This window comes from Erinaceus europaeus, chromosome 5 (genome assembly GCF_950295315.1).
Source record: "Erinaceus europaeus chromosome 5, mEriEur2.1, whole genome shotgun sequence".
NCBI lineage: Eukaryota > Metazoa > Chordata > Mammalia > Eulipotyphla > Erinaceidae > Erinaceus > Erinaceus europaeus.
This window is the reverse complement of record NC_080166.1, coordinates 39741143-39802090: the sequence shown is the minus strand read 5'-3', so window position 1 is coordinate 39802090 and position 60948 is coordinate 39741143. Positions and strand designations below refer to the sequence as shown.

Below are 60948 nucleotides of genomic sequence, written 5' to 3'. Positions count from 1 at the left end.
CTGGTCTAGGCTTTTGAGAACGTCAACATATCAAAGACAGCCTATGTATTAAAAAGATTCAGTCTGTGTTTTAAGAAGTTCTAGACATATGATAAATTTTTCCCTCTCATATTAATTAAATAGTGGTTTATATGACTACAATTTAATAGGAGTGTACACAAACACCACTCCCACCACCAAAAGACTGTGTCATTCCAACCACCCACCCCCGCCCCCCTAACCCCCACTACACCAGGAAGCCAAATGGCCACCCTCCCCTTCACCACAGGGTTTTTACTTTGGTGCCCTGCTCTCGATTTAATCAGATCCTGCTTTTAGTTTCCCTTTCTGTTCTTCTTTCTCAACTTCTGTTGATGAGTGGGATCATCCCATACTCATCTTTATCTTTCTGGCTTAGCTGACTTAACATAATTCCTTCTAGCTCTGTCCAAGATGGGTCAGAGAAGGTGGTTCATTGTTCTTAATAGCTGCATAGTATTCCATTGTGTATATGTACCACAGCTTTCTCAGCCACTCATCTATTGTTGGGCACCTGGGTTCCTTCCTGGTTTTAGCTATTATGAATTGTGCTGCTATGATCATAGATATACACATATCTTTCACAGAATGGGAGAAGATCTTCAAATGCCATACATCAGACAAGAGACTAATCACCAAAATATACAAAGAGTTCAGTAAACTTAGCAACAAAAAAGCAAATGACTCCATCCAAAAATGGGCAGAGTATATGAACAAAACATTCACTTCAGAGGAGATCCAAAAGGTTAACAAATATGAAAAACTGCTACAGGTTGCTGATTTTCAGAGAAATGCAAATAAAGACAACACTGAGATACCACCTCACTCCTATGAGAATGGCATGCATCAAAAAGGACAGCAGCAACAAATGCTGGAGAGGCTGTGGGGACAGAGGAACCCTTCTGCACTGCTGGTGGGAATGTAAATTAGTCCAGCCTCTGTGGAGAGCAATCTGGAGAACTCTCACAAGGCTAGACATGGACCTTCCATATGACCCAGTAATTCCTCTCCTGGGAATATACTCCAAGGATTCCATAATTCCTAACCAAAATGTTTTAACTCTTTAACTTTCACTTTATCAATTTGATTCTAGCCTTCTATCACATATGTGTTTAAATCTATTCTGTATGGGGTTTAATTTTCACCATTTTTTCAAAGTCTTATTTTTTCTGTATCTTTATTTAAATTTATTTTGCATATATATAGAGAAATTGAAAGGGAAGTGGGAGATAAGAGAAAGAGATACCTGCACTGCTTTATCACTAGAAATTCCTCCCACCCCAGTATGAAGCTGGGGACTGAGGGCTTGAGCCTGGCTTCTTGCACATTGTATGCCACAGCTTAACTCCCTTTTCAAATATTCTTTGCTACTGTTTTATTATTGTTGTTTTCTCTGTTCACCTTCAGGGATTCCAGTTTCACATATACTAGGCCTTTGGCATTGCCCAAAGACAGATGAGGATTTGCTCACTTTTTTAAATCTTTCTTCTTTCTGTTTATACTTCTCTCTGTTTCTATTGAAGTATTTTAAGGTGGAAGGGAGTGTTCCTGTTTCTTCGATCTTATGGAAAAGCTATAGAACTATGGGTGCTGTTTCCTGAAGGTTTTGTAGAATTCATTTGTGATGCCATCTGGTCCAGGACTTTTGTTGTTGGGGAGATCCTTAATAACGGTTTCTATTTCTTTGTCTGTGATGGTGCATTTAGGGTTTGTAGTTCTTCTTGGTTCAGTTTTGGAAGGGCATATGTTTCTAAGAACTCTTCCATTTCTTCGAGATTTTCTGGCTTGGTGTCATTTAGTTCTTCATAGAAGTTTTGCATGATTTTCTGGATTTCTGTGGTGTCAGTTGTGGTATCTCCTCTATTGTTTACAGTTCTATGAATTTGAGTCTTCTCCCTCTTTTTGTTTAGTGAGTCTGGCTCAAGGGGTTTGTCAATCTTGTTTAATTTTTCAAAGAACCAACATTTGGCTTCATTGATCTTCTGTATGGTTCTTATTTTTGATGTTGTTTATTTCTGCTCTAATTTTAGTGTTTTCTGTCCTTCTGTTTGCTTTAGGGTTCCTTTCTTCCTCTTCATCGAAGTCCTTGAGGTGTGAAGGTCATTTATTTGAGGTTTTTTTTGTCCTTTGATATGTGATTGTATGGCTATGAGTTTCCCTCTCAATACTACTTTAGCTGTGTCCCAAATATTTTGATAGATTGTGTCTTCATTTTCATTTGTTTCCAGCAATATTTGAATTTGCTTGAGTGACTCTCTGACCCAGTGGTTCTTAAGCAGTATGTTGTTTAGTTTCCAAGTTCTTTGACTTTTAATAATTTTCTGTTTGTTGTTAAATGTTAGTTTTACTCCACTGTGGTCTGAGAAGATACTTGGGATGATTTCAGTGCTCTTGAATTTATTGATGCTGTCTTTGTGACCTAATATGTGGTCTATCCTTGAGTATGTGTTGTTTGGATTTGAGAAGAATGTGTATTCCAGTTTTTGTGGTGAAGGGCTCTGAAGATGTCCAGGAGGTCTAGTCTGACCATCTCTTCATTTAATTCTGTTTCTTTATTGATTCTTTGCTTTTTGATCTGTCTAAGTGTGAGAGTGGGGTGTTAAAATCTTCCACTATTATTGTATTACTATCTATGTATTTTTGAAGTTCTTTCAGTAGGTGCTTGATGTATTTAGATGGTCCTTCATTGGGTGCATAGATGTTAATAATTGTTAAGTCTTCCTGGCTGATTGATCCTCTAATCATTATGTAATGTCCTTGCCTATCTTTTATTACTTTATTTAATTTAAAATCTGTTGTGTCAGAGATAAGAATGGCTGTTCCAGCTTTTTTTTTTGTGGTCCATTAGCCTGTATGATAGTTTTCCATACTTTCACTTTAAGTCTGTGTTTATCTTGTTGTGTCAGATGGGATTCTTGCAAGCAGCATATGGTTGGGTTATTTTTTATGATCCATCCTCCCACTCTGTGCCTTTTGATGGGTGAGTTTAAGCCATTGACGTTTATTGATATTATGGATTTATTGTATTGTAGCACCATTGTTCAACGAATTTTTATTTGCTCTGATATATGGCAAGTATTATAGTGAAGTTCTTGCTTATAGAGGTCTTTTTTTTAATTTCTTTATTGGGGAATTAATGTTTTACATTCAACAGTAAATACAATAGTTTGTACACATAACACTCCCCAGTTTCCCATCTAACAATACAATCCCCATTAGGTCCTCTGTCATCCTTCTTGGACCTATCTCTCTTTCAAGGCTGGTTTGGTGACGATTGCTTCCTTTAACTGTTGTTTGTCTAAGAAGGTTTTGATCCCTCCATCTAGTTTGAGTGAAAGTCTAGCAGGATATATTATCATTGGTTGAAACCCTTTTTCATTCAGGGCTCAATAGATATCTTGCCATTCTCTTCTGGCTGTTAGAGTTTGAGTGGAGAAGTCTGCTGATAGTCTTTGGGTTTTCCCCTGTATGTGACTTTTTGTTTTTCTCTTGCAGCCTTTAGGATCCTTTCTTTACCCTTACTTCTTCTCATTTTGCCTATGATGTGTCTTGGTGTCTTAAGGTTGATTCTATTTGGAACTCTCTGCACCTCTTGAATCTTAATGTCCTTTCTTCTGGGCTCTTGTCTTCATTCATTGTAGTAGTTTTATTTGCTCTTGATCTACCCATTTTTTTGATTAATGTGTTTCTTATTTTTATGTTAATTTATTTTTTATTTTTTAATTAGCTAGGAGGAGGGAGAAGAGAAGAGTGGGTAGAGGAGGTAGGAGTAGTGAAACAAGTTCCTCTCACAATGGATAAGATCCCCGGTACCCTAGCAATGGAAAATACACTAAAAGTTGATTCTAGTCAACCTAAAGTGGGGGGGAGAGATACAACTCTATATAATATTAATAATAAAATAGAGCAGGGTAAAAAAACTGTCCCGTATTGCCTCAAGCAGCCTGAGCAGAGGTAGCTGATTGTTAAGAAAGTAAGACCAACAAACAACAGAAAAACAAAAACAAACAAACAAACAAAAAACACCTCAGGGCAGTCTTTCCCTTTTGTAGATCCAATTGGCCACTTAGAAAGAAAAAGGGCCAAGGGTTTCAGAAAGGAATAGGCTTGGAATGGAACCCCTGTTGGGCCAGGATTCTTGGTAAAGAAAGAAGCTAAGCAGGGAAGCCTGCTAGGAGCAGCTCTCTGGCACCCAGGTTCTGGTTATGGGGGGGAGGGCAGGGGTGCACTTTGGGAATAATAAAAAAAGTTTTCCTTTCCTTTTTTCTCTATATTCTAACCCAAACTGGGCTATATTCACCCCCTTGGTGTCACAGCTAAGACCCCGAATTCACTGTCCTGCTGAAGGCAAAATATCCTACCGTTTCCAGCAGTTGTTGTCGGAACTCAGACCTGTAGCTACTTCTCAGTCTGCCATCTTGACTCTGCCTCTCCAGCTTTCCTGTTCTTTAACCCTCTGTGAGTATGGACCCAAGGTCATTATGGGATGCAGAAGGTGGAAGGTCTGGCTTCTGTAATTGCTTCCCTGCTGGAGTTCAGAGCCTTTTTATCTTCATCCTATCACTTCTCCCTTACTGAGAATATGGATCAAGGTTGTTTTGGGGGAGCAGAAGGCAGAAGTTATGGCTTCTGTAATTGCTTCTCTGCTGAACATGGGTGTTGGCAGGTTGATCCATACCCCCAGCCTAAAAACCATTTTGCTTCGTGTTATTGCTGGGGCTTGGTGCTAGCATTACAATTCCACTGCTCCTGGAAGGCATTTTTTCCATTTTATTGGACAGAACAAAGAGAAATTGAGGAGGTAGGAGCTAGAAAGGGAGAGTAAAAGATAAACAGCTACAGGCCTGCTTCACTGTAAAAAACACTTTTTAAAAATGTATTACTAATAATAAGGGTTTTTTTGCATTTGTAATACTGTTGGACAGTATCCATAGCCCGTTCCTATTCTTTTTAATTTTTTAAGAAGGAAAATAGCTCTGCTTCATTGTCTATGATACTCCTCTGTTGCTGTCCTTGATGGCACATGGCATGTGTTCTGCTAGGTGAGTTTTTTCTTGGCCCACCAAAAAAAATAAAACAAAAAAAAACCTCACATATGGTTCCACTGCTTCTTTGGGTCAAATTTTTAATTTGACTGAGAGGGAAGGAGTAGAGAGGGAGAGAGACACAAAGAGATACTTGCAGCCCTGCTTCACCACTCGCAAAACTTTCCCCCTGCAGGCAGAGAAGAGAACTTGAACCTGGGTTCTTGAGCACTGTAATATGAGCAATTAACCAGGTGTTCCACCACCTGGCCTAAAATTTTATTTTATTTTTTTACTTTTTTATTTATAAAATGGAAATACTGACAAGACTATAGGATAAGAGGGGTACAATTCCACACAATTCCCACCACCAGACCTCTGTATCCCATCCCTTTCCTTGAAAGCTTTCCTATTCATTATCCTTCTGGGAGTATGGAGCAAGGATCATTATGGGGTACAGAAGGTAGAAGGTCTGTCTTCTGTAACTGCTTCTCTGCTGAACATGGGTGTTGGTAGATAGATCCATACTCCCAGCCTGTCTCTCCTTTCCCTAGTGGGGCACTGCTCTGGGGAGGTAGGGCTCCAAGAACACATGGTGGGGTTGTCTGCCCAGGGAAGTCAGGTTGTCATCATGGTAACATCTGGAACCTGGTGGCTGAAAAGGAATTAATATATAAAGCAGAAATGTTATACATGTACAAACTATTGTATTTACTGTCAAATATAAAACATTAATTGCCCAATAAAGAAATTAGAAATATATAAAGCAGAACAAATTGTTGACTAATCATGAACCTAAAGGCAAGAATATTGCAGATGAGATTTGGTGTCTCCATTTTAGTAACAACTAGTAGGTCTATTTTAGGTATGTTACAAGGGGCCCATGGCTTTACTAGTCTAACAGCTACCATGCAGGTGGACCCACGGTATTGTCTGGGAAGATGGTGTCATAGCTGGAGAAAAGAGAGTAGCTCCCAAATATGGGAAAATTGTATAAATTGTTAACCCACTGGTTTGATTTGTAGGTCTGAGCTGGCATTCTGTGGTCATGGCTAGGAACATTCCAGGCTGCTAATTTGAGGATATATCCTCCTCAAGTGATAGAGTATGTTGCCCAACTTCCCTTCAGAGAATGGAACATTCTCTACCACTGTTGATCCACATTGAAGGCAACATCGTATTGGGGCCCACAAAGGGATCCATTATGTTTTTCCTGATGCAGAGGACCAGTGACAGTGGCAAGAGGGATCTGTTAGAAGTCTAGGTCTATCACATCTGTGTGGTAATCCCAAGACTCCCTGACTAGGGCCCCAATTGTTAATTTTTTAATGGACAAATCATGAGAGATACCACCATCTTTATAATATCCCCTTCATATGATGAGGTGCTCCTGTGTGATGTGAAGGCTCCATCCAACCCAGTGCTTCACAACTGATAAGGCAAAAGCCATGCAGGTGAGTTATGTCTTGTCCTAGAAAAACACTTGTTTAAATCATCAAAGTTTTAGCAACTTGTGATTTGATAAAGTGTTGAGTTCTAGGCATGAGGTTATGAGTTTGACCCCTGTCATCACATGTACCAGAGTGATGTTCTAGTTCTCTCATAAATAAATAAATACTTTAAAAAATATATGTATCAGAGGGTGGAGCCAAGATGGTGACTTGGAAAGAATACCTGATGTGAGCTCTGAAAAGAAATAGCTTTCAACCTGGGATTCTCAGGAGAGGTAGGATTTCTGGGCCAATGGTGGATGGGGAGGGCAAGGGGTGGTCAGGGTGACACCAAAGAAGAGTCCTATAACTCACTCTTGGGCTGGGAAACAGAGGCCATAAAGGACAAAATAAAGGAGAATTTTTGGCTTCACTATTTCTGAACTCACCCTCCCTCCCCAAAACCAGCTGGCCTGCTGCTCCTAGCAGGCTTCCTATGGAGCTATTTACCAATATTCCTGGCTCAGCAGGGGTGTCATTCCAAGCCTTTTTTTCTTTTTGAAGGGGGCTGGAACTCTATTTAGTGACAGAATACTTGACCAGTCAGGGCCTCAGCCCTGCCTGAGAAAGACTAACTGGAGTTTTTTTGATACTTACTTCTTATAGTTGGTTGTCTTTGCTTGGTTTAGGAAGAAGATCAGGCTGTGTGCAGCCAATCTGGAGCAGCCCAAGCTGCAGACTGACTGTTAGGGTTTATTATTCTATTTTATTTTATTATTATTACTATTATTATTATCATTATTATTGTTTAAGTGTGTCCCTTTTCCCTCCTCTTCAGGTTGACCAAAATTAACTGTTGTTCTTTTTCCCTTGATAGGTGACTGGGTGTGTTATCCATTGTGGGAGGAACTTCTCTCTCTCTCTTCCCTCCACCCTCCTTTTTCTCTCCTACTAGCTAATTAAAAAAAAACTCTTTTCTTTCACTACTTTTTTTTAAAAAATATTTATTCTCTTTTGTTGCCCTTGTTGTTTTATTGCTGTAGTTATTATTGTTGTTGTCATTGTTGGATAGGACAGAGAGAAATGGAGAGAGGAGGGGAAGACAGAGAGGAGGAGAGAAAGATAGACACCTGCAGACCTGCTTCACCGCCTGTGAAGCGACTCCCCTGCAGGTGGGGAGCCGGGGTTCGAACCGGGATCCTTATGCTGATCCTTGTGCTTTACGCCACCTGCGCTTAACCCGCTGCACTACAGCCCGACTCCCACTACTTTTTTTTTTCTTTCTTCTTCTGCTTTCTGAATTTGCTGACACTCGTTTATGAATTATCTTGTGGAAGAAGTCTGATGTGGAGTGGACACTCTCTCTCTCTCTCTTCTCCTCTTGTTATCTCTAGAATTTGTAGTGGAAAGTAGATTTGCATAACTGTCTATTCTTTCTTTGTCTTTTTCCTTTTCTCTTCTTTTTGTTTTTCTGTTTGTTATTGGACAGGAGGTGTTGTTTGGCTAATTAGTATTGGTTGAACTGCACTAATGTTTGCTTAAGTTGCTATTGTACTTTCTGAGGTTTGTGACTATATTTGTGAACAGACTTTAGTGTGGCGTGTACTCAAACCACAAAAACTGAAGAATGACAGAACAGAAGAATACAAACCACATCAATAAAAAAATGGTTAAATCAAGAGCAAATAAAGCTACCACAATGAATCACAACAGGATCCCAGAAGACTCTCTAAATAAGTCAGAAGTAACCTAGATAAGAAACGTAAGCAAGCAATAACAGACTTAATAATCACAGGAGTTAAGATGACTGTAGAGGAAAAGACTATCAGAAACAGGGAAACAACAGATGAAACCCTCAAGGAAATTACTAGCTACCTTGAGGTAGTTAGAGAACTGAAAGCTGAAATAGCTGAACTAAAAGGACACTGAAGAAGGACACTGAGGGAAGGGAAATGAGATTAACAGAAGCAGAAAATAGAATCAACCAGAGGATGAGCTAGAGAAAATTAAGAAAGTGGTTGAGAGACACTGAAAATAACAACAGAGACATATATAACATATGCTAGGAGAGAAAGGCAAGATATTTACTGAGCCCTCTATGAAAAAGGGTTTCAACCAAAGATAATGTATCCTGCTAGACTTTCATTCAGACTAGATGGAGGGGACAAAACTTTCTCAGACAGGCAACAGTTAAAGGAGGCAACCATCACCAAGCCTGCTCTGAAAGAGGTTCTAAAAGACCTCTTCTAAAAAAGAATATCACCATGATACTTGCCATATGTCAAAGCAAATTAAAAAAAGGTTGAATAATGGCAATACAATACATTAAATCCATAATATCAATAAATGTCAATGGCTTAAACTCACCCATTAAAATACACAGAGTGGGAGGATAGAATAGAAAACACAACCCAATGATATGTTGCTTGAAAGAATCCCACCTGACACAACAAGACAAACACAGACCTAAAGTGTAAGGATTGAAAATTATCATACAGACTAATTGACCACAAAAAAGGGCAGAAACAGCCATTCTCATCTCTAACACATAGATTTTAAATTAAATACAGTAATAAAAGATAGGCAAGGCCATTACATAATGATCAGAGGATCAATCAACCAAGAAGATTTAACATTATTAATATCTATGCACACAATGAGGGTCCATTTAAATACATCAAACACCTACTGAAAGAGCTACAAAAATACATCAATAGTAATACAATAATAGTTGGAGACTTCAACACCCCACTCTCACACTTACACAGCTCAACTAAGCAGAGACTCAACAAAGAAACAAGAGAATTAATTGAAGAAATGGATAGGCTAGACCTCCTGGAAATATTCAGAGTTCTTCACCCCAAAACTGAAATACACAATTTTTTCAAATCCACACAGATCATCTGCAAGGATATACCACATGTTAGGCTACAAAGACAGTATCAACAAGTCCAAGAGCATTGAAATCATCCCAAGCATGTTCTCAGACCACAGTGGTGTAAAGCTAACAACAACGAACAGAAAATTACTAAAGTCACAAAATCTGGAAACTCAACAGCATGCTACTTAATAAACACTGGGTTAAAGAAGCACTCAAGCAAAACATTCACATTTTCCTAGAAACAAATGAAAATGAAGACAGGGGAGTCAGTAGGTAGTGCAGGGATTAAGTACAGGTGGCGCAAAGTGCAAGGAATGGCATATGGATCATGGTTTGAGTCCCCAGCTCTCCACCTGTAGGGGAGTGGCTTCACAAGCAGTGAAGCAAGCCTGTAGGTATCTATCTCTCCCTCTCTCTGTCTTCCCATCCTCTCTCCATTTCTCTCTGTCCTAACCAACAACAACAATATCAATAACTACAATAATAAACAACAAGGCAACAAAAGGGAAAAAATAAATAAATATTACAAAAATAAAATGAAGACACAAGCTATCAAAATATTTGGGATACAGCTAAAGCAGTACTTAGAGAGAAACTCATAGCCATACAAACACACATTAGAGAACAAGAAAAAAACTCAAATAAATGGCCTTACTGTTTACCTTAAGGACTTAGAAAGGGAACAAAGTAACCTTAAAGCATCAAGAAAGACCAAAATTACCAAAATTAAAGCAGAAATAAACAACATAAAAAATAAGAGAACAATACAAAAGATTAATGAAGCCAAGTGCTGTTTCTTTGAAAAAATTAAACAGAATTGACAAAACCCTAGCCAGACTCACAAAAAAAAGGAGACTCAAATAAACAGAATTGTAAACAATAGAGGACATATTGCAACAGACACCACTGAAATAAAAAATCATGTGAAACATTTACAAACACTATATGCTACCAAGCTAGAGAATCTGCAAAAAGGAGAAGAATTCCTAGAAGCATATGCCCTTCCAAAACTGTACCAAGAAGAACTACAAAGCCGAAATGAACCAAAGACAAAGAAATAAAAAGAGTTGTTCAGAATCTTCCTAACAACAAAAGTCCTAAACCAGATGGCTTTACAAATGAATTCTACGCAACTTTTAGGAAGTAGTTAATACCTATACTTCTAAAGCTCTTCCAAAAGATCAAAGAAACCTATGAAGCCAACATCACTCTGATACCAAAAGCAGATAGGAACACAACAAAAAAGGAAAACTACAGACCAATATCTCTGATGAACATAGATGCCAAAATATTAAACAAGATCTTGGCCAACCAGATAGAACAGCATATCAAAAAGATTGTTCATCACAATCAAGTGGGATTTATCTCAAGAATGCAAGGTTGGTTCAACATACGTAAGTCAACCAATGTCATTCACCACATCAATAAAAGTAAAGCCAAAAACCACATAATTATCTCAATAGATGCAGAGAAAGCCTTTGACAAAGTCCAACACCCATTCAAGCTCAAAACCCTACAAAAATGGGAATAGATGGGAAATTACTCAAGATAGTGGAATCCATATATAGCAAACCTACAGCCAATAGCATACTCAATGGACAGAAGTTAAAAGCATTCCTCCTCAGATTGGGGACTAGACAGAGCTGTCCATTATCACCATTACTCTTCAACATACTTTTGGAAGTTCTTGCCATAGCAATCAGGCAAGGGAAAGAAATAAAAGGAATACAGATTGGAAGGGAAGAAACCAAACTGTCACTCTTTGCAGATGATAAGATAGTATACATAGAAAAACCTAAAGAGCAGGCAGAGCTAAGATGGTGACTGGAAAGTAGCAGCACCCGTGTGCTCTGACATCATCTGCTAGAAAGCCTTGAAATCCTGGTCTTCAGCAGGACAAGCAAGGAGGCAACCTAAATGTAGACCAGGGAGGTGATTATAATTCAATTTGGGTTAAAAATTAGAGCAAAAAGAAAGGAAATTTCTTGATTATTTCTCTCAGCCCCCCTCTCCCCTTAACTAGACCCCAGGGGTAGGGAGTTGCTGCTAGCAGGCTCCCTGTGGAGCTCCTTTCTTTACCAAGATTCCTGGCCCACCGGGGTGCCATTAAACCCTGCTTCCAAGTTTCTAGGCTATTTTTGTTATTCCTCTGAGTGAGGGACTTAGACCCATTCAAGTGACAATTAGCTGATCAAGCAAGCCTCACCCAACCTGGGAAAGACTGCTTGAAAGTTTTTTTTTTTGTTTGTTTGTTTTGTATTGTGTTTTCTTTCCCAATCAGTTGTCTAGACTCAATGTACATTGGCTAACAGGGAGCTGTCCAAGCTGTAGACCCACTGCTAGGGCTTTTTACTCTGTTCTATTTTACAGATACTATTATATATACACATGCATATTCCTCACCCCCACAGGTGACCAAAATTAACTCTTAGTATACTTTCCATTGCTAGACGACAAGAATTATCAAACACTGTGAGAGAAACTTCTCACTTTACATACCTCCTCTATACACTATCGCCCTTCTCACACCTCCAAGCCAATTAAAAAAATATATATACATATACAACTCTCCTTGCACTGCTGCTTTTTTTTCTTCTGTTTCCTTCTTTTCTTTTTTCTTTTCTCTCTTTTTTCCCCCCGTCTTCCTTTCTCCCTTCCTCCTCCCTCTGCCTTCTGAATTCACTGATACGTATTTGTGAACTATTTCAGGGAAGAAGTCTGACTCAGAGCGGACTCTCTTTGTGTGTGTCTCTGCTCTACTTCCCCTTCCCCTCTTGCTACCCCTAGAATATACAGTGGACAGTAGATTTGCATAATTGTCTATTCCTGCTATCCCTTTTTTTCTTTCTCTTTCTTTTTCATTTAGATTTGGTTGCTATTTCTTCTTGAACTGGAGACATTGTGGGACTAACTGGTATTGGTTAAACTGCTTCAGTCATTGCATTAGATGCAATTATAATTTCTGAGGGTGGTGATTGCATTTGTCATAAAGGTATTTAGTATAGTATGGCTTGTACATAAAACAAAGCAACTGAAGAACAACAGAACATAAAAATAAAAAAAAAAAACATTAAAAATGGGTAGATCAAGAGCAAATAAAACTGCTAATACAACGAATGAAGACAAGAGCCTAGAAGAAACTACAAATCAGCCAGAAGTAACCATAGATAAGAAAAGCATGCAAGCAATAATAAATTTATTAATCACAGAAATGAAAACAACTTTGGAGGAAAGGAATAGCAGTATTAGGGAAACAACAGATGAGACCCTCAAGGAAAATACTAACTACCTTGAGGCAAGTAGACAACTGAAAGCTGAAATAGCTGTAATGAAGAAAGCAGCCGAGGGAAGGGAAAGCAGACTAGCAGAAGCAGAAAACAGAATTAGCCAGACAGAGGATGAGCTAGAGAAAACTAAAAAAGAGGTGAAAGAACTCAAAAAGAGATTGAGAGACACTGAAAACAACAGCAGAGACATATGGGATGATCTCAAAAGAAGTAGCATTCATATAATAGGCCTGCCAGAGGAAGAAAGAGAGGAAGGGGAAGCAAGCATTCTAGAGGAAATTATAGAATAAAACTTCCCAGACCTGAACAACAGAAAGGACATTAAGATCCAAGAGGCTCAGAGAGTCCCAAACAGAATCAACCTAGACCTGAAGAAACCAAGACACATCATAGTCACAATGAAAAGAAGTAAGGGAAAAGGATCCTAAAGGCTACAAGAGAAAAACAAAAAATCACATAAAGGGTAAATCCTATAAGATTATCAGCAGACTTCTCTACCCAAACTCTAAAGGCCAGAAGAGAATGGCAAGATATCTATCGAGCCCTGAATGAAAAAGGGTTTCAACCAAGGATAATATATCCTCCTAGACTTTCATTCAAAATAGATGGAGGCATCAAAACCTTCTCAAACAACAGTTAAAGGAAGCAACTATCACAAAATTGGCCCTGAAAGAGGTTCTAAAAGACCTCTTATAAACAAGAACATCACTACAATACTGGCAACATATCAAATAAAAACTTAATGAACAATGGCACTACAACACATTAAATCCATAATATCAGTAAAAATCAATGGCTTAAACTCACCAATCAAAAGGCACAGAGTGGGAGGATGGATCAGAAAACAGAACCCAACCATATGCTGCTTGCAAGAATCCCACTTGACCCAACAAGATAAACACAGACTTAAAGTGAAAGGAAGGAGAACTAACATACAGGCTAATTGGACCACAAAAAAAGGCAGGAACACCTAGTCTCATCTCTGACACAACAGATTTTAAATAAAAGATAGGCAAGGACATTACGTAATGATTAGAGGATCAATCAGCTAAGAAGACTTAACAATTATTAACATCTATGCACCCAATGAGGGACCATCTAAATCCATCAAGCACCTACTGAAAGAATTTCAAAAATACATCAATAGTAATACAATAATAGTGGGAGACTTCAATACCCCACTCACACACTTAGACAGATCAACAAAGCAGAGAACCAATAAAGATACAAGAGAATTGAATGAAGAGATTGACAGACTAGACCTCTTGGACATTTTCAGACTCCTCCACCCCAGAAAAACTGGAATACACCTTCTTTTCAAATCCACATAACACATACTCAAGGATAGACCACATATTAGGTCACAAAGACAGCATCAATAAATTCAAGAGCACTGAAATCATCCCAAGTATCTTCTCAGACCACAGTGGAGTAAAACTAACATTTAACAACAAACAAAAAATTATTAAAAGTCAAAGAATTTGGAAATTAAACAACATACTGCTTAAGAACCACTGGGTCAGAGAATCACTTAAGCAGGAAATACAATGTTCCTGGAAACAAATGAAAATGAAGACACAACCTATCAAAACCTTCTACCTTCTGAAACCCATAATGACCCTGGGTCCTGCTCCCAAAGGGTTAGAGAATGGGAAAGCTATCAGGGGAGGGGGTGGGATATGGAGATTGGGTGGTGGGAATTGTGTGGAATTGTACCCCTCCTACCCTATGGATTTGTTAATTAATCCTTTCTTAAATAAAAAAATTAAAAAAAAAAACATTTGGGACACAGCTAAAGCAGGACTGAGAGGGAAACTCATAGCCATACAATCACATATTAAACAACAAGAAAAAGCTCAAATAAATGACCATACTGCACACCTCAAGGACTTAAGAGGAAGAGGAACAAAGGAACCCTAAAGCAACCAGACAGATGGAAATCACTAAAATTAGAGCAGAAATAAACAACATCGAAAATTAGAGAACCATACAGAAGATCAATGAAGCCAAATGTTGGTTCTTTGAAAAACTAAACAAGATTGACAAACACCTAGCCTGACTCACTAAACAAAAAAGGGAGAAGACTCAAATTTATAGAATTGTAAACAATAGAGGAGATATCACAACTGATACCACAGAAATCCAGAAAATCATGTGAAACTTCTATGAAGAACTATATGCCACCAAGTTAAAAATCTGTAAGAAATGGAGGAATTCCTAGAAGCATATGCCCTTCCAAAACTGAACCAAGAAGAACTACAAAACCTAAATGCACCAATCACAGACAAAGAAATCGAAACTGTTATTAAGAATCTCCCCAACAACAAAAGTCCGGGACCAGATGCTTTCACAAATGAATTCTACAAAACCTTCAGGAAACAGTTAATACCCATACTCCTAAAGCTTTTCCATAAGATCAAAGAAAAGGGACACTCCATTCCACCTTCTATGAAGCCAACATCACTGTGATACCAAAAGCAGATAGAGACACAACAAAAAAGGAAAACTACAGACCAATATCTCTGATGAACATAGATGCCAAAATATTAAACAAGATCTTGGCCAACCGGATACAGCAGCATATCAAAAAAATTGTTCATCAAGACCAAGTGGGATTCCCAGGAATGCAAGGCTGGTTCAACATACGTAAGACTATCAATGTCATTCACCACATCAATAAAAGCAAAGCCAAAAACCACATGATTATCTCAATAGATGCAGAGAAAGTCTTTGACAAATCCAACACCCATTCATGCTCAAAACCCTACAAAAAATGGGAATAGATGGGAAATTACTCAAGATAGTGGAATCCTTATATAGCAAACCTAGAGCCAACATCATACTCAATGGACAGAAGTTGAAAGCATTTCCCCTCAGATCAGGGACTAGACAGGGCTGCCCACTATCACCATTACTTTCAACATAGTATTGGAAGTTCTTGCCATAGCAATCAGGCAAGAGAAAGAAATAAAAGGAATACAAATTGGAAGGGAAGAAATGAAACTCTCACTATTTGCAGATGACATGATAGTATACATAGAAAAACCTAAAGAATCCAGTAGAAAACTACTGGAAGTTATTAGGCAATATAGCAAGGTGCCAGGCTACAAAATCAATGCACAAAAATCAGTGGCATTTCTCTATGCAAACACTTAATTTGAAGAAGAAGACATCCAGAAATCACTCCCACTCGCTGTTGCAACAAAATCCATAAAATACCAGGAGTAAAGCTGACCAAAGAAGTGAAAGACTTGTATACTGAAAACTATGAGTCACTATTGAAGGAAATAGAAACCGATCCAAGAAATGGAAAGACATACCATGCTCATGGATCAAAAGAATAAATATCATCAAAATGAATATTCTCCCCAGAGCCATATACAAATTTAATGCGACACCCATCAAAGTTCCACCAAGCTTCTTTAAGAAAATAGAACAAAAACTACATTCATTTATCTGGAACCAGAAAAAACCTAGAATTGTCAAAACCATCTTGAGGAAAAGAAACATAACCGGAGGCATCAAACTCCCAGATCTCAAACTATATTATAATGCCATCATCATCATCAAAACAGCCTGGTACTGGAACAAAAATAGGCACACAGACCAGTGGAACAGAATTGAAAGCCCAGATCTAAACCCCCACACCTATGGACATCTAATCTTTGATAAGGGGGCCCAAAGTATTAAATGGAAGAAGTAGGCTCTCTTCAATAAATGGTGCTGGAAAACTGGGTTATAACATGCAAAAGAATGAAGTTGAACCACCTCATCTCACCAGAAACAAAAATCAACTCCAAATGGATCAAAGACCTGGATGTCAGACCGGAAACAATGAAAAACTTAGAGGAAAACAATGGTGACACAGTTTCCATCTAAACCTCAAGGATATCTTTGATGAAACAAACTCAATTGCAAGGAATACTAAAGCAGAAACAAACCAATGGGACTACATCAAATTGAAAAGCTTCTGCACAGCCAAAGAAACTATCACACAAACAAAGAAACCCCTCACAGAATGGGAGATCATCTTCACATGCCAAACATCAGACAAGAGACTAATCACCAAAATATACAAAGAGCTCAGCAAACTTAGCAACAAAAAAGCAAATGACCCCATCCAAAAATGGGCAGAGGATATGAACATAACATTCACTACAGAGGAGATCCAAAAGGCTAGCAAACATATGAAAAACTGCACTAGGTCACTGATTGTCAGAGAAATGCAAATTAAGACAACACTAAGATACCACCTCACTCCTGTAAGAATGGCATACATTAAAAAGGACAGCAGCAACAAATGTTGGAGAGGCTGTGGGGACAGAAGAACCCTTCTACACTGCTGGTGGGAATGTAAATTGGTCCAGCCTCTGTGGAGAGCAGTCTGGAGAACTCTCAAAAGGCTAGACATAGACCTTCCATATGACCCAGTAATTCCTCTCCTGGAGATATACCCCAAGGATTCCATAATGCCCAACTAAAAAGATGTGTGTACATATATGTTCATAGCAGCACAATTCATAATAGCTAAAACCTGGAATGAACCCAGGTGCCCAACAGCAGATGAGTGGCTGAGAAAGCTGTGGTATATATACACAATGGAATACCATGCAGCTATTAAGAACAATGAGCCCACCTTCTCTGACCCATCTTGGACAGAGCTAGAAGGAATTATGTTAAGCCAGCTCATGTCCCCACTCATCAACAGAAGTTGAGAAAGAAGAACAGAAAGGGAAACTGAAAGCAGGATCTGATTAAATCGAGAGCAGGGCACCAATGTAAAAACTCTGTGGTGAAGGGGAGGGTGGCCATTGGGCTTCCCAGCATGGCAGGGCGTGGGGGAATGGGGGTGGTTGGTTGGGATGGGACACAGTCTTTTGGTGGTGGGAGTGGTGTTTATGTACAATCCTATTAAAATGTAAACATATAAATCACTATTTAATTAATATGAGAGGCGAAAATCTGATGCTATGTCTAGAACTTCTTAAAACACAGACTGAGTCTTTTTAATACATAGGCTGTCTTTGATATGTTGTCTCTCCCAAAAGCCTAGACCAGGGAGAACAGTAGCAGCTGGTAGCATAGCTATATACAAGATGCTGGGTATTATACCCCAAACCCTATCAAAGGGATTTTCTAAAGTTAACCCTATCACCAAATAATGTGATGATAACAGTAACTATCCATTGTCTTCTTGAACCCTAAGACAACAGGAACCTCACATTTCCACTATAGAGCCTATATTTCCCCCAGTCCTGGAACCTTAGGGCGGGGCCCACTTTTCTGCATGCTGCTCTTAATTCAAATCAAATAATATTGCATCCACGGATCGCAACCTAATCAACGCAACGAGTGCCACCCCAGCATGCTTCACTTCAGACTGTGACCAGAGACTTCAGGTGTGGAATGACAACCCTTCAGCTTCATCACTGGGGTGAGACCTTTCCTTTCATAGTATTCTCTAATTCCATTCCAGGTGGTCATATAGTCCAGGTCCCCTGAGATAGAGGATAGATTCACCCGTGCCCATAAACTAGGGGAAAAATATATACCTGAAAGCAGAAGTACACAAGAGCATGCAGGTAATACCCCCCAACACTTCATCTGCACTATTCCAGTCTTTAGGTCCATGATTGTTCAACAATTTGTTTGGCTTTGTATGTTAACTCTCTTTTCAGCCACCAGGTTCCAGATGCCATAAAGATGCTGACCAGACTTCCCTGGACAGAGACCCCATCAATGTGTACTGGAGCTCCACTTCTGCAGAGCCCCACCCTACTAGGCAAAGAGAGAGGCAGACTGTGAGTATGTATTGACCAGTCAATGCCCATGTTCAGCGGGGAAACAATTACATAAGCCAGACCTTCCACCCTCTGCAACCCACAATGACCCTGGATCCATACTCCCAGAGAGATAGAGAATGGGAAGGCCCTCAGGGGAGGGGAGGGGATGGGATATGGAGATCGGGTTATGGGAATTTTGTGGAATTGTACCCCTCTTATTCTATGGTTTTGTTAATGTCTCTTTCTTAAATTAAAAAAAAAAATAGCCATAGGCTTATAAGAAGCAAAGATAATCATAAAAAAAACCCTAAAGAATCCAGTTATTTGGCAATATTCAAGGTGTCAAGCTACAAAATCAATGTACAAAAATCAGTGGCATTTCTTTATGCAAACATTACATCTGAAGAAGAGAATATTCAGAATTCACTCCCATTCACTGTTGCAGCAAAATCAATAAAATACCTAGGTATAAAGCTAACCAAATATGTGAAAGACTTATATACTAAAAACTATGAGTCACTATTCAAGGAAATACAAACTGATACCAATAAATGGAAAGACATCCCATGCTCATGGACTGGAAGAATTAATATCATCAAAATGAATATTCTCCCCAGAGCCATAAACAAATTTAATGTGATACCCATCAAAGTTCCACCAATGTTCTTTAAGAGAAAAGAACAAAAATTATAATCATTTATCTGAAACCAGAAAACAACTAGAATCACCAAAACAATCTTGAGGAAAAGAAACCGAAAGGGAGGCCTCACACTCACAGATCTCAAACTATATTATAAAGTCATTATTATAAAATCAGCCTGGGACTGGAACAAAAATAGGCATACAGTCCAGTGGAACAGAACTGAAAGCCCAGAACTAAATTCTCACACCTATGGACATCTAATCTTTGATAAGGGGGTCCAAAGTATTAAATGGAGGAAGGAGGCTCTTTTCAATAAACGGTGCTGGGAAAACTGGGTTGAAACATACAGAAGAATGAAACTGAATCACCTTATCTCACAAGAAACAAAAGTCAACTCTAAGAGGATCCAAAACCTGGATGTTATAACGAACAGAAACTATCAAACACTTAGAAGAAAACACTGGTGGAACTCTTTCCCTCCTAAACCTCAAGTACATCTTTGATGATATAAACCAAATTGCAAGGAAGACTAAAGCAAAACTAAACCAATGGGACTACATCAAACTGAAAAGCTTCTGCACTGCCAAAGAAACCATCACACAAACAAAGAGACCTCTCACAGAATTGGAGATCTTCACATGCCACATCAAAGAAGAGGCTAATAACTAAAATATACAAAGGACTCACCAAACTTAGCAACAAAAAAGCAAATGACCCCATCCAAAAAGTGCAGAGGATATGAACTAAATATTCATTACAGAAGAGATCCAATGGACTAACAACAAGAAAAATTGCTCCAGGTCACTGATTGTCAGAGAAATGCAAATAAAGACAACATTGAGATACCACTTCACTCCTGTACGAATGGCATACATCAAAATTGACAGCAGCAACAAATGCTGGAGAGGTTGTGGGGATAAAGGAACCCTCCTATACTGATGGTGTGAATGTAAATTTGTCAGTCAAAGTCCAGGGCGCCAGTATGCTGGGCTAGCTTCGCGGCGAGAGACAGATGATCAAGGACACAAGGCTGAGCGGAGAAGCAGTTATTTCTTTATTCACGAGCGAACGGTTCAAAAAATTAATCTAATCTAATCTAATCACAACCCCATTCTGTCCTGCATCCTTCTCCTCCAGCAGCAGAGTCAGGAACCCAGGAAGTATCTAGGATAGGGGGCGGGAAGAAGCAAGAAGCTTGAAAAGGCAAGGACTAAACCAAAATCTCCTGGAGGCAGGGGGAGTTAGACCAAACTAATGTAACAGAATGACCAATGAAATAGACCACAACATCAAGCAATGTAACAGAAGGGATCCCAGAAGCAGAACTAGAAGCATACCAACATAAACTGGTTCAACCTCTATGGAGAACAGTCAGGAGGCCTCTCCCAAGGCTAGGCATGCATCTTCCATATGACTTAGTAAGTCCTTGGATATACCCCAAGGTCATTATAACACCTATCTTAATAGCAGCACAATTTGTAATAGTTAAAACCTGGAGTCAAAGCAGATGCCCAACAACAGATGAATGGCTGAGGAAGCAGTGTGGTATATATACACAATGGAATCCTATGCAGCTATTAAGAACAATGAACCCACCTTCTCTGACCCATCTTGGATAAAGCTTGAAACAATTATTTAAGTGAAATAAGTCAGAAAGAAAAAGATGAGTATTGGATGATCCCACTCATAAAGAGAAGTTGAGAAAGAACAGAAATGGAAACTCAATGCAAAATCTGACTGAGTCTGTAGTAGGGTACCAAATTAAAAATCTCTGGGTGGAGGGTGAGAGTAAGATATTCAGCTCCACTGGAGGAAGGGGAGGGGACCGAAACAGTCCTTTGGTGGTGGGAATGGCATTGATATACACTCCTATTAACTTGTAGTCATAAAAATCACTATTTAATTAATATGAGAGGGGAAAATACTCATTGAATGCCTCAAACCTTTTGATGACAGACTTAAGACTTCAAACACGTAATCAGACTGAATTTTAAAAGTGATCTCAAATTGTTAATATATTTATAATAATGAATTGTTATTTGAAATGTTGACTTTTCTAAAAGCTTAGACCAAGGAGAACAGAAGCAACTTGGAGTGTTAGTTTATAAGACACAGCTTATGTAAGTAATGTCAAGTGATATAAATTATGGTGGTGTTGTGTATGATACAGAAAATCCTAACAATGGGATCTTCAAAGTTAACTAATCGCAAAATAATTTGATTGTAGTAATAACTATCTATTGCCGTCTTAAACCCTAAGATAAAAGGAACCTCCCATTTCCTCTATAAAGTCTATATTTCCCCCAGTCCTGGAACCTCTAGTGTGGGGCTCACTTTCCTGCATGCTTCTCTCTCTTTATACCAAATGATATTGCATCTGCTGATCCCAACCTAATCAATGCAACATGTACCACCTCTGCATGCTTCACTTCAGACTGTGTCCAGAGATGTCAGCCGTGGAATGTCAGCCCTTCAGTCTCATTACTCGGGTGAGACTTTTCCTTTCTCATAGGATTCTCTAATTCCATTCCAAGTGGTTCACTTCCTAACAAAGTCCCAAAACCTAGATATAGACCAGGTCCCATGAGATTAGGGCATATGTTCACATGTACCCATAAATTAGGGCAAAATATATAACTGAAAGCAAAAGTGTAAAATAGTCTTTAGTGAGTCAATATATGCAGCAAGCAAATAGAAAGACCTTAAAAGGCACCATAAAGTACCTAATGAAATAGATTCTTAGTCTTAGATACCCTCCTCACCTAGTTCTTATTACACTTCCCTCAGTCATTCCAAAGCTAACCTTATCAAAGTAAAGAGTGCAAAAAGTTGAATAAGGGAAAGAGACTGGCATACTTTAATCATGACTCCTTAGTCACTATCAGGTCACCTCATCATCTGGGGCCCTAGTCAGGTTGTCCTGAGATTCCCAAACAGACATGATGGGCCTAGACTTCGAATAGATCCCTCTCTCCATTGTTACTAGCAATCTCTGTCATGAACAACACAATAGACCCCTTTGTGGGCCCCCATAAGACCTTGTCCTCAATGTGGATCAACAATAGTAGAAACTGTTCTGCTGGATCATTCTTTGGGTCTGCCCTTCTCCCCGGCCATTAAAAGATGGAGGTCAAATGTGGCCCCCTTGGGTCCGTGGCAGCTCAGCATGCTGAGGGCAACCTTTGCAGGGAGACAAACACTCAGTCAACCCTGGGAAAAGCCTAGGAGGGCAGTTCATTTATTGAAAGGAAAAGTAGATATATATAAGCCATAACTCAGGGGGAAGGTTAGGGGTACCCATTAACCCAAGCACAGAGCAAGGTAATCCATAATTATATTTTTACTGACAGACTGTTTGATCATAAGCTTGACAATGTACATTTTTTCTGGAGGTAAATTACAGGCACTTTAGAGCAGTAAGAGAGAGGGGAAAAGCTGAGCAATGTTTTCTGGATTTTTTAAAGTTAACACAGTAATCCATGGCTTTTAATTAAAGAAGGAAAGGGGGGAGGTGGCATGTGTAGAAAGGCACCCAAGTAGCAGGGTCCAGCCACCATAAATTCCAGGGACCAGAGGAACCAGGCCTTCTCTTGACCTAAAAGGAGAGTTGGGGGTCAAGCTGCTCGGATCTCATGGAAACAATGGCCTGGACTTTTTGGGAAAGTGGATCCATTCTCCAACATGTCACCCTTTTCCTATTTATTTATTTAAAAAAGTGAAAGTGTAGATATGATAGCAGAAATATTTAGAGCTCAGAGTCAAAATAGGGTTGCTGGGAGTTTGTGGGTAAAGGCTTGTAGGAGTGAACGAGAGCTTGATTAACAATTACTCTGGTCATATGAATGTGAAGCAGAATGAACTTAAGCAGAAAGCAGGCAAGGAGAAAGAACAAACCAATTAAAATCAGGGGTCCCACAAGGGGGAGGACCCAGGTGGTCAATGGGCCTTGCAGCCATGAGGAGGCAGACTCAAGAGCATAGTGGTCAACAATTTAGTCAGAGTCTGTATATTCTGTTCAATCAGTCCATATTTATAATGTAAAACAGCACTACTCCCGCAGGAAGACTCAGGTCTCACCTTTTTAGGCTGTCAACAGGTCCAGTGCATGGCGATTCTGGAGGGTCACTTTGGAGAGCTTGGGCTTTTGACTTATGAAGAGTCTGGCCATCTTGTCTATAGGCAGGCTGGTGTCTGAGCTGGTATCTACAGAGGCTTTGGTTGGTCCTGTGGAAAAAAAAAACACACAAGCAAACTCTCTTCCTGTGGTTAGGAGGGGGTCTGGCCCTTTTTATTAGCCATCTACGAGGTCCTTTTATCTGACCCATATGGGGGGGGGTCATTTGAAAAATTTTAAATTTTTGTTAAGGCTATATCCATTTGTATGTTGGGGCAGTATCCCCCTCTTTTATTTCTTTTATAACAACTAGAGATATAAGTGACCTTAAGGGTGATAAGGGAGATATAAGTGACCTTACCCATGAGCATAAGAACATAAGAACATACTGTTAAGAACATAAGAACATACTGTTAAGTCACATAAGCTGAAACTGGATTACATATAGGAGAATAAGAAAGGTCTCACTGTATGAGTGGTTGATTCTTTATGTGAAGGCTTGTCACAGCTATAGTCGTTCACTTGTGACCAGCAAGTCCAGGAGGAATAAAAAACTTGTAACAAGTTAAGAGTTCACTAGAATTGATAACTCAATGATTAGAATTGGCTTAAATATCTTCATATAATTTTGGAAGGCCTTATTTAACAATAAAAAGATTATCATCTCTTTAGTATGACTTTAAAACTGTTTAAGCAATTTAAACTCAATATTAGAACTTAGTTTACTGTTAGGTTCTTAGTTATTCATTATAAATTTATCACAAGCTTATTTAATTATTTGTTCACACTCTTATACTTAGCTATATTTATTTCTTATGTAACACCTTAGTTGTGGATATGAGTAAGGGTGAACATAAAACTTTACTAGATTTTATACTTTAAAACTCTGAGATGGCAACTTAACAGGCTAAAATAAACCTTATAGCTTAAAGGTTCAAAATAATCTTTTACTTTTACATCACCTTAAAATAGCAATTTTAGACTAAATTAATTTTGTTTAATGAAGATTTGCCAAACATTAAATCTTTTATCAGGTCACAGAGATATGCACCAACTTAATTTATCAAGAATAAATCTCTGACAATGTCTTAAAATAAACCAGATATTTAACTACAGGAAAAATGTAAACAGGGAAACCTGAGCAATAGCCTCAGGCATGAAATTCATTAGCATAATCATCCACTACACTGGTTCTACCTCTTTAATTTAGAAGGTATTTGAAAACTTTATATATCAGTAATATTACTATTTTCTTTTGTCACACTCAGTTAAGACCTAGACACCCCCTAAGTTTGTGATACCTATTTTAAGAGGCTCTGTTGTATTTTAAAGAAAGTAACTTTAGAGGTTAGCTTATTTAATCTTGTGTAGCAGTCTCTTTATGCTAGGATCTTCAAACCAAATTTAGTTAAAGTATATTGATTTTTAACTAATTTTACTTTATACTTTAAACAAACCAAGTTACTTAGAGAGTTAACACACATTAGTGACAATGTTTCTCAGAAGATTTACAGTGCCAAACAAATGCCAAATTTACTGTGGACCAATTTCTATAAAAAGTTCCACAAGACATTTCTTGGGGCCCTCCATTATGTCCTGGAACTTCTTTTAGCCAAATACATACCTATATAACTTGTATTTTAATTTGGAGATGGAGAATTTTCACGTTAAACACTTTAAGTAGTTAAACATTTCAAGGGCACACCTGTTGAAATAGCAGAGGCAGGCAGCAAGCCTTGTGTGCCTTAGATATTTGTAGTTTTGTTTAAAAGCCCTAGATCTTGAAGGGGCAAAAACTAAGTCCAGAAAAGCAGCTGGGATTTAAAAGCAGCAAGTTTTCTTTTGACCAGGCACTCACCCTGCCTAGAGAGAAGGCGGGGTCAGGTGAGTGGCTGGGGGGGAGGGCTAGGAAGTTGGGACCTGCCAATTACTGTACGGGGGTGGGAACAGAAGCCCCTGACTCTCTGCCAATGTTACAGGTGAGAAGGAATGAAGGGGCGGGCTTACCTGTGGCATGGGTAGCTGACTGCAGAAACTGAAAAATCATTTTTATTGAAGGATTTTGACTCTGGGAACCACAGCAGCAGCTGCGCGGATGTCTGCGCCTAGGGGATTATGCCCCCGCCACACCGATGGTAGGCGTGGTGGCAGCACCGTGCTGAAGCGCAGCTGTGGGCCGGGCCTCTGGGCTTGGCTGGGGCATGTCGGCTGAAGGCGGACCCAGTACGGTGGCCCTGCCCATCATGCTCCGGGTCCACCCGCCCAGAGAGGGGCGGTCCTGACACTAAGCGAGGTTCCCGGGGTTGGCTGAGCTGAACTCTGTAAACGCTGCTCCTCCCCACCGCCCGGTTCTCTTTGTCCCTCCTTGGGGGGTGGGCCGAATTGGGGCGGAAGTTCAGGGGAAGCTAACAGAGCTGGGCCTGAGGGAGAAGACTTAATCTCAAGGTCTTCTAAAGCTGAATCTGGCTGTTCAAAGGTCAGTTGTAGCCTTTTGTCTGAGTTTCGGGCTTCTGACTCAGGGGCAGTCCCTGCCTCTCTGTTTTCTGACTGAGCCCTGTGCTCTACTACCTCTCCCGTTGTCTCAGGTACTCCTACTCTTAACCTGATGGCTGACGATCGCCCTAACAACTTTTATTTGGTCCTAGGAGTACCCAGCATTAAATGATAGATATTAAGAGAATAAATCAGAGGTCCCTGACACCCTGACACCCTGTGTGTGGTCGAGAAGTTGAGCAGAGAATGTGGAGCCTTTGGGACACACCAGAGTGTGGCCCTGGCCAGAAAACCCGCAATTACTTCACATCATAATCATCCTCACGCGACAGGTTGGTATGAGGAATATAAAGTGGATAGAAAATAAAGTGGATCCTGGTTCGAGCCCCTGGCTCCCCACCTGCAGGGGAGTCGCTTCACAAGCGGTGAAGTAGATCTGCAGGTGTCTATCTTTCGCCCTGCCTCTCGGTCTTCCCCTCCTCTCTCCATTTCTCTCTGTCCTATCCAACAACGAAGACAGACAACAATAATAATTACAACAGTAAAGCAACAAAGGCAACAAAAGGGAATAAGTAAATAAACTTAAAAAAACTTAAAAAAAATAAAGTGGACAAACTTCTGCATCCCACAATGACCTTGGGTCCATACTCCCAGAAGATTAAAGAATAGGAAAGCTATCAGGGGAGGGGAGGGGATACAGAGTTCTGGTGGTGGGAATTGTGTGGAGTTGTACCCCTCTTATCCTATGGTTTAGTCAGTTACCTTTTTATAAATAAAAATAAAAAAAAAAAGAAAGTGGATAGTTTAGAAAATAAACCCAGAGTTCCCAGCTTCTCAGGGAACATTATCTCGAGACCCCAGTTTCTTCAGGGGTACATTATTTACAACTTTCAAGTTCCCAGACTTACAGAGAACATTATACACACTGACATTACTCCTATACAGAGATCACTCATCGAATTCCTTGATCACTACACTTCAGAGGCCCAGGTCCCTGTTCAAGCTCCAAGAATCTGCTGGCTAGTTCTTTGGGTCCTCCTGTCTCCCTGGCCATTGAGAGAAAGAGGTCAAAAGCCACCCAGTGGGTCCCAGGGCAGCTCAGTATGCCAAGGGCAACGTTTGCAGGGAGACAAACACTTAGTCAACCCTGGGAAAAGCCTAGGAGGGCAGTTCATTTATTGAAAGGAAAAGTATATATATATATATATATATATATATATATATATGCCATAACTCAGGGGGAAGGTCAGGGGTACCCATTAACCCAAGCACAGAGCAAGGTAATCCATAATTACATTTTTACTGACAGACTGTTTGATCATAAGCTTGACAATGTACATTTTTTCCGGAGGTAAATTACAGGTACTTTAGAGCAGTAAGAGAGAGGGGAAAAGCTGAGCAATGTTTTCTGGATTTTTTAAAGTTAACACAGTAATTCATGGCTTTTAATTAAAGAAGGAAAGGGGGGAGGTGGCATGTGTAGAAAGGCTCCCAGAGCCCAGAGGAACCAGGCCTTCTCTTGACCTAAAAGGAGAGTTGGGGGTCAAGCTGCTCAGATCTCATGGAAACAATAGCCTGGAGTTTTTGGGACAGTGGGTCCATTCTCCAACAAATGTTTCATCCTCTGAAGGGAGGCTGGGCAACATACCTTATCTAGCACCTGAGGAAGATGGTTCCTGAAATTAGGGCAACTTGGAATGTTCCTACTCGTGACCACAGAATGCAAGCTCAGATCTAAAGGGATGCAGAGGTCACACAAGCTCCTAAGTTAAAATGAGCCCCAGATCAGATGAAATTGATAGGGTTTACAGTCAACAATTTATATACACCTTTCCCATATTTGGGAGCTACTCTTCCCTGATCCAGCTTCCTAGTTCTTTTTCCAGCTATTACATCATCTCCCCAGACAATAACTTGGTTCCACTTGCATATCAGATGTCAAGCTCAGGAAAAAAAAAAAATACTAGTATAGTTATTGGCCCTTTGACATATAACTAAAATAGGCCTACTAACTAGCTACAAAACGGAGACCCCTAAATCTTCATCTGAACTAGTCCAGCCTTTAGGTTCATGACTAGCCAACAATTTGTTTGGCTTTATATGTTAACTCTTTTTTTTCAGCCACCAGGTTCCAGATGCTAACATGGTGCCAACCTGACTTCCCTGGACAGACAACCCCGCCAATGTGTCCTGGAGTGCCACTCCCCACAGCCCACCCCACTAGGGAAAGAGAGAGACAAGCTGGGAGTATGGATCTTCCTGACAATGCCCATGTTCAGTGGAGAAGCAATTCCAGAAGCCTGACCTTCCACCTTCTGCACCCCATAATGACCCTGTGTCCATACTCCCAGAGAGATAAAGAATAGGAAAGCTATCGGGAGGGGATGGGATACGGAGTTCTGGTGGTGGGAATTGTGTGGAGTTGTACCCTTCTTATCCTATGGTTTTTGTCGGTATTTCCATACACACACACACACACACACACACACACACACACACACGTGTGTGTGTGTATTTATTCCCTTTTCCTGCCCTTGTTGTTTTTTATTATTGTAGCTATTATTGATGTCATTGTTGCTGGATAGGACAGAGAGAAATGGAGAGAGGAGGGGAAGACAGAGAGGGGGAGAGAAAGACAGACACCTACAGACCTGCTTCACCACTTGTGAAGCGATGCCCCCTGCAGGTGGGGAGCTGGGGGCTCAAACCAGGATCCTTATGCTGATCCTTGCATTTTGCGCCAGCCATATGCACTTAACCCGCTGCACTACTGCCCAACTCCCCAGTGTTAACCTTTTATAAATAAAAATTAAAAAAAAAATCAAAGTTGTAATTAAGGTTGTACTGAGGAATTTCGAGACCAAAATCTAGAAGATGGGAGTCCAGAAAACAATGACTTATTCAAGTCTTATTCGTTCCTTAATGACATTTGTCTTTCCTAAAGAAATAATTGTTTAAATAATGATTTCAAAATTATAAGTTAGTAAGAGTATATATTGACACTATTTCTGCAACCAAAGGTCTTTGTCTCTACCTCCATCTCCCTATAGTGGAGCTGAAAACCTGCTCTACTCCCCGGAGTTTTTTACTTTGGCGCTATACTCCAAACACTGTGAAATTATGTTTTGTGTTTCTCTTTCTGTTCTTCTTTCTCAATTTCTGTTTATGAGTAGGAAGGCCCCATATTCCTTTTTCTCTGTCTGGCTTATTTCACTTAACATAATTCCTTCAAGCTCCATGCAAGATGGGTCAAAGAAGATAGATTCATTATTTTTCTATTAGTGACTTAATAATAACTGGCAAGACTGTAGGATAAGAGGGGTATAGTTCTATACCATTCCTATCACCAGAGTTTTGTATCCAACACCCTCCACTGAAAATTTCTATTCTTTACCCCTCTGGGAGTATGGTCCAAAGGTCTTTATGGGGTGAAGGAGGTGTAAAGTCTGGCTTCTGTAATTGCTTCTCCACTGGACATAGGCATTGACAGGTCGATCCATACCCCCAGCCTTTTTCCCTAGTAGTGTAGAGCACTGGGGAGGTAGGGTTCCACAGCACATTGGTGAGATTGTCTGCCCAGGGAAGCTAGGTTGGTGTCAAGGTAGCATCTGCAATTTGGTCACTGAAAAGCATTAAGATGTAAAACAGAACAAATTGTTTAATAACCAGGAACTTAAAGGTAAGAATATAACAAATGAGATTTGGGGGTCTTCATGTTGGAAGAAGCTAGGAAGTCTATTTTAGGTATATTCTAAGGGGCCCATGACTTTACTAATTTTACCTGAGCCCAAAAGCTAACATGCAGGTAGATTAAAAGTATTGTCTTGAGAAAAGATGTCAGAGTTGGGAATAGGACTAGAAAGCTGGATCAGGGTAGAGAATAGCTCCCAAATATGGGAAAAGTATATAAGTACAAGTAACTGTAAACCACATCGATCTGACCTAGTAAATTCTAACCATGGTATTTTCAAAGTAAACTAAGTTCCCAAATAACTTGGTTATAACTATAATTATCTAATACCTTTTTAACCTCTAAGACAGCAAGAGACCTTCCTCATTCTCTATAAAATCAATATTTCTCCCAGTCTTGGAACCTCTGGAGCTTTGCTCTTTTTTCTTCATGCTTCTCTTGATCCATACCACTTAATACTGCATCTGCTGATCTCAACCAAATCAATGGATCAAAGAAGATGCCACCTCGACATGTTCCACTTCAGATCATGTTCAGAGACACCAGGCCTGAGATGGTGAGACATTTCCTAGCTCATAGGATGCCTTAGTTCCATTTTGCATGGTGCATTTTCTAACAAAGTTACAGAACCTAGGTATAGACCCATGGGATAGGGCACATGTACACATATATCCATAAGTTAGGGGGAAAATATATACCTTGAAGTAAAAGTAAAACTTGATTTACAGCTTTTGGGGAAAATAGTTTAAAGTGGGGGTACAGACATTTCATTTTGTTCCTTGACTAGGAAATTGTCAAAAGCACAGCTTGTTCTTCTGTTTGTTTGTTTGTTTTTTCTCAATTCTTAAATAATGATCTACAAGATTGTGGAAAACAGGGGATTGATTTCATACAATTCAGTTCTCACCCCTAGAGAAATCCTTCCCCTATTAGAAGTATCCCCCCATTAAAAATTTCCCTATTCTTTATCCCTCTGGGAATATGGACCAAAGATCTTTATGGAGATCAGAAGGTGGACGGTCTGGCTTCTGTAATTGCCTCTCTAATGGGAATGTGTGTTGACAGGTCAATCCCTAATCCCAGCCTGTTTCTATCTCTCCCTAGTGGGATAGGGCTCTGGGAAGGTAGGTTTCCAGGATGCACTAGTGAGATTGTCTTCCCAGGGAAGTCATGTTGGTGTCATGGTAGCATCTGCAACTTGGTGGCTGAAAAACACTAAGATATAAAGCAGAAAAAAATTGATAATTAACATCCATTTCTGTTTCTTTTCCTCAAGATGGTTTTGGAAATTCTAGGTGTTTTCAGGTTCCAGATAAATGATTGTAGTGTTTGTTCTATTCTCTTAAAGAAGCTTGGTGGAACTTTGATGGGTATTGCATTAAATTTGTATATGGCTCTGGGGAGAATATTCATTTTGATGATATTTATTCTTCCAATCCATGAGCATGGGATATCTTTCCATTTCTTGGTATAAGTTTCTATTTCCTTGAGTAGCGACTCATAGTTTTCAGCATAAAAGTCTTTCACTTCTTTGGTCAACTTTATTCCTAGGTATTTGATTGATTTTGCTGCAACAGTAAATGGGAGTGATTTCTGGATGTCTTCTTCTTCTTCAGATTTAGTGTTTGCATAAAGAAATGCCACTGATTTTTGTACATTGATTTTGTAGCCTGATACCTTGCTATATTGCCTAATAACTTCCAGTAGTTTTCTGCTGGATTCTTTAGGTTTTTCTATGTATACTATCATATCATCTGCAAATCGTGACAGCTTGACTTCTTCCCTTCCAATCTGTATTCCTTTGATTCCTTTCTCTTGCCTGATTGCTATGGCAAGAACTTCCAATACTATGTTGAAGAGTAACGGTGACAGTGGACAACCCTGTCTAGTCCCCGATCTGAGGGGAATGCTTTCAGCTTCTGTCCATTGAGTATGATGTTGGCTGTAGGTTTGCTATATATAGACTCCACTATCTTGAGGAATTTCCCATCTATTCCCATTTTTTGTAGAGTTTTGAGCATGAATGGGTGTTGGATTTTGTCAAAGGCTTTCTCTGCATCTATTGAGATAATCATGTGGTTTTTGGCTTTGCTTTTATTGATGTGGTGAATGACATTGATTGACTTACGGATGTTGAACCAGCCTTGCATTCCTGACATGAATCCCACTTGGTCATGATGAACAATCTTTTTGATGTGTTGCTGTATCCGGTTGGCCAAGATCTTGTTTAATATTTTGGCATCTATGTTCATCAGAGATATTGGTCTGTAGTTTCCCTTTTTTGTTCTGTCCCTATCAGCTTTTGGTATCAGGGTGTTGTTGGCTTCATAAAAGGTGGAAGGGAGTATTCCTGTTTCTTCAATCTTATGGAATAGCTTAAGAAGTATGGGTATTAACTGTTTCCTGAAAGTTTTGTAGAATTCGTTTGTGAAGCCATCTGGTCCAGGACTTTTGTTGTTGGGGAGATTCTTAATAACGGTTTCAATTTCTTTGTCTGTGATTGGTGCATTTAGATTTTGTAGTTCTTCTTGGTTCAGTTTTGGAAGTGCATAGGTTTCTAGGAATTGTTCCATTTCTTCCAGATTCTCTAGCTTGGTGGCATATAGTTCTTTATAGAAGTGTCGCAGGATTCTCTGGATTTCTTTGGTGTCAGTTGTGATATCTCCTGCATCGTTTACAATTCTATTAATTTGAGTCTTCTCTCTTTTTTGTTTGGTGAGTCTGGCTAGGGGTTTATCAATTTTGTTTAATCTTTCAAAGAACCAACATTTGGCTTCATTGATCTTTTGTATGGTTCTTTTATTTTCGATGTTGTTTATTTCTGCTCTAACTTTAGTGATTTCTGTCCTTCTGGTTGCTTTAGGGTTCCTTTGTTCCTCTTCCTCTAAGTCCTTGAGGTGTGCAGTAAGGTCGTTCATTTGGGCTTCTTCTTGGTGTTTAATATGTGATTGTATGGCTATAAGTTTCCCTCTCAGTACTGCTTTAGCTGTGTCCCAAATATTTTGATAGGTTGTGTCTTCATTTTCATTAGTTTCCAGGAACATATGAATTTCCTGCTTGAGTGAGTCTCTGACCCAGTGGTTCTTAAGGAGTATGTTGTTTAGTTTCCGAATTCTGTGACTTTTAATAATTTTCTGTTTGTTGTTAAATGTTAGTTTTACTCCACTGTGTTCTGAGAAGATACTTGGGATGATTTCAATGCTCTTGAATTTATTGATGCTGTCTTTGTGGCCTAACATGTGGTCTATCCTTGAGTATGTGTTATGTGGATTTGAAAAGAAGGTGTATTCCAGTTTTTTTGGGGTGAAGGAGTCTGAAAATGTCCAAGAGGTCTAGTCTGTCAATCTCTTCATTCAATTCTCTTGTATCTCTATTGGTTCTCTGCTTTGTTGATCTGTCTAAGTGTGAGAGTGGGGTATTGAAGTCTCCCACTATTATTGTATTACTATTAATGTATTTTTGAAATTCTTTCAGTAGATGCTTAATGTATTTAGATGGTCCCTCGTTGGGTGCATAGATGTTAATAATTGTTAAGTGTTCTTGGCTGATTGATCCTCTAATCATTATGTAATGTCCCTGCCTATTTTTTATTACTTTATTTAATTTAAAGTCTATCATGTCTGAGATGAGAATGGCTGTTCCTTCCCTTTTTTGTGGTCCATTAGCCTGTATGATAGTTTTCCATCCTTTCACTTTAAGTTTGTGTTTATCTTGTTGTGACAGATGGGATTCTTGCAAGCAGCATATGGTTGGGTCATGTTTTCTGATCTATCCCCCCATCCTGTGCCTTTTGATGGGTGAGTGTAAGCCATTGACGTTTATTGATATGGATTTAATGCATTGTAGTGCCATTGTTCAAAAAAAATTTTTTTTGTTTGCTCTGATATATTGCCAGTATTGTAGTGATGTTCTTGTTTATAAGAGGTCTTTTAGAACCTCTTTCAGGGCCGGCTTGGTGATGGTTGCCTCCTTTAACTGTTGTTTGTCTAAGAAGGTTTTCATCCCTCCATCTAGTTTGAATGAAAGTCTAGCAGGATATATTATCCTTGCTTGAAACCCTTTTTCATTCAGGGCTCGATAGATATCTTGCCATTCCCTTCTGGCTTTTAGAGTTTGAGTGGAGAAGTCTGCAGATAATTTTATGGGTTTTCCCTTGTATGTGACTTTTTGTTTCTCTCTTGCAGCCTTTAGGATCCTTTCTTTATCCTTATTTCTTCTCATTGTGACTATGATGTGTCTTGGTGTCTTCAGGTCTGGGTTGAATCTGCTTTGTACTCTCTGGGCCTCTTGAATCTTGATATCCTTTCTGTTATTCAGGTCTGGCAAGTTTCCTTCTGTTATTTCCTCTACAATGTTTGCTTCCCCTTCCTCTCTTTCTTCCTCTGGCAGGCCAATTATACGAATGTTACTTCTTTTGAGATTATCCCATATGTCTCTGTTGTTGTTTTCAGTGTCTCTTAATCTCTTTTTCAGCTCTTTCACCTCTTTCTTAGTTTTCTCTAACTCATCCTCTGTCTGACTAATTCTGTTTTCTGCTTCTGTAGTCTGCTTTCCCTTGCCTCAGCTTCTTTCTTCATTACAGCTATTTCAGCTTTCAGTTCTCTAATTGCCTCAAGATAATCAGTATTTTCCTTGGGGCGTCTCAACTGTTGTTTCCCTAATACTGCCATTCCTTTCCTCCAATGTTGTTTTCATTTCTGTGATTAATAAATTTATTATTGCTTGAATACTTTTCTTATCTATGGTTACTTCTGGCTGATTTGTAGTTTCTTCTGGGCCTTCATTCATTGGAGTAGCAGTTTTATTTGTTTTTGATCTACCCATTTTTTTTATTTATGTGTTTCTTTTTTTTATATGCTCTGTTGTTCCTCAGTTGTTGTGTCTTGAGTACAAGCAACACTGTACTAAATACCTTTATGACAATTGCACTCACCAACCTCAGGAATTACAGTAGCAACGTTTCTAGGAGATGTGGTCAGAGCTCAAGCCACTAGCAGCTTCTCAGTCCGCCATCTTCTGGGAACCCCTCGCTAATTAATATCCAAAAGGTAAGAATATAGCAGATGAGATTTGGAGTCTTCATACTGGGTGAAGCTAGGAAATCTATTTTAAGTATTCCAAAGGCTCCATGACTTTACTATTTTTGCCTGAACCCAACAGCTGACATTCAGTTGGGCTAAGAGTATTTTCTGGGAAGATGGTATCAGAGTTGAGAATAGGTCTTTCTACCTGCTTGCTGCACCTATGGAGTTTCTATAAACTACTGCAGGCTTTTATTATAAGGTATTTCACCAATTTATGGATACATGTGCACATGTGTCCTACCCATGGGCCTTGGTCTGTATCTAGGTTCTCTGGCTTTGTTAAGAACTGTGCTCCCAAAATAGAATTAAGGCATCATATGAGCTAGGAAAGGTCTCACCAGAATATTGGAGCTGGAGGGTTGATATCTCAGGCCTGGTGTCTGAAGTGAAACATATCAAGGTGACAGTGGTTGCCTAGATTTGGTTGAGATCAGCTGATACAGTATCAAATGTATGGATCAAGGGAAGCATGAAGTAAAAAGAGCAAAGCTCCAGAGGTTCCAAGAGTGGGATAAATACAGGTTTTATAGAGAATGAGGAAAGTTCCTTGTTGTTTTAAGGTATAAAAAGGCAATAGATAATTATAGTTATAACCAAGTTATTTGGTTTACTTTGAAAATACCATAGTTAGGATTCACTGTATCATATAAGACCTTACTATGATTTACGTCATTTAATGCTATTTATGAATAACTATATCTTATATACTGATAGCTTAATTGATATGCAAAATACTTTAATATCTGAGATTCTGAGCTCCCAGGTTAAATCTTTAGCACCACCTTACATCAGAGCTGAGCAGTGTCCTCTGGTATCTTTTTAATATATATTAAGATGACAAGCTGAAACCCCAATATCAGTTATTATATTCAATAGAAATGGGTTAACATTACCATCAATTAGTAGCTACCTGCTAGAAGGTTGTGTAGAATTTAGAGAGTGATGGATAATGAGGGATCTTTAGCTTTTGCAGGTATTGAGGCTGCTCTCCTGATCTCATTTTAAGTCCATATTCTTTTTTAATTTTTTTATTTATAAAATAGAAATATTGACAAGACTATAGAATAAGAGGGGTACATTTCCACATAGTGTCCACCCCTAGAGCTCCATATTCAATCCCTCCCTTGATAGCTCCCTACTCTTTATTCCTCTGAGTGTATGGACCCTGGATCACTGTGGGGTGCAGAAGGTGAAAGGTCTGGCTTTTGTAATTGCTTCTTTGCTGAACATGGGTTCTGGCAGGTCAATCTATACTTCCAGCCTGTCTGTCTTTCCCTAGTGGGGAAGGGCTTTGGGGAGGCAGAGCTCCAAGAAACATGGTAGGGTCCCCTGCCCAGGTAAGTAGGGTTGGCATCATGGTATCATCTGGAACTTGGTGACTGAAAAAGAGTTAAAATATAAAGCCAAATAAATTGTTGACTAGTCGTGAATGCAAAGGCAAGAATATTGCAGAATGAAGATTGGGGGTTTCCATTTTGGAAAAAGCTAGTAGTTCTGTTTTAGGTACATTCCAAAGGGCCCATTACTTTAGTAGTGTTTGCCTTTGCAATATGCAGGTGGACATATTATGTCAGGTGGACAATATGTCTGGTGTCATAGTTGGAAATAGAACTAGAAAGCTGGATCAGGGAAGAATGTAGCTCCCAAATATGGGGAAAGTATATAAATACTTTTAGTAGTAAACCACAGAAGTTTGATCTGGGGCTCATATTTAGCACAGGAGCCTATGTAACCTCTGCAACCCTGTAGGTCTGAGCTGGCATTCTGTGGTCATAGCTAGGAACATTCCAGGCTGCACTAATTTCAGGACCCATCTTCCTCAGGTAGTAGGTAGTGTATGTTGTTTAACCTACTTTAGGACATTCCCTACCATTATTGATCCACATTGAGGGTAAGGTCCTCTGGGGACCCACATAGGAGTCCATTGTGTTCCAGATGGAAATCACCAGTGACAGTGGCAAGAGGGATCTGTTAGAGGTCTAGGCTCATCACGGCTGTTTGGGAAACCAGGGATCCCTGACTAGGGCCCCAGATGGTGGGGTGGCCTGGTAGTGACTAAAGAGTCATCGTTAAAGTATGCCTGTCTCTTGCCCCTATCCAGCTTTATTAGTCCTTACTTGTCTGACATGGTTAGCTTTGGAGTGATTGAGGGATGTGTTATAGGAGGTAGGTGAGGAGGGTATCTAAGTCTAAGTAGAAACTGTTTCATCTATACAATAAGGTGTCGAGCTACAAAATTAACATACAAAAGTCAGTGGCATTCTTCTATGCAAACACTAAGAAGATGAAATCCAGAAATCAGGTCCTTTACTATAGCAACAAAAACAATAACATATCTAGGAATAAACCTAATCAAAAAAATGAAAGACTTGTATAATAGTCAACCTATATTTGTGACCATCAGAGAACCACTGCAGTTTCCAATGTGGAAACAGACCTCTAGTGATGGGAACAAGTCCTTCTAGTTGGCCTATATTCCCAGTGGGATAAAAAATAGATAACCTTCCAATGAGGGGATGGTATACAGAACTCTGGTGGTGAGAATTGCATGGAATTGTACCCCTCTTATCCCATAGTCTTGCTGATCATTATTAAATTGCTAATAAATAAAAATAAAACAGAATTGTAGGTCTATATATTCAGAGAATACTGTCTCACATCATCTTATAGAACTTTCTGAAAAATTAATAATTATTGGGAGTGCACAAAATATACATAATCTAGTTTGATAAATGTGTAAACATTATGACAAAGGCAACATTGGTAAGATATTTACCTACTTATTTATTACAAATAAATAGTCAAGAGCCTTACTCTTACATATGTCATGCCAGGAGTCAAACACAGCACTTCTAACATGCAAGTTCAGACTTCCCCAATAATATAGTTCCCTGTTATATATGTATGTATGTATTATGGTTGTTGTAAAAGTCATGATGTATTTTTCTGTACAAAAATGGATCATGTCAGGACCCAGAGAGAAGAGAAAAAAGGAAAGACATTCAGAAGTAGTAAGAGGTGTAGCTATGACTTAGAGAAGAAGAAAATGCAGAAAATGGTATATATATATATATTATATATATAATAATTATATATATATTTATCATATATAATAAATATATATAATAAATATATATAAAAATATATATATATTTAAAGAAATAATAGTCAACCCATATATTTTTTTTTTTATTTAAGAAAGGATTAATTAACAAAACCATAGGGTAGGAGGGGTACAACTCCACACAATTCCCACCACCCAATCTCTATATCCCACCCCCTCCCCCAATAGCTTTCCCATTCTCTATCCCTCTGGGAGCATGGACCCAGGGTCATTGAGGGTTGCAGAAGGTGGAAGGTCTGGCTTCTGTAATTGCTTCCCCGCTGAACATGGGCGTTGACTGGTCGATCCATGCTCCCAGTCTGCCACTCTCTTTCCCTAGTAGGGTGTGTCTCTGGGGAAGCTGAGCTCCAGGACACATTGTCAACCCATATTTGTGACCATCAGAGAACCACTGCAGTTTCCAGTGTGGAAACAGACCTCTAGTGATGGGAACAATGTGGAATTGTACCTGTTATTTTCTAATTTATCCAGAAAAATATTAAATAAGTAAAATAAAGGCATTTTAAAATTAATTTATAATACACACATAGAGGGAGAGAGACAGTGAAAGAGGGGGAGGAAGGGAAGAGAGTTATGTTAGGGTATGCAAATGTACTTTTAAAAGTACAATTAAAATTTAAAAGATGAGAGTTTACATTATCAAAGTTCAAAATTAATGCATCATGACTCTTATGATAACACCATAGATGTTCACACTAAAAGTCATGTTAGGCTTGTAAAATAATTGCATGATGCCTCAGTAGATGTGCAGCATGGTGCTCATGGAATGAAAGACCAAGAACCAAAGAGACAGATGGCAACGGTGACACATTGATCACACCTTCAGATCTGTTGCTCACCCGATTCCTGTCCACCATTGCATGCTGCTTGCAGACCAACTATGGCCTCCACTGGGGGTCCCCAGTTCCCACAGAAGCTGATGGTTCGCTCCATGCTGCATTCAATGATCTAAATGTAATTTAAAAGCCAAATTTAATGACAGAGAGCAGTAGAGAGAAAGCAGCAGAGAGAAAGCAGTGCAACCCCACCCTGCATTGAGGAGCAGCAGTTGCTGAAGGCTGGTTTACATTGAATATTCAGAATGCTCAGGTGCTAAGGAAACTAGCATAAATCCAATGGCTAACCTTATGCCTGCTGGAAAAACAACTTTGCTCAATCAGTTTGCTAAATACTCACGTCCTGACTCTGAAATCTAGACAATTTAGACCTCATATTTCTCATACTACTGCCCGGGTCCAGCCTTGGAAGGTTCAGAGTCTTCCTGACGAAAGGCGGCGTCAGCTAGTGAGAGAGAAAACATCAAGATTTTGTGCGTGCAAGTGCAAGGCAGAATTCTCTCTGCCTGCAAATTTATTGCAGGGTATATATATATATTTTTTGTACAATAGTGGGTTATATCAAGTTGTGCATAATGCATTCCAGTTAACTGACATTTTACCATGGTTTGGTACATTTCATGATACATTTCAAGGCCATTGCTTCAGTTTGGTAATCGCTGTACTTTTTCCTTTTACAATGGAATGTTTATTCCTATTGTAAGAAAATATTCTATTAATAAAATGGCATGTTAAAATAATATTTATTCATACTTAAAAGTGGGAGACAATCCTAACCAAAAGGTTACAATAATGTCCACTATTTAGTCTTTTCTTTCTTTTTTAATTTAATTTTTAATTTTTCTCCTTTTGTTGTTTATCGTCATTGTTGTTGTTACTATTGTTATTGTTGTTGGATGGGACAGAGAGAAATCGAGAGATGATGGGAAGACAGGTGGAGACACCTGCAGACCTGCTTCATTCACATCCTGTGAAGCGACTCCCCTGCGTGGGGGGGGGAGGCGGGGGGGGGGGGGAAGGGCCGCCAATCAAAGAATTTGCTAATAACATTTTTAGGGCCAATACAGGATATTGGGCAATTTGAGAAAGAATCATTAACTGCTCTTAAACTTCTGTATCATTTTACTGGAATCTCAGAACATGCAAGAAAAATAGTAAACATAATTAGAAGGCTGAAACTGAAAGCAAATTGTCCCGCATTAAAGTGGGTCCATTGTAGCTTCACTTTAGAGGGGCTGCCTTGCAGCTTCCCAAACCACACCATGACCTTGTCATCCGGTGGGGCTAGTTAAGCTCCCGACATGCTACAACATTCCTGATTTTTTCCTCTCAGAAATTTCCAGGCTGTCTTTGGAGGTTTCATGAGAAATAAAGCCAGTAAGCTAGAACTCAGAACTAGCTGTACTACACATGGGGATGGAAAGATCTCAGATTGGGGGCCAGGCGGTAGCACACCAGGTTAAGTGCTAATTAGGGTGATGTGCAAGGACCCACACAAGGATACGGGTTTGAGTCCCAGGCTCGCCACTTGCAGTGGAGAAGGAACAAATTGTTAAGCAGATATGCAGGTGTCTCTACCTCTCTTCCTCCCTAGCTTCCCCTCCTCTCTCAATTATTCTCTGTCTTATCCAGTTAAAAAAAAAGGAAAAATGGCCTCTAGGAGCAGTGGATTTGTGATAACCCTGGAGATGGAAAAAGGAAAAAGAAAATAAGAAAGATCTCAGATTTACAGCTAAGACCATGATGAAAACACACCTATCTTGATTTTTTAATTAAACCTTACTTAAGGTTTAATTTAAAGTGAGCTCAGTCTTATAAATAAAAAATTACAAGAGTAAGTGATTTGGCTGAAAATTACAGACATGAAATTCTGTCTTCTGACCATATCCTTTTTTCCCCTCTTATTTTTTCATCAGTTACTCAGGAATTATCAGAGTCAAATGTTCTATTTATGCCCAATCATGTTTTCATAGCTAAATGTTCTTTTGGCTTTCCTCTGTGGAGTGGAGTCACTAAAGTAAAACCTAATTGCCAGCAAACAATCCATGTACCCAAGCTAGAGGAAAAAATTGGAAGCCATTGCTGTCATTTGATGGTTTTTCTATTTTTTTAATTATCTTTATTTATTTATTGAATAGAGACAGCCAGAAATTAAGAGGAAGGGGAAGACGGGGGTGGGGGGTGGGGGAGACAGACAGAGAAGATAGAGAGACCTGCAGCCCTGCTTCACCACTCACAAAGCTTTCACCCTGCAGGTGGGCACTGAGGGCTTGAATTTGTGTCCTTGAGCACTGTAACATGCACTCAACCAGGTGTGCCACCACTTGGTCCTTCATTTTAGGTTTTTTTTTTTTTTTCAGATAGATTAAAAAATGATCAAATCTTTGTTGAGCTCTGGCTGATGTTGATGCAGGGTATGTAATATGGGACCTCAGAGCCTCAGACAGGAGATTCTTTTTGCAGAATAATAATAATAATGATGATGATACTAATAATAACAGTTATTTGTATCATTATTATTATTATTATATTTCCATAGAGCCCTGGTGAATCCTCAGAGCCTCAGGCAGGAGATTCTTTTGCAGAACCAATGCTGTCTCCCCTACCCAGTTTGGTTTTTTATTTTCAATTTAACTGGAATTATTATACATTTTATTATTATTGTTTCCCCAGACCCTCAGGACAGTGCTGAGGACGAGGGAGGCAAGTGCATAGATCCCTTCTGTGGTGAGTCTGTAAATTCACAGAGAAAAATGATGTGTCCATAAAGAGCTGCTCGCCTGCATGGGACCCAGGGAAACACCATCCTAGGGAAAAACCCCATGCTGGGGGGACTCTACACTGAGGAAACAGCATTGGGGGGATCCCACAGTAGAGAGACAACAGTGGGGGGACCCAACACTATGGAGACCCTACACTGAGGGAGACCCTGCACTGTTGCTTATGAACATACTACAGTTTGTAATTTGTGTGTACACTAGTTCTACATTTCATCAAAGTTAAAAAGTATAGTTATCACATGGTCATCCCCTCTTTAGGTGCATTCTAACTCTGACCCCCTTTTTAGCAACTACCCAGGCTCAGAGAGAATTCCCTAACCTTTCCCTTGGTCTTCCCAGAATTTTCCACACACCCTCATCCCACTTTTCAACATTTCTTACTTTCACATTGTCCCAGATGTGAATTCATGAAAACTGAACTCCTGTCATGCAAGGACTGCATGACAAGCCTGCAGATAAACAAACAAACAAACAAAAACAAAAATAAAACATAAACTTAGAAAACATCGGAGAAACTGATGACAGTGCAGGACATGCCAAATTGAGCATTGACAATTCCTCCACAAGACTCTAGAAATTATTCCTCATGGAGAGGGGTCACAGCACTTGCATGAAGAACAAGCCTCCTCCCTGAAAAAGACTCACTCTTCCTGAAGAATAGACCTCACCCAAAGAGAAAAATTCCTCAACCTGGAGAACAGAGCCAGTCCCTGGAGAAGTTATCTGCATGCAAGGTGGTTGGTGACAGAGTACTATGGCAAACACCCCTAGAATCTACCTGCATTCTGACCTTCGTTTTGACCAGCAATGCTCACCAGCTCCTGATTAAATTTTTTTTAATTATTATTTATTCATGAGAAATATAGGAAGAGAGAAAGAACCAGACATGACTCGTACTCTGCTGCCAGGGACTGAGCTCAGGATCTCATGCTTGAGAGTCAGTGCTTTATCAATTGCGCCACCTCCTGGACCACTCTGATTAAAATTTTTAATAAGAGCCACCTTTGACCCAGACTGCAATCAAAGCCACTCCTGGGGTTCCCTCCAATCACATATGATCTACTATGGAACAGATTAAGACCTGGACTGAGGTAAGAATGTTTTGCAGACACCTATCATGGCAAGATGGGATATTATACCCATGCACCAACAACTGAACTATAAACCATTAACAGAAAATAAATAAATAAACAGAAAATAAAATAACAGAAAATAAATAAAATAAACAGAAATAACAGAAAAATAGAAAATAACAGAAAATAAATAAATAAAAGACTAGAAAATAACAGAAAATAAATAAATAAATAAAAGAATAAGTCTCAGAAAAAATTTTTCTTAGAAGTAAAAAAATTAGGATTCTATATTTAGACAATGGTTTTGAAACAATTTTCAAACAAACTTGCAAGTGATTGTTTGTAGAATCTCAATAAAAAACAAAAATGTAAAGAAATCAGAAAATATCTCAGTAGATAAATTCTTAGGTTATTTGGGGCTCATCCATGTGACATATCAAGAACATGTTGACTGTAAAATGTGCCTCTTCAACATGACCTTTACATGTGAAGAGTAACATTCTGCTCATACCCCTATTACACTACCTTTACCAGAATTATAAGATAAATGACTTACATTTAACCTAGTCTTTAAAAATAAATATTTTAATGGTTTTTAACCTTTATTTTAGTTGATGTAACAGAGAGCAATTGAGAGTGAGAGTAAGAGAGGGGGAGAGAGGGAGAGAGAGAGAGAGAGAGAGAGAGAGAGAGAGAGACCTGCAGCATTGCTTCACCACTCATGAAGCTTTCCCTCTGTAGGTAGGGACCAGGGGCTTGAGCCTGGTCCCTTGTGCATAGTAACACCTGCACTTAACCAGGAGCACCACCACCTAGCACTTAACCTAGTTTTTTCTTTTGCCTCCAGGCATATCACTGGGATTCTGTGCCTACACTATGAATTCACTGCTCCTGGAAGCTATTTTTCCCTTTTGTTGCACTTGTTGTTTATAGTTGTTATTATTGTTGTTATTGCTGTTGTTGTATAGGACAAAGAGAAATTGAAAGAGGAGGGGAAGACAGAGAGAGGAAGAGAAAGTCACCTGCAGAACTGCTTTACCACTTGTGAAGCCACCCCCCTGCAAGTGGGGTATGGGGGTTCAAACCCTGATCTTTGTGCCGATCCTTGAAAACCATGAAAACCAAGTTTTCATACCATGAAAACCAAGTTTGATTCAATTATATCACAAAAAACATGCCATGTAGTACAGAAAACTAAAATCTGGTACTCATAAAATATTTTAATGAGAGATACAGAGAGAAAGGGAGAAACAACAGAGAGAAAGACCAGAGTAATGCTTTGCTCTGGTTTATGCTGGTGCTGGAGATAGAACACTGGAGCTTGGAATCCTATAATCTTTATAACCATTACTGTTTCATAATAAAATAAATAAACAGATAAGCAAACAAATAAATAAACACCACGGAGATAAAACATTGGATAATTATTTGAACCTTAAATCACAAGGTCCAGTGTCATATGATTTAGGGTGATAGGGCCTCTGCTCCTCTCGTTAATAAATAATTTTAGGGCTTGTTTGATAGCATAATGGTTATGGAAATATAATTCCATGCCTGAGGCATTGAGGTCCCAGATTCAATTCCCAGTACCACCAACAGCCAGAGGTGAGCAGTGCAATCAGCCTTATCTGTTTCTCTCTCTATTTCTTGATATCTCAGCAAAATAATTAAATGTAATACTAAAAATAATCAATAAACTTTAAACAATATAAAATATAAAAATATTCAATGAGATATGTAGCATTTTTTTCTTTTTTTTTTTCCCTCAAGTTACTGGGTCACAGTGCTGGTACTATGAATCCACTGCTTCTGGTGGTGTTTCTTTTTTTTTTTTTTTCATTTGATGGACACAGAAATTGGGAAAGGGAAAATAGAGAGGGATAGAGAAATCTGGAGACTTGCTTCACCTGCTGCAGGTGGGGAGAAGGGACCCAGGTTCCTGCATGTGTCTCCCATAGCATATATTCTTCATAAGCCAGAAGTTACTCCAGGACTATGAGGTTCATATAAAAATTCTAAAATAGGGGCTTTGGCAGTGGCACATCTGGTTACGAAGTGCAAGATCCATAAAAGGATCTGGGTTCAAACCCCCCCCCCCCTTCCCTACCTGCAGCAGGAATGATTCGCAAGTAACAAAGCAGGTCTGAAGGTTTCTCTATCCATATATCCCCCAATTATTTCCCTTTGTTCTATCTAATTTAAAAAAAAGGAAGAAAAAAAAAGTATAAAAAGCAGCAGCAGATGTGTTTCTCTCCTCTCCTCTCCTCTCCTCTCCTCTCCTCTCCTCTCCTCTCCTCTGAATAACAAAGGAGACCACCTGGGACCAAAACAAGATAGGACTAGAATGACTTCAGGAACCCAGCAAATCACTGGTGAGTGCAAACATGTGTGGCTGGTGGGCAGAGAAGAGCCTAGGGAGAGATTAAGTGGCTGGCAACAGTCTGGCAGTTTATCAGTTGAGACAACACCTCCAGTCTGTTACACCAACAAGGGGACCACTGAAGGGAGGCGAGGACTCCCCTGAGACTCACTAAGTGCAACTCTGAGCCTCCATTGCTACTGCCCTCAGAATCTGGAGCAGCAGCAGGGAGGCCCTGTGCAGATACTAGGGGACAGAGAACTAACCAGGAAACTCAGAAGACCTTTACCTTGGTGGCATAGCAATGGGGCTGTGAAAGTCTCTTTGCATAACCACTGGATTATCTCTGCCACACCCTTCTTTATCTCTTGGTCAAGAGTCAGTGATTAAGCTAAGAAGCCTACTTATAGTTTAAAAGCCCTCAGGCTCTCATAGCACAAAAGAGGCTCTTAAACCTCTGAGCTCCAAATTAGGGATTAAAATACAACTGTTAACTTCCAGAACTAAAGAAGAACGCGTTTGGCAAAGGACAGCCCCTCAACATTAAGTTGGAGGACTCGAAGAGCAGGACCAACAGCTTGAAAGCTGGCAGGAGCTGCTTGTTGCTGGCTTTGAAAGTGACTGGGATCCATGTGTATTCAGTCGGCTAGGAAGGATCGTCAGTTTCCCCAATGAATGGGTACTCATGAGATGCACCACGGGAAGGTCGATCCAATGCATCCCAAACTTCCAGAACTGTGAACCCCTTAATCACCTTACTTAGACACAAGTCAATCCAGGAAAGGGTGATCAGTAATATGAAAAGTACTGAAAAAGGGACCTCATAACAGACAATATAAAATGGGTAAATCAACAAGAAGAAATATTGGAGAAATGAACCAGGACAAGAGTCCAGCTAAAAGCCCCCAAAAGGATGAAGCACAAAATAATGAGGTCAACATCCAAACACTACTTAAGGAAATAATCACAGGAGTGAGTAAAGAGCTTGAAAGAATTGTCATCAGAAATGCAGAAACAACCAATGAGACTCCGGAAGAAAACACTAATTATCTCAAGGTTATTAGAGAGCTGAAAGCTGAAATAGCTGAGCTAAGAACACAACTAGCTGAACAAGCTAAAACAGTTGGCCAAGCTAAAACAGAACAGGGTAACAAAATAGATGAACTCGAGAAAACAGTAGAGGGGAGAGAGAATAGAATCAATGAGGCTGAAGACAGAATTAGCAAGATTGAGGACGAATTAGAGACAACTAAAAAAGAAGTAAAAGATCTCAAAAAGAAAATAAGAGATACAGTAAACAACAACAGAGACCTATGGGATGACTTCAAAAAAACAACAATATATGCATTATTGGCTTACCAGAGGAAGAAAGAGAGGGAGAGGAAGAAAGCATTCTTCAGGCCATAATAGCTGAGAACTTCTCTAGTCTAGACAACATCAAAGACATAAAGGTTCAAGAAGCCCAGAGGGTCCCAAACAGAATTAACCCAGACTTAAAGACACCAAGACACATCATATATAGAATGGAAAGGAATAAGGATAAAGTAAGGATCCTGAAGGCTGCAAGAGAAAAACAGAGTCACCTACAGAGGAAAACCCATAAGATTAACAGTAGATTTCTCCGCACAAACACTACAGGCCCAAAGAGAATGGCAAAATATCTATCAAGTACTCAATGAGAAACACTTTCAACCAAGAATACTTTATCCTGCTAGACTGTCATTGAGACTAGATCGAGGCATAAAAACCGTCTCAGACAAGCAACAGTTGAAGGAATCAACTGTCACCAAGCGTGCCCTGAAAGAAGTCCTGAAAGGTCTCCTATAAACAGTGAGACCACCATAAATAGGCCATATATAAGAACACTCTAAAACTCTAAAAGAATGGCATTAAAATATCTTCAATCTTTGATATCAATAGATGTCAATGGCCTGAATTCACCTATTAAAAGACACAGAGTAGGAAGATGGATCAGAAAACACAACCCAACAATATGCTGTCTACAGGAAACCCACTTATCTCAACAAGACAAATACAGACTCAAAGTGAAAGGAGGGAAAACTATCATAGAGGCCAATGGCCCACAAAAAAGGGCAGGAACAGCTATTTTCCTATCTGACACGATAGACTTTAAAATAGATAAGATTAAAAAATATAGGAATGGATACTACTTAATGTCCAGAGGGTCAGTCAATCAAGAGGACTTAACAATTATTAACATCTATGCACCCAGTGAGAAGCCATCTAAATACATCATACGTCTACTGAAAGAGCTACAACAATATATCAACAACAACACAGTCATAGCAGGGGACTTCAACACCCCACTCTCTCGACTTGACAGATAATCCAGGCAGAAATTCAATAAAGACATAAGGGAGCTAAATGAGGAGGTAGATAAACTAGAACTATTGGATATTTTCAGAGTTATTCATCCCAAGAAACTGGAATACACATTTTACTCAAGTCCACATGGGTCATTATCAAGGATAGACCATATGTTAGGCCACAAAGACAGCATCAGCAAATTCAAGAGCATTGAAATCATCCCAAGCATCTTCTCAGACCACAGTGGAATCAAACTAACCCTTAACAATAAACACAAGATTAGTAATAGTCCCAAAATGTGGAAGCTCAATAGTACACTCATTAACAACTACTGGGTCAAAGAGGAATTAAAGGAAGAAATCAAAATGTTTCGAGAGTTCAATGAAAATGAAGACACAAGCTATTAAAATATCTGAGACACAGCTAAGGCAGTTCTGAGAGGGAAGTTCATAGCCATACAAAGACACATTAGGAACCAAGAAAAAGTACAAATAAACAGCCTGATTGCACATCTTAAAGATCTAGAAGAACAAAGGAACCCAAAAATAACCAGAAGGACAGAAATCACTAAAGTTAGGGCAGAAATCAATAACACTGAAAATAAGAAAACCATATAAAAGATCAACAAAAGTAAATGTTGGTTCTTCGAAAGACTGAACAAAATCAGCAAACCCTTAGCCAGACTCACAAAACAAAAAAGGGAGAAGACCCAAATAAATAGGATAATGAAAGAGGAGATATCACAACAGACACTGCAGAAATTCAACACATTATGCGAGGCTTCTATGAACAACTATATGCCACCAAGCTAGAGAACCTGGAAGAAATGAATGATTTCCTAGATACCTACACACTTCCAAAACTAAGTAAAGAGGAAATAGATAACATGGACAGGCCCATCACATCTAATGAAATTGAAACAGTTATAATAAAAAATCTTCCCCAAAATAAAATTCCTAGACCAGATGTTTTTATGAATGAGTTTTACAAAACCTTCAAAGAAGAACTAATATCTCTACTTTTAAAAGTCTTTCAGAAGATTGAAGACACTGGAATACTCCGTTCCAGCTTCTATGAAGCCAAAATCACTTTGATACCAAAAGCAGACAGGGAAAAAACCAAAAAATAAATCTACAGACCAATATCTCTGATGAACATAGATGCTAAAATATTGAAAAAAATTCTAGCCAACCAGATCAGCAGTATATTAAAGATTGTTCATCACGACCAAGTAGGGTTTATTCCAGGCATGCAAGGTTGGTTTAATATACGTAAATCAATCAATGTGATCCACCATATCAACAAAAGCAAGACCAAACACCACATGGTCATATCAGCAGATGCAGAGAAAGCCTTTGACAAAATACATCCCTTTATGATCAAAACATTACAAAAAATGGGGAATAGATGGAAAATTCCTCAAGATAGTGGAGTCTATATATATATAGCAAACCTACATCCAACATTGTACTCAATGGTGAAAAACTGGAAGCTTTTCCCCTCAGATCAGGGACTAGACAGGGCTGCCCACCATCACCATTACTATTCAGCATAGTGTTGAAAATTCTTGCTATAGCAATCAGGCAGGAGCAAGGAATTAAAGGCATACAGATTGGAAGAGAAGAAGTCAAACTCTTCCTATTTGCAGATGACATAATAATATATATAGAAAAACATAATAATATACATAGAAAAACCTAAGGAATCCAATAAGAAGCTTTTGAATATCATCAGACAATACAGTTAGGTATCAGGCCTTTGATTAACATTCAAAAGTCAGTGGCATTCCTCTATGCAAACACTAAGAAGTTGAAATCCAGAAATCAATTCCTTTTACTGAAATATCCATGAATATTAATAAAACAATGAAATATAATAAATAATATAACAATGAAATATAATAAATAATAAAACAATGAAATATCCAGGAATAAAGCTAAACAAAGAAGTCAAAGACTTTTATACTGAAAAATATTAGTCACTACTTAAGGAAACTGGAAAAGACACAATGAAGTGGAAAGATATTCCATGTTCATGGGTTGGAAGAATTAACATCATCAAAATGAATATACTACCCAGAGTCATATACAAATTTAATGCTTTCCCCATCAAGATCCCAACCACATTTTTCAGGAAAATAGAACAAATGCTACAAATGTTTATCTGGAACCAGAAAATACCTAGAATTGGCAAAACAGTCATGAGAAGAAAGAACAGAACCAGAGGCATTCACTCCCAGATCTCAAATTGTATTATAGGGACATTGTCATCAAAACTGCTTGGTACTGGAACATGAATAGACATACTGACCAGTGGAATAGAATTGAGAGCCCCAAAGTAAGCCCCCGCAACTATGGACATCTAATCTTTGAGAAAGGTTCCCAGACTATTAAATGGGGAAAGCAGAGTCTTTTCAACAAATGGTGTTGGAAAAAATGGTTTGAAACCTGCAGAAGTATGAAACTGAACCACTATATTTCACCAAACACAAAAGTAAATTCCAAGTGGATCAAGGACTTGGATATTAGATCACAAACTATCAGATAGAGGAAAATATTGGCAGAACTCTTTTCCGCATAAATTTTAAAGACAACTTCAATGAAACGAATACAATTACAAAGAAGACTAAGGCAAGCACAAACCTATGGGACTATATCAAATTAAAAAGCTTCTGCACAGCTAAAGAAACTACTTATCCAAACCAAGAGACCCCTCACAGAATGGGAGAAGATCTTTACATGCCATACATCAGACAGGAGGCTAATAACCAGATTATATAAAGAACTTGCAAATCTCAACAACAAGGAAAAAAATAACCCCATCCAAAAATGGGGGGAGGACATGGACAGAATATTCACCACAGAAGAGATCCAAAAGGCCGAGAAACACATGAAAAAATGCTCCAAGTCTCTGATTGTCAGAGAAATGCAAATAAAGACTACAATGAGATATCACTTCACTCCTGTGAGAATGTCATACATCAGAAATGGTAACAGCAGCAACACTTCTTAGTGTTTGCATAGAGGAATGCCACTGACTTTTGAATGTTAATTCAAAGGCCTGACACCTTACTGTATTGTCTGATGATATTCAAAAGCTTCTTGATGGATTTCTTAGGTTTTTCTATGTATATTATCATGTCATCTGAGAGGTTGTGGGGTCAAAGGAACCCTTCTGCACTGCTGGTAGGAATGTCAATTGGTCCAACCTCTGTGGAGAACTGTCTGAAGAACTCTCAGAAGGCTAGAATTGGACCTACCCTATGATCTTGCAATTCCTCTCCTGGGGATACTCAGGAACCCAACACACCCATCCAAAAAGATCTGTGTACACGTTTGTTCTTGGCAGCACAATTTGTAATAGCCAAAACCTGGAAGCAAGCCAGGTGTCCAACAACAGATGAGTGGATGAGCAGGTTGTGGTATATATATATATATATACCATGGAATACTACTCAGCTATAAAAAATAGTGACTTCACTGTTTTCAGCCTACCTTGGGTGGACCTTGAAAAATTCATGTTAAGTGAAATCTTCTTCTAGCGTTTGCCCTTCTTCCATAGCCAGTCAACAGCGACAGGTTGAAAGGTGTCAGAAGCTGCTTGTTGCTGGCTTTGAAAGTGACTGGGATCCATGTGGATTCAGTCAGCTAGGAAGGATCGTCAGTTTCCCCAATGAATGGGTACTCACGGGATGCACCACAAGAAGGTTGATCCAATGCGTCCCGTTAAGTGAAATAAGTCAGAAACAGAAGGATGAATATGGCATGATCTTACTCTCAGGCCGAAGCTGAAAAACAAGATCAGAAAAGAAAACACAAGTAGAACCTGAACTGTAGTTGGCGTATTGCACCAAAGTAAAAGACTCTGGGGTGGGTGGGTGGGGAGAATACAGATCCAAGAGGGATTACAGAAGACCTAGTGGGGGTTGTACTGTTATATGGAAAACTGTGAAATGTTATGCATGTACAAACTATTGCATTTACTGTCGAATGTAAAACATTAATTCCCCAATAAAGAAATAAAAAAAACAAAGGAAAAAAAATTGCCACCAGGAGCCATGGATTTTTAATGCTGGTGTTGAGATCCAGCATCAACCCTGGAGAAAAATAAAATAATAAAATATTCCCAAATAATTAATTATGAAGCAAACACATTATTTTATTAATTGATACAGATTAAGAAACCTTAAACAAAGTCTAATGCCATTTGATATTCATCATGTTCAAGGCTTGAATCTAAACTTCTATTCCTGAAATCAATATCAAGTTCAAGATACTGAGTCTCCCTACTACTGATTTTTTTAAATGTCATTGGAAAGAGACAGAATATAAATTGAGAGGAAAAGGCAAGATAGAGATCTGCACACTGCTTCACCACTTATGAAGGTTTCACTCCTTAGGTCAGGACTGGGGTCTTAAATCCAGATCCCTGCAAATTTGAACATGTTGTCAAACAGTGTGCTACCACCTGCCTCCTCATGCTTTTTTTTTGTTTTGTTTTTAATTTATTTCTTTATTGGGAAATTAATGTTTTACATTCAACAGTAAATACAATAGTTTGTACATGCATAACATTCCCCAGTTTCCCATATAACAATACAACCCCCACTATGTCATTTATCATCCTTCATGGTGGACCTGTATTCTCCCCACCCACCCACCCCAGAGTCTTTGAAAAAGACACAAAGAAGTGGAAAGATATTCCACGTTCATGGCTTGGAAGAATTAACATCATCAAAATGAATATATTACCCAGAGCCATCTACAAATTTAATGCTATCCCCATCAAGATCCCAAGCACATTTTTTAGGAGAATAGAAAAAATGCTACAAATGTTTATCTGGAACCAGAAAAGACCTAGAATTGCCAAAACAATCTTGAGAAAAAAGAACAGAACCGGAGGCATCACACTCCCAGATCTCAAACTGTGTTATAGGGCCGCCGTCATCAAAACTGCTTGGTACTGGAACATGAATAGACACACTGACCAGTGGAATAGAATTGAGAGCCCAGAAATGAGGCCCCACACCTATGGACATCTAATCTTTGACAAAGGTGCCCAGACTATTACATGGGGAAAGCAACAAATGGTGTTGGAAACAATGGGTTAGGGTAAGGTATAGGCCAGATAAGATGAAGGATAGGAGCAAATGAGATTGTGTGGAAAACAGGCTACAGATTAGGGCCAGATAAGGACTGCCCAGTTATTTATCTTTATTAGTGACTTAATGTTGGTTTCCAAAATTACAAGATAATAGGGGTATAATTCCCCACCTTTCCAATCACTAGAGTTCCATGTCCCCATTCCATCCATTGGAAAAGGTAGTAGTTCTCCTAAGATCACAGATATGGGTTGACTATTACTTCTATGTCTATCTATGCTTATATATGTATTAATATATTTATTGCCTTTTTTCTATGGCCCTGTCTTCTCTTAATTTCTTTTATTATTATCTTTATTTATTGGATAGACATCCAGAAATTGAGTGGGAAGGGTGAGATAGAGGAGAGAGATAGAGAGACACCTGCAGCCCTGCATCACTTTGGCCCCTGTGCACTGTAATATGTGTGCTTAGCCAGGTGTCTTACTGCCTGGCTTAATTCCCGAGTCACACCTACATCTCTTATGACTTCCAAGTGCCTCTTTTTCTTTCCTCTTTTCTCTTACGGTCCTGATTGAATTGGGATTCACAGCCCTCTAGCCATCTCTCCCTAACATGTCTCCCCCTCTTGGTGTTTACACCAAAATTATTTTGACATATAGAAAGTGGAGTTAATGGCTTCTGTAACTGCTTCTTGAGCTTGTCCAGTTTTTTCTTTTTTTCCGATAGGACAGAGAGAAATGGATAGAAGAGGGGAAGACAGAGAAGGGGAGAGAAAGATAGACACCTGTAGACCTACTTCACCACCTATGAAGCAACTCCCCTGCATTTGGGAAGCCAGAGGCTGGAGCCAGGATCCTTATGCTGGTCCTTGTGCTTTGCGTCACCTGTGCTTAACCTGCTGCGCTACTGCCCGACTCCTGAGCTGTCCAGTTTTATATTCCAGGTCATCTGAACTTCAGAGATACATAGGCACACAATTTTGAGTTAGAAACTTGTTGTTTTAGAAAAGTGTGTAGATTCGGGAATATTGGCTGAGTTTTTAAAAATTGAGTTTGATAAGTATTAAGAGGATAGTATTAGAGATTGAGGTCAGGTTAGGGTTCAAATCACTATTCAAATAGAACATGTAGCACCATGGTGGTTGTATGTGTTAAACTTACTCATACAAAGAGTTGTTTCAATCGCTCTGCATTGAAACTTCTGGTGTTAGTAAGTAAATATTTTTAAAAAGTGGCCAAGAGCATTGAAATTGCATATGTATTATGCTCCCTGTTTAACCCAACTCCCCAACAGACATTATCATGCAGAGTCTTGGGTTCTAGCTTCTTGTCAGAAGATGGTTCACCCATTAAAGCATACAATCTGTGAGTTCAGTGCAGAGCCTCTCCCCCCTTTCCCCCCACACAAGGTAGCCTGTATGTAGAGAAGCTTGAAGGGTGCTGCAGCAGGTCTTTGGTGTCTGTCACTCTCATTCCTCCCATCACTCTCATGCTGTTCTCAGAGCCTCAGAGCTGGGTCTTCCTCTCTTTACCTTACTCCCTCCACACATAATCGGCATAAGAACTGTGTACTAAATCTGTGAAATTCACATGTTTAAATGTACTGTGCATAAAATGTGCACTCTCCATAGTCCACAAAATGCTTAAAAAAACTACCGTCCACAATAGTGATGTTTTTCTGCTCCCTTGTGGGCATTCAGCAGAATGCACCTGAGAACAGAAAATTAGAAACAATGAAGAGTTTAGGTTATATTTTAGAGGTTTAGAATTTAGTGGCTGGGAGTAGAAGTTAGGGTTAAAAAAAGCTAGTATAGTCATGGGCCCTTTGGAATATAATGAAAATAGGCCTACTAGCTATCTACAAATCTTCATCTGTACTATTCCAGCCTTTAGGTTCATGATTAGTCACCAATTTGTTTGGCTTTGTATGTTAACTCTTGTTTCAGACACCAGGTTCCAAATACTAGCTAACATGATGACAACCGGACTTTACTGGGCAGAGAACCTCACCAGTGTACCCTGGAGCCTCACTTCTCCAGAATCCCACACCACTAGGCAAAGAGAGAGACAGGCTGGGAGTTTGGATTGATGTTCACCAATGTTCACCAATGAAGCAATTACAGAAGTCAGGGTCAGGCTCAGGATCAGGCTCAGGCTCAGGGCCAGTGTTAGAGTCATGGTCAGTGCAAAGATCAGGGTGCGGTTCATGGTCAGCCTTAGGCTCAGGAACAGGCTCAGTGTTAGAATCATGATCAGGGCAAGGTTCAGGGTCAGGTTTAGAGGTCAGGTTTAGGAATTAGGCCTAAGATTCATGGTGAGGGTCAGAATTAGGGGTTAGAGCCAGGGTCAGAATTAGGTTTATGTTAGCATTATATTCAGTTTCAGGGTCACGGTCAGGGTCATTATCAGTGTCACAGGTTAGGGATAGGTTCAGTTTAATATTAGGATTATAGTTGAGTTCAGGGTCAGCCTTAGGGTCAGAGTTAGAGACAGGATTAGGGTCATTGTTAGTTTCAGGTTCAGGCTCGAGCCCAGGGGAAGTGTCAGAGTCTTAGTCAGTGAAAAGTAAAGAGTCAGGCTCAGGTTCAACCTTAGGCTCAGGAACAGGCTCAGTGTTAGAATCAGGAAGAAAGAGAGGAAGGGGAAGTAAACATTCTAGAGGAAATAATAGAAGAAAACTTCCCAGCTATAAACACCAGAAAGGACATTAAGATCCAAGAGGACCAGAGAGTCCCAAAAAGAATCAACCCAGACCTAAAGACAGTAAGACACATTATAGTTACAATGAAAAGAAGTAAGGATAAAGAAAGGATCCTAAAGGCTGCAAGAGAAAAACAAAATCTCACATAAAGGGGAAAACCCATAAGACTCTCAGCAGACTTCTCCACTGAAACTGTAAAAGCCAGAAAAGAATGGCAAGATATCTATCAATCCCTGAATGAAAAAGGGTTTCATCCAAGGATAATATATCCTGCTAGACTTTCATTTAAACTAGATGGAGGGATCACAACCTTCTCAGACAGGTAACAATTAAAGGAGGCAACCATCACCAAGCCTGCCCTGAAAGAGGTTCTAAAAGACCTCTTATAAACAAGAACATCACCATATAACTTGCCATATATCAGACCAAAAACTTATTGAATAATGGCACTATAATACATTAAATCCATAATATGATTAAACGTCAATGGCTTAAACTCACCCTTTAAAAGACACAGAGTGGGAGTATGGATCAGAAAACACAACCCAACCATATGCTGCATGCAAGAATCATACCTGGACCAATAAGACAAACACAGACTTAAAGTGAAAGGAAGGAGAACTATCATACAGGCTAATGGAACACATAAAAAAGGCAGGAACAGCCATTCTCATCTCTGACACCATAGACTTTAAATTAAATAAAGTAATGAAAGATAGGCAAGGCCATTACATAATACTAACTTGAAACGGAACTTATCCCTAACCTGTGACACTAATACAGACCCTGACGTGACCTTGAAACCAAATATAATTCTAAGATAAACCTGCTTCTGACACTGGCTCTACCCCTAATTTGGATCCTCACCCTAATCCTAAAATTGGCCTCAATGAGAATACAGGTCCAAGAAGGATTCAGAGGACCTAGTGGGGATTGTATTGTTATATGGGAAACTGGGGAATGTTATACATGTACAAACTATTGTACTTACTGTTGAATGTAAAACATTAATTCCCCAATAAAAAAAAATCGGAGTAAAAAAACTTGGCCTCAAAACCTGACACTGAACCTTCCCCTGACCATGACTCTCAAACTGAGCCTGTTCCTGCCAGTAAACCTGACCCTGAACCTGACCCTTATCTTTGCACTGACCATGACTCTTAACATTGCCCATGAGCCTGAGCCTGACAATGACTCTGAAGCTGACCTAATTCAGATCCTAAGGCTGACCCTAAACTCGACTATAATCCTATCATTACACTGAACCTATCCCTAACCTGTGACACTGATATTGACCCTGACTGTGACCCTGAAACTGAATATAATTCTAAGATAAACCTGATCCTGACCCTGGGTCTAACCCCTAATTCTGACTTTCACATTGAATTATAGGCCTAATACCAAGCCTGACCTCTAAAGCAAACCCTGAACTTTACACTGACCATGACTATAACACTGCCTCTGAGCCTGAGCCTGAACCTGACAATGACCCTGAAACTGACCTAACTCAGACTCTAAGGCTGACCCTGAACTTGACTATAATCCTCACATTACAATGAACCTATCCCTAACCTGTGACACTGATACTGACCCTGATTGTGACCCTCAAACTGAATATAATTCAGACCCTGGTCCTGACCCTGGCACTAACCCCGAATTCTCACCCTCACCATAAATCTTAGGCCTAATCCTAAGGTTGACTTTTAAACCTGACTGAACATTGCCCTAACCATGATTCTAACACTGAGTCTATTCCTGAAAGTAAGGCTGACCCTTATCCTGACCCAGATCTTTGTACTTACCAAGAGTCTAACACTGCCCCTGAGCCTGTGCCTGAACCTGAACCTGACAATGACCCTGAAGCTGATTCCAACTCAGACCTAAGGCTGACCCTGAACTTGACTATAATCCTAACATTACACTGACTCTGAAAATGATATAATTCTAACATAAACCCTGTCCTGACCCTGGCTCTAATCCCTAATTTTGACCTTCAGCCTGAATCTTTGGACTAATCCTAAACCTGACCTCAAAACTTAACCCTGAATCTTGCCATGACCATGATTCTAACACTGAGCCTGTTCCTGAGGTAACCTGACCCTGGTCCTGACCCAGATCTTTGCACTGACCTTGAGTATAACACTGGCCCTTAGCCTGTGCCTTAACCTGAACCTGAAGCTTTCAATGACCCTAATCCTGAATCTAACTCTAACCTTAATGCTGACCCTGAACTCAACTATGATAAAAAAATTAAACTGAGCCTATCCCTGACTATGACCTTGAAATTGAATATAATTCTAACATAAACCTGGTCCAACCCTGGATCTAAGCCCTAATTCTAACCCTAACCATGAATTTTAGACCTAATCCTAATTGAGCCTAACTTCAAACCTGACCCTGAATGTTGCCCTGACAATGATTCTAACACTGCGTATGATCCTGAGCAAAAGGCTGACCCTGTAACTTCCCCTGAACTCTTCATTGACTATGACTCTAAAACTTCCCCTTAGCCTGAGCCTAAGCCTGAACCTGACAATGACTCTGAAGCTTACTCTAAGTCACACCCTAAGGCTGACCCTGGACTTTTTTTTTATCCATCTTTCTACTCTGTGCCTTTTAACAGGTGAATTTAGGCCACTGACATTTTAGAATGACATTTATTGATTTTATAGACACACTATTTCAATGTCATTATTCTAAAATTTTAGAGTGATCTGATATATATTTATGGTGATCTGATTGTTTATAGGAGACCTTTCAATACTTCCTTCAGGGAAGGTTTGCTGATAGTTGATTCCTTCCACTGTTGCTTGTCAGAGAAGGTTTTTATACCTCCATCTAGTCTGAATGACAGTCTAATGGGACACAGTAGTTTTTGTTGAAAGCCTTTCTCATCGAGCACTCAATAGATACCTCTCCATTCCCTTCGGGCCATTTGTGTTTGTGAGGAGAAATCTGCTGCTGTTCTTAAGGGTTTTCTTCTGTAGGTGACTCTTTGTTTTTTTCTCTTGCAGCATTCAAGATCCTTTCTTTATCCTTACTCCTTTTCATTCTAAACATGATGTGTCTTGGTGTCTTTAAGCTGGGTTAATTCTGTTTGGGACCCTCTGGGCTTTTTGACCTTTATGTCTTTTATTTTGTCTAGATTAGAGAAGTTCTCAGCTACTGTGTCCTGTAGAGTGCTTTCTTTCCCTCCCTCTCTTCCTTCCTCTTTTTTCTTCCTCTTGTTTGATGTTGAGTTAGGTGAGTTCTTTATATATTTTGGTTATTAGCCTCTTGTCTGATGAATGGCATGTGAAGATCTTTTCCCATTCTGTGATGGGTTCCTTTTTTGGGTGATGGCTTCTTTTGACTTGCAGAAGCTTTTCATTTTGATGTAGTCAAATTGATTTGTTTTAGTCTTTCTTGCAATTGCCTTTGTATCATCCAAGATGCCCTAGAGGTCAAGGTCAGAAAGTGTTCCACCAATGTTTTCCTCTAAGTATTTAAGTTTCTGGTGTACCACCAGGTCCTTGTCTATTTAGAGTTGTCTTTTGTTTCTGGTAAGATAAAGTGGTTCAATTTCATTCTACTGCATGTTTCAACCCCGTTTTCCCAGGATCATTTATGGGTGAGAGCCTCCTCCCTCCATTTATTACATTGGGTCCCCTTATCAAAGAATAGATGTGTCCATAGGTGTGGGGGTTTAGTTATGGGATTTCAATTCTATTCCACTGGTATGTATACCTATTTTTGTTCTGGAACCAGGATGTTTTGATTATGATGGCCTTATAATATAGTTTAAGATCTGGAAGTGTGATGCCTCCATTTATATTTCTTATCCGCAATATTGTTTTGGAAATTCTAGGTGTTTTCTGGTTCCAGATAAATGTTTATAATTTTTGTTCTACTCTCTTAAAGAATCTTGATGGGACTTTTATGGGTATCACATGAAATTTGTATATCACTCTGAGTAGAATATTCATTTGATATTAATTTGTCCAATCTGTGAACATGGGATATTTTTCCATTTCTTGATATCATTTTCTATTTTTTTGAATAGTGTCTAGTAGTTTTCAGTATACAAGTCTTTCAGTTCTTTGGTCAGCTTTATTCATAAGTATTTTATTGATTTTCATGCAACAGTGAATGGGAGTTATTTCTGGATATCCTCTTCTTTGGATTTAGTGTTTGCATAAAGAAATCCCATTGATTTTTGTACATTGATTTTGAAGCCTGATACCTTGCTATATTGCATAATGATTTCCAGTAGCTTTCTGCTGGATTCTTTAGGTTTTTCTCTGTATACTGTCATATCATCTGCAAAGATTGAGAGTTTGATTTATTTCCTTCCAATCTATATCCCTTTGATTCCTTTCTCTTGCCTGATTGCTTTTGTGAGAACTTCCAATACTATGTTGAGGAGTAGTGGTGATAATGGGTAGCCCTGTCTAGTCCCCTATCTGAGGGGGAATGCTTTCAGTTTCTGTCCATTGAATAGATGTTGGCTGTAGGTTTGCTGTATATGGACTCCATTATTTTGAGGAATTTCCCATCCATTCTCATTTTTTATAGTGTTTTGAGCATGAATGGGTATAGGATTTTGTCAAAGGCTTTCTCTGCATCTATTGAGATAATCATGTGGTTTTAGGTTTTGCTTTTATTAATATGGTGAATGACATTGATTAACTTATGTATATTGAACCAGCCTTGCATTCCTGGGATAAATCCCACTTGCTCTTCATGAACAATCTTTCATAGAAGGTGGAAGGTAGTGTTCCTATTTCTTTGATCTTTTTGAAGAGCTTTAGAAGTATAGGTATTGGGAGTTGGGTGGTAGCACAGAGCATTAAGCGCTTGTGGTACAGAGCACAAGGAGCTGTGTAAAGATCCTGGTTTGAGCCCCTGGCTGGCTTCCCACCTCCAGGGGGGGGTCGCTTCACAAGTGGTGATGTAGGTCTGTAGGTGTCTATCTTTCTCTCCCCCTCTCTGTTTTCCCCCCCTCTCCATTCTCTCTGTCCTATCCAAAAACAATGATGACATTAATAACAACAACAATAATAACTACAACAACGATAAAAACCAACCAGGGCAACAAAAGGGAAAATAAATTAATTTTTTAAAAAGTATAGGTATTTACTGTTTCCTGAAGGTTTTGTAGAATTTTTTTTTTTTTTGCCTCCAGGGTTACTGCTGGGGTTCAGTGCCTGCACCATGAATCCACTGCTCCTGGAGGCCATTTTCCCACTTTTGTTGCCCTTGTTGTGGATATTATTGTTGTTGTTGATGTCATTTTTTGTTGTTGGATAGGACAGAGAGAAATGGAGAGAGAAGGTGAAGACAGAGCTGGGGAGAGAAGATAGACACCCACAGACCTGCTTCACCGTGAAGCGATTCCCCTGCAGGTGGGGAGCCAGGGGCTCAAACCGGGATCCCCATGATGGTCCTTGTGCTTTGTGCCATGTGTGCTTAACATGCTGTGCTACCACCAGACCCCCAGAATTTGTTTTTAAAGCCCTCTGGTCCTAGACTTTTGTTGTTGGGAAGATTGTTCATAACTGTTTTGACTTCTTTGTCTGCAATTAGTCCATTTTTTAAAAAATTATCGGTTCCCAGAAGATGGTGGGCTGAGAAGCTGCTAGTGGCTTGAGCTCTGACCACATCCTCTGGAAATGGTAGGATTTTCTGCCTTTAGTAGGCCAGTCAATAAGGGGTCCTAGCGGTGACACCAAGGAGGTGACTATAACTTAATTTGGGGTAAGAAATAGAGTAGAAAAAAAAGGGAACAAAAAATTTTTTTCCTTTTAATTATTAAGCACACCGCCTCCCCATCCCCCCCACCCCCATAACAAGTCCCTGGGGACCAGCTCCTAGCAGGCTCCCCTGCTGAGCTTCTGTCTTTACCAAATTCCTGTCACACCAGGGAGTATCATTCATTCTAAGTCTATACCCTTTTGAAACCTCTGGCCTTTTTTCTTTCTAAGTAGCCACCCCCCCACCTCACCCCACATAGCTAATTAAATAATTAAAAATAAATAAATAAAACACTTTCCTTTACTGCTCTTTTATGACTGTTCTTTTTCTTATCTTTTTCTTTTCTTTTTTTTTTTTTGAGGCTTTTTTTTTTATTTAAGAAAGGATTAATTAACAAAACCGTAGGGTAGGAGGGGTACAACTCCACACAATTCCCACCGCCCAATCTCCATATCCCACCCCC

The 60948-nt window shown here is 39.3% G+C and overlaps 2 long non-coding RNA genes across 2 annotated transcripts; one reads left to right on the top strand and one right to left on the bottom strand.

The window, feature by feature from the left end:
* Window positions 1–5114: 5114 nt before the first annotated feature.
* Window positions 5115–25398, bottom strand: LOC107522948 (uncharacterized). The gene is made up of 3 exons (XR_001601683.2): window positions 25188–25398; window positions 23144–23290; window positions 5115–5697 (listed from the first exon to the last, which is right to left on the bottom strand). It is a non-coding gene; the product is annotated as an uncharacterized LOC107522948 (long non-coding RNA).
* Window positions 25399–25573: 175 nt separating this feature from the next.
* On the top strand, window positions 25574–28112 carry LOC132538602 (uncharacterized). The gene is made up of 3 exons (XR_009549944.1): window positions 25574–25656; window positions 25826–26005; window positions 27795–28112. It is a non-coding gene; the product is annotated as an uncharacterized LOC132538602 (long non-coding RNA).
* The last annotated feature ends 32836 nt before the right edge of the window (window positions 28113–60948 follow it).